The 72,089-nt window shown below is 36.2% G+C and overlaps 1 protein-coding gene across 1 annotated transcript; it reads right to left on the minus strand.

Moving 5' to 3' along the window:
- Positions 1–14,117: 14,117 nt before the first annotated feature.
- On the minus strand, positions 14,118–43,971 carry LOC149798451 (uncharacterized). Its single transcript, XM_089960607.1, has 12 exons — positions 43,887–43,971; positions 39,301–39,459; positions 37,992–38,174; positions 37,166–37,357; positions 36,257–36,478; positions 35,167–35,367; positions 32,810–32,899; positions 18,255–18,369; positions 17,715–17,794; positions 17,084–17,241; positions 16,360–16,423; positions 14,118–14,660 (listed from the first exon to the last, which is right to left on the minus strand). Exons 1-11 carry the CDS (start codon positions 43,957–43,959, stop codon positions 16,361–16,363), a joined length of 1,536 nt encoding a protein of 511 aa, XP_089816733.1. The 5' UTR covers positions 43,960–43,971; the 3' UTR covers positions 14,118–14,660; position 16,360.
- Positions 43,972–72,089: the final 28,118 nt, after the last annotated feature.

Below are 72,089 nucleotides of genomic sequence, written 5' to 3' on the forward strand. Positions count from 1 at the left end.
ATGTGTGGACAGCTGCCTCATTAAAATTAACGTGTGGTCGTTTAATTCACGTAAGTATATGAAAACGACGATTTGACATCACCAGTTTAAAACAAAACGAAAAAAAGAAAGAAACAAGAAAAAAAACCAAACAAAAACAAATCAATGTGCACAAACTTTCAGATACCGTCCTTTACACAAGTCAAGCTGGTCCTCAAAAACAATGATAATTTTTTTTGATTGATTAAAGAGTAAGCAATACAATACAGTATACATATAAGTACAAATATATTGAACATATTTTTATTGCTACGTAATTCTTTCTCGAGATAAAATACGCATCAGACAAATACTGATTCAAATAATGAAAAATATTAATCATAACGACCTTACAAAGGAAGAAGGTGACTGAATTTATTTTATGTTGTGTCTTTTACGAATGAGTTTGTTTAAAATAAGGCAATGAATATTAATTTTATAACTTTGCAGATGAACTTACAGGCTACTGCTTAATGTTTCCATGATTCAGTGACACATAGCAGCTGTAGAAGTGATCCAGTTCTTACAGGCTCATAGGAATGCATGTTTCCTTATGTAACTTGAAATTTTCTCTAAAATTGGTCATATTTACTGAGGAAATATGTAAAGAGTTTGCAAAATTTGATAACCATATACTAATTTGATAACCATATAATACCTCTTCCTTGCATAGACCGTCTTCAACTTTTGGATACATAGCTATGTGACATTTGCCTCCATAATTTTTTTCATTCACCTTATAAACATATATTCGTTACGTTTAATATATTTTGTCGCGTAAAACAGTATGAACAGTGACTGAAAATAAGTTGTCAGCTCTGTTTGTTCCTTTCCGTTTTTCAATTCGTAATGCATAAGAGATGCTTACAGCGGAGGTATATATTTCTGTATTTGAGAGTCTGTCTGTGAGAGAGAGAGAGAGAGGGAGAGAGGGAAAGAGTGAGAGAGAAGGCGGAGGAGGAGGAGGAAGGGAGGCAAAGAGAATGCTATTCCTGATACTACTGCTACTGCTATATATTTAACGTAAGTTTCCATTTAACAAGTTCTATTATATGTTAACAACTATTTGTCTACAAAACAAAGCAAGCAAAGCTGAGACAAAGGGTGTACTTGGAGGTTACTAGAAATAATCAGTCAGATAGAAACTTCGAGCTATTGACCCAACGATCTACGAATCCCGTGCGCTACCTACAAAAGTCTTTTTAAAAAGTAACAGTTATCGTAGAACGGTAAGGGAGAATGAGTGCGTTCGATGTAGCTCATTCATTCGTTGTGTTGTTCGTATCATACTGTGAATGGTCCATACCACACTTTACAGCCTTTGGGCCAGTTGATTCAAATCTTAACAACCATGGTGTTTTTCTCATTAATATAATTTTTAGATCAAGAAATTGTTTGTTAGATCTCAAATATTATAAAATGAGGTCTTTTCCTGCATATTTCGTGGAGTTCACATAACCGAAAAAGACTGTCTGACCGTTAACAATCCTTCAACATGTATCATTATACTTATATCCTTTTGGATGTAAAACATGTAGATGTAAAATTATGGGTAAACAAATTCAAATTCCATAGATTCAAAGCATCCAGGAAAGTAAAGTTTATTTATGTACCGTCTGTAATCATGTAAGTACTAGGATATCCTGCTACTCTTACAATTTCAATTGTTTCCTTACTTGTGTCACTCTTTGCAAACAAGAGCTATTTATGTAACCACTTACTGAAAACGAAGTCTCTCAGATCTCGAGAACATATTTAAACAGTACAACGATCATTCTTGTTACAGCAATTCGTAATAAAGTATGTCTTTTTAATTGTATAAATCGTGTTGCCAAAATGTGTTTCCGTAATTATTACAAATGTTTCAAACACTCTTTCGCGGAGTTTGCCTTCAGTGATATTTCAGTGATTGTAAATTTCTTTGCTACCGTCAGTTTCATATGGATATAATTAGGATTAACTGTCAGGAATTATATATATATATATATATATATATATATATATATATATATATATATATATATATATATATATATATATATATACATATATACTTATATATATATAGATATACATATATACATATATACATATATATATATATATATATATATATATATATATATATATACACACACATACATATATACACATACATATATATACATACATACCTATATATATCTATCTATCTATCTATCAATCTATCTATCTATCTATCTATCTATATATATATATATATATATATATATATATATATATATATATATATATATATATATATATATATATATATATATATATATATATATATATATATATATAAAGACATACAGATAGTTTACCCTAGGTTTACATGCAGTGAGCTCAAAATAATAATGCAAAACCAAAGTCTACTTCACCTTTAATCTTTAATTTCGTGTTAGTATAGTTTATCATTATAAAATATTTTGCTAATCAGTCTTGTAAGAGTGATGAAAGGAATATGTCTTTTACGTCACGTGTCTTGTCTCATACAAATTCTACCTTTCAATGTGCTTACCCTTGATCGTTTTACCAAGCTACGAGTTATTTTACATAGTCTATATTTATGCAATGGAAATTTGTAACGAAAAATTATCGTAAAGTTGTAATGTGTTATAGTTATATTAATATGTTTCTTATATTAATCCTTCTTAATGTCATGTATGGAGCTCGAATTAGTTGGTAGTTCTAATATTAATAGTGATTTATTCTAATGGAAATATTGATTTACCACTCCATATAATGTTATATCCATTTTTAGCGTTATCTACGTGTTTCTTGGTAGAAATGAAGACATTTTGATTCGAATCGTCTTCCAGCTCTTTCCCAGCCAACGTTGTGACTAACCCTAAATTATGATTTACTTATTTCTTTCGAAACCTGTATGGGAGAAGTAAGGTCATCATCACCGTGCAGGCGAAATATCAAACTAATAATGTAAAAAAGGAGCAGTGTAAACCTTTTCCGATGGAATCAATAACAAATGCAACGTATACTCATAAACAGTGTGTTGCCTTAAGCAGCAACTTCATGTGAAGTTTCCGTTATTTGGACGGAGAAGCACGTCATGCTGCTGGTGGAAACACTACATGTTCTCTTCCTCCTACAGTGATTTCATATAATGATGATATGGGAAAAAGTTCAGACCGAGGAAAAAAGGATCACGTTTCAATATTTATATTGGACTAAAATGATATACCATTTGTTTTATATCTCATTTATGGAATTGGTAAATACATGAGAACTAGGCGTAATTGTTCACAGTGAACTAGGCGTAATTGTTCACAGTTATTTAATATAAATATTTCTTATTTTTTGTTGTATTCCTTTAAGCATTAGTTACATTTTATGATTAGGAGGATGATCAAGATAAGACCGCCTATATCAGTTTGCTGTTAGGTTAGCTTATAATTATTTTAATGCTTCGATTGCCAATCATTCTGTTTCAAGAAATATCTCACGATAATATTCAATATCAAATCTTAATGTTTGCAAGTAAGGTTATATAACTCGTAATGCTTTTATGTTCAATCTTTAGATATAAAGTACCAGAGAGAGGAAATTCAAATGTCAGTCCCACATCTTATAATCAACTTACAGTAGCTCCTGATACACTTTCGAAAACTTATTGAGAAGGAACCGATATTTCATATAAAAAGGATGCTTCCGCTAGGATCTATGAAAAAGCTATATATTGCTCTTACCATCCATAGAATAATGATTTTTTTATTAAATTATTTTATTAATATTTATGTTATGTGTATAGCGTCAGTCAATTTGGTTTAAATAGATCAACAAGTACAATTACCCGGTATTTGATCGATGGTATTTCCCTTTGACACTTAAACTTTATAATAGGTTACTGTAGCAATTATACTACCTTCTCTTCATCGTTGTTGTTGCATATATACATATAATGCACGTGTCATCAAGTAATACATTCTTATTACATATCAAACTGTTTGTGAACATTGTGCCTGATTCCCATTGCTAAATATATTTGCTATGACGTAATCAACTGGTACATGAAACTGAGTTACAGGACAAAAACAAAATACACTTGTTACTACTGTTTTCAAAATGCATGGTCCACGTATTAGATAAAATTATTCAGCAAACTCAATTTAACTGTTATTTTACTTTATGTTTTGAAAAACTGATTCAATAGGTGACTTTCATTTAGATGATGTTTTACTGTTTTCAAAAATTTTCATTTAATGTTCTCTAATTATAGTTTCCTTTATCAAATTAGCGGCTTGCTCGAGAACTTGTTCGAATAATTACTGATATCTTTGGCTTGGCTCAGTTGTTAAACATTTTAGCAACTTTAATTGGTTTCTTTAGATTAAGAGATTAACGGGGAACTGCATTTTAATTGTATTTACCCTATAACAGCAAGAGACACTTTCGGTGGAAAAGGATCCGGAAACAAATGTGCATAACCCATTTCTTACGCATTTTATTTGTTTGTAATTGTTGGAAAAACTTGTTAATTGTATATATTTCAAATGTCTTGGCCAATTGGTAGACACTCTAGATAAACCATTTTCAAAACAAAATATTAGGCCTGCTCAAATGATTTTCTTTGACTATAAGTAACATTTTAGAACACAAGAATTCCATTTCTACCTGAGACCCGATTTATATCTGTTCATATGTGTCCTGTCTATCTATTCCAAACACTCGTGTTACATATTTAATTATGGATGGGGATAGATTATAATCAAATTATGACATTGTTTGCTGATTGGTTCGAAACGGACACTTTATACCATGATACACTCAGAAAACATTGAATTGAAACAATATTTCTTGAGTTAGATTATTTTGTTTAGACCCTCGTAGATATAGATATTAAGGTTATTTTCAATCGTAATACATCCACTCGCCATAGTCCACTTTGCATGCGTAAATCAAAGCTATATAGGTTACTGTCTTGGGTCAAAATCAAAGTTTAATCATTAAGCACGTTATGACGCCAAGCACAACCTTATTCAAAGACAAAACTGCATACTGCATCAGTGTATGCACAAAATGAGCATCACAATCAGATCCCAGAAATGCTATCAGCACACCAAACGTATAAAGACGAAAAGGAAACGTACGGTGCCATTTCACAGTAATAAATGGACGACGAAAACAACATAGCTCATAATATTCATGATGCATCCGTTTGCTCAGATCTAAGACATAACTTAGTGAGGTTTCAAAACCAAATACTATCTGGCATGTCGATTGGTTTACCGAGTATAATTTTTGAGCCATCTTAATGATTTTTCTAATTTCAGTTTTGCAGTCACCAAACATTTAAACCGCTAAATAGGTATAAAACTGCAATGCGAAACGTATATTTATGTCGACATTATAAAGATTATTTAATCTTGGGACTATTAGAGCGCAAGTCAATATGTCATGTTGAACACAAATTTGCTAAGAGAAAGTTTATGCAGCTTATACGGGGAACTACTGTCGAGTTCAAGCATTAACTACTAGTTGTTTTACATTCAAGAAAGCTTAATACGTAAGGGACACACGGTACTAATTATACGGAAGAACTGTGAACCAGTCTAGAAATGGGTGAAGAAATAATAGAGTATTTACGGGTTTGGTGGTCCATAATTGGTTAATAATGAAAATTAAAATTTTAGTAAAAATATCTTTTGAGAGCTTATCCCATATGTAATTAAAAAAATATAGACATATTTTTACTGATGCAATTTTAGCATTCTTACAGGCTTGACTCAGGAGTACTCAATAATGAAAGTAGCACCTGATTCATTTTGGGGCAGAATCAATAACATGTGTTTCATGCACATGTATGTAAACAAAATGCCGCTGCTCATATGGTGTTCTCCACACATAAGCTTGCACAAAGGTTAGATGTGCATGGTGAATTATAGGTCTCATGATCAGCACCCAGACATATTAAGTTATTGAATTTTGAATATGAAGGTGTTTCCATATGTTTACTATTGGAGTTGAATTAGTACCGTGTGTCCGAAGGCCTTGTGGATTCCTGTTTAAGAAACTAACTAGTCGGTTATAAGATGTTACTTTGCTCCATTTTGCATCAAGGTGACGATTAGGAGATGTTGTCTTTCTTTTAGGTCGGCGCGTGGGCCCAACAGCATGTACGTTCTTCTTCTACAACCTAAGATGAGTAAAACATAAAAGTAAAGGCTTACATTTATGTTTGAGCGAGTGATCACAGTATATTCGTCGCCACATGCAAGATTTAACAAAGCGTGGCTAAACCTATTATTCCCTTTGGATATTCATCACAGTTGGTAAGTTAACATTTCCATTTGAGCTTTGCATTGGATCAGGATAGCAAACACATACATTAGATTCTTTATTATTCGAGGGGAAGATAAATGATTAAATTTCATCAGTTACATGCAAATTAAAAAGTCCTTTTTTGTTTAAATTGATGAATTTTATTTCATCTTTTGAGTTTTTATTTCATTCTAAAGTTAATCACATTTCACAAACATTCTTTATTTTTGGTGATAACAGATTTCGCAATGATCAATTTATAACATTTTGAACACATCTCTGTTAGGCAGAATTCGTGAATAGCGACCCATCAACATTATATATCTTTTTCTGTACAAGCTAAAGGAAGTAATTTTCGTTCGACTTATATCCACATGCAGTTTTTGATTTTATAGGAAAATGTTAAGCCTCATATTATAGTTTTATCTCTAAGTAATGCATACATTTGTTCCCATTACAATCAGTCACAAGAGATAGAATATTTATTCAATAAAAATACCCAAGAAGAATTTTTTTTTATATACATGGGATGTGAGATCAGCATTTGTATCCTATACAAAGGGTGGCTTCAATCATATATGCATGGACTTAAACACTTCTATCTGCTGGAGGCTGACCTCCTGGCTGATATACAAAATGTCTTAATGCAGTAAAATGCCGTTAAAAAAAAAACAAACAAAACCCCCCCCCCAAAAAAAACAAACAAACAAACAAACAAAACAAACCGGCATTGTTTCTACCAAATTTTATGACACCTTTACCATTCATGACTGAACATAGAAACCTTCAATCATCAGCATATATGCAATGCATCATAAAGAATAAAGGACCTGTTGAGATAGGAGTCTGTGTTCAATGACTTTAGTCATAACGTGCACACAACTACGTGTAAAATATAACTGTACTATGGGCCAGAGAAACATTGTAAGCTATCCACACATTAATTCAACGGATATATGATAACATGGTCCAACTACTCCAGTTTTTCTCTGAAGCTGAGCACTTTGTAACCGCCCATACGAAAACGACTATCATAGTCAAAGAAACCGCGATCAACTTTATATATGCATCTCAATCAGTAGTGATTCATAATAAAGTGACACATATATTCAAACGATTGTACATGCTTATTCCTGGACGGATGTGACGTGGGAAACAAGAGTAACATATAAGTCATATCAATATTTGTGGCAGGATGTGACAATAATAACAACAGATTTGAAGAGTTGCATCATCAAACAAAAAGACTTTTTGAAGAGTCAAACGATCTTCAATTCTTCTACTGTGGTCAATTTTTCAAGATGCATAATAGTACGTCCCCAGTGCACGCAGTATAGAGGAACATTGTTATTCTTGAGGGGTACGTCTCCTGTTATGTGGATCAGTAAAGATAATACATTAAAGTCAGTTGGTCATCACAGCATTATAATTCTGTATTGATCTTAAGAAATTCAACGCTTCTTTGTACAGCATCGGACACTGGAGTAATGGGTTGAGTACATGTCATGATTAAGTGTCGTACCTTTATTTGTCTTCGCATATAAAATTATTGGTAACGAAGTCATACAGGCCATGTGATATACGTGTCTGTATGGAACCACATACATATAGATTACTTATTTCACTTTGCAACTGTAATTTTAATTGTTCATAATGTATTACGTCATTTGTAGCGTAAAGATAAAAAATTTCAATATAGTCTCTTACTTCTCCGTCTATCAGCGTTAGATATTCTTCTGTACCATTAAAATTATCTTATATTGTCAATGTTATGAGATATCATTATCACATACTCTTTTATAGATAACAAAGCGTTTGAATAAATCTATTCTTTAAATACACAGAATTAGATTTATATCAGTAACACACAAGATTCAAAACAAATGTAAAGCCTCATTACCATTTTCGTCCAAATATATGGACTTCATATAAAACTTTGATAATTTCCCACTATCAAAATACTTTCTCAAATTTCCAAGCTATTCTGCAATCGCTGACACGAGTAAGGGAGAGTATAAATTCTATGCATATATATATATATATATATATATATATATATATATATATATATATATATATATATATATATATATATAGTTACGTGTTTTGGCTCTTACAAAATGTAAACAAATAGTGAAGACAACAAACCTTCTAAAATTTAACAAATAATTTATTTCCCTAGATAAAACAATATAAAAATGATAAAAAGAACTTACGGTTCTACGAGTCAAATCCAAAAATAATCCAAGAATAATCGAAGAATTAAAAAATAGAAGTCCTAATGAAACTGAGTTTGAATCCAGATGAAATCCAGAATGAAAGGTGATGACGTATGCTGTGGTCAGATCTGTCAACAATTTTGTGTTGAATCACTGAAAATAATGTTCCAGTGTTTGAACTCTGTATAAATTTCGATAACTACCCATGTCAAAGAATTAATTAAGAGCACTGGTATTTCCATGGAAAAGATTCGCTTTTCTTAAAAATAAAATAAAATAATTACCTCCAAACCGGTCACAACTTAAAATACTTAACTTATCAAGTGTTAAGGAACTAATAACTATCATTTCTCATAACATCAATAAAAATATAGCTATAACGCAAAACAGATGCCCGGATGTGGGTCAATCCTCTGGAAAAACCAGAGTTTGTAACATTGGCTATATGGTATTTGTCACGTACTCCAAGTATCGTCTCGATTTCACTTTATGAATCTTACTCTGACAAAAAAATGACAAAATAAAAAAGTTGTTTACTACAACTCTCATTGATTTCTGAATCAAGGTCAGGAACTAGGTCAGCATTAGATACAATATCTCTATAAAGTTGTTTACGTCAACAACAAAAATCAGTCAGAACTGAACTCTATTCCAGTAAATGAAGTTACATTACAATAGCATGTAATGGAATAAAAATTTAAAACTAACAATCAAACAATTAAATTAAATCAGATATAAATTAAATTAGATACGCATAAGAAAGAAAGATTTATATAATAAAGCTGTCTTTTTTGCCACAGATTAATTTTACATGTTTAAAATAATCATAAGAAGAACGCTGATGAATTATACAAAGCATAATACAATAATACATTTCTATACACGGGAAAGTGCATCTGCTATTAAATTGTATTTTCCCTTGATGTACCTGATGTCTATATTATATTCCTGTAACAACAAACGTAACCTTAGTAGTCTTTGATTTTTATTTTTCATCTTGCAGGTGAAAGTAAGTGGGTTGTGATTACTAAACAGAATAATCGAAGAAGGAGCTGAACTAATGTAAACTTCAAGATGTTGTAATGCCAATATGAAAGCCACATATTCCTTCTCAATTGTTGAATAATTTCTTTGTTGCTCATTTAACCTCCTAGAAAAATAGCACACTGGATGATCAACACCATTTTCGTTTTTTTTAAAATCGAAACTGCTCCGACCCCAACATCAATTGTATCAACAGACAGTGTAAATGATTGGCGGAAATTTGGAGCTGTAAGAACTGGCGCTCTTTTAATTATGGCTTTTAACTTATCAAAAGCCTCCTGACATTTTTCAGTCAAATGAAACTTGTTTTGTTTTTGCACAATAAATTTGTCTGGGGTTCAGCAACTATAGACAGTTTGTAACAAAATTTCCAATAGTATCCAGCCATACCTAAAAATCGCATCAGTTGCTTTTTACTGACAATCACAGGAAATTCAGAGATAGCCTTGACCTTAGCATCCATAGGTTTAATATGTCCATTTCTCACGATATGTCCTTTAAATGTTACACAAGCACGGCAGAACTTGAAAAAATTAATTGTCAAACTTGCATCAGTGAGTCTGTCAAAGAATTTCCGAATTGTGGCTAAATGTTCTTTCCAGGTGTCGTTGTAGATGATGAAACATCAATGTAAGCATCACAATTATCCCGACCATAGGTAGTCATATTTATTAGACGTTGAACAGTACTTTGCGAACCTTTCATCCCAAACAGCACCTCTTTAAATTGATAAAGTCCATCTGGAGTCACGAATGACGAACTTTCCTTTGTTCATTCTGTCAGTGGAATTTGCCAACATTCTTTCAGAAGGTCAAATTTGGTGACATACTTGGCATTACCGATTTTTCAATGCAGTCATAGATTCTTGGTAATGGAAATGAAACTGTTTTAGTCACACTGTTCACTTTCCTATAATCAGTGCACATAGGGAAAGTTTTATCTGGATTCGGAACAAGTATACATGGTGAACTCCAGTCACTTGTACTGGGCCCTATGAAATCACTCTCCAGCAAATACTGATTTTTTTATCTCAAGTATTCTTGTTTGAGAGGGCTAATCCTGTATGGATATTGTTTCACCTGTGTGGAAATTACAATTTCACCATCACAGAAAATTTTCTTTCTTCTTGTAGGAACATCTGGAAATAAGTTCTCATATTTAAATATTAACTGTTACGTTAATTCCTTTTTTGTTGTTGCAAAAATGAACGTTGTTGGTCAAACTGATTCAAAATTTCTGAATTCCGAAGATTTGTCACTCCAAAATCAGTATATTTCGATTGTATTCTTTCTCTTAAATCTTCACTGAGTGGGACAGATACAAATAAATTAAAGGCATGTTTAACCTGGCTTTCTCTCTCAATATACTGGTACACTTTTAATTTATTTACACCCCATGAGTATTATTATTATAATTTAACTCATCAATTTTCTTGTTAACTTTGTAAGAGCCGTAATACCTAATATGAAGAAAATTTTCATGAACAAGCAAGAGAGACAGAACACTAACAGACTAAAAAGTTTTCTCCATTGCAGTCCTATCGAACAGTAATTTTACTTTTGACTTATTTTGCTGAATGACAAATTCAAACATAATTACCTGGAAAAATCCAGACATAAATGTTGATCCTTAATGAGAGTTGACAGATTTGGAAAGACCAAATATAGTAAAAAAGCTTGTTCTTGATTTAATATTTCTCAAAGGAATTGCACATGGGAAATTTGTTGTTGCACACATTATGGTCAACAAGTATTGGTTACCTGACTTAGTCTTAGGTAAGGGATGAACAAAATCTACCATAATTCTTCTAAATGGTTCGTCAAAAGGGAGGAATAGGTTCAAGATGAGCCTTAGGTACCTTCTGATTGGGTTTTCCTACAATTTGACAGGTATGACAAAGTCTGCAGTATTTACAAACATCACTTTTAATTTTGTGCCAATAAAAGTGAGCCAATATCTTGTGATAAGTCTTATTAACCCCTAAATGACCAGCCGAAGGAGTTTCATGGGCCAGACTACAAATTTCCTGTATGTACGATTTTGGAACTACAGTTTGATAGTTCACGGACCACTCATCACCAGCAGGTACCTAAGGAGGTCTCCAGATTAAGAATACTTTCATTAGAAGAAGACTGCTCAGAAAAAGGCAAAGTACCTGACAATAAAAGACACTGAGAAGCTCATGTGTCCCTTAAAAGTTTAATAGGGATGGGATTGGCTAAATCATCCAAGAGTGATATAGAACCCTTCGACATAAATGATTCACAATTCTCCATAATAAAGCCAGACTGTTGCTTATTAGACCCAACGCATGTATTGCTTACAATACATGACCGTGACCTTGACCTCTCAGAAATAAGAGCATTCGGAATAGGTCTGTCTCGATTCTGATGCTTATTTTTCAATTTGTAGCAATCAGAAATAACGTGTCCTTTATTGTTGCTATAGGTACATGAGACAAGGAGCTTTGATCAAGCCTATCAGAAGCTTGATTTCTAACAGTTGTGCCACATTGAAATGTTGAAGGGCTTGTATTATGCTTAAATACTTTTTTACCAGAAGGCTGCTGAGTTGAAGTCATATTTACAAAATAAACGTTATGAGCTAAGGAATAATCGTCAGCGGTACGATCATCATTTTCCAAGGTTTCGACCTTAAACTCATCAAGATAAATCCTAATGTCACTATGGACACAGTTCTTGAACTCTTCAAGTAATACAAGTTGGCTGAGACTTTTGTAATCTTTATTAACCTTTCTAGAAGAGCACCACCTATCAAATTATCGTCCATTTTCCCATGCAAATTTGACATGTCTGGTCAGTTGATTTACTTAATTCCTGAAACCTTGTCGAGCAGCCCTAGGGATTAACTCATAACCCTTCAAGATGTAGTCCTTAACCACATCATAGTCAGCACTCTGCTTTAGTGACAGTGAAATGTAAATATCACTAGCTTTACCAATGAGTACACATTGCGATAATAGAGACCAGTAATCTCTTGGCCACTTCAAATTTTCAGCAATTTTCTCAACATAAGGAAAATATTTGTCTACTTCTTTTTCTAGAAAAGGGAGTACTAATCTGATATTTTTGAAAACATCGAAAGTACGGGAGTGTTTTCCCTTTGCCAGCTCTAATTCTTTTAACCTAATTTGAAATTCATTTTCTGCCTTTTCTATTTGCATTTGCATTAGCCTTTCTTGTTTTCTTTCTCAAATTGCATTTGTCTTACTTCCATCTTTCTTTCATTTGTTTCTTTTCTATCTGAAACTTCCAAGTTTTTTAAACTATGCTACCATTTTCAAAATTTATAACCACTCCTGGGTAGAATTGAAAAAATTATCTAATTGTGATGATATAGTAAACAAGCTTGCTGTTTTTACTCAAGAATTATAAACTGTAAAATAATACTTGAGTTTTACCATTTTTCAAAAACTAGGGGAATTCAAATTTCAAAAACAAAGTTTCCTGAAATATTTTAGCCAAAATTCATATATCCCAAGGAAGAGCGCCCAATTTCGTTTGTTACTTGTTTAGGCTCTTACACAACGTAATAATAAAAGTGAAGACAACAAGCTTTTTAAAATTTAACAAATAAGTTTTTTTCCCTAGAAAACAAGGTAAAACTGAGATAAAAAATTCCAGTTCTACGAATCGAATGGAAAAATAATTCAAGAATAATCCTATAATTAAAACATAGAAGTCCTAGTAATAAAAAGTCCTAATGAAACTGAGTTTGAATACCGGTGAAATCCAAAATTGAAGGCGATGACGTATGGTTTAGTCAACGACGTACTGATGTGTCAACAGTTCTGTGTTGGATCACAGAAAATAATATTCCAGTGTTTGAATTCTGTGTAACTTTCGATAACTGTCCTTGTCCAAGAATTAATTAAAAGCACTGTAATTTCCAGTAAAAAGAATCACTTTTCTTTAAAATAAAATGATATAATTAGCCCAAAACTGGTCACAACATAAAATACTTTAACTTCTCAAGTGATAAGGCACTAACAACGATTATTTCTCAAAACATCAAAAATAAATGTAGCAATAACGCAAAACAGTAGCCCGAATGTGGTTCAATCCTCTGGAAAAACCAGAGTTGGTAGCAAGGGCTACATGTTATTTGTCACGTACACCAAGTATGGCATCGATTTCACCTTATTAATCTTACTCCGAGAAAGAATAAAATATTTTTTAAAAAAGGTGCTTACTATATCTCTCACTAATATATGAATCAAGATCAGGAACTAGGCCAGAATTAGATACAATGTCTCTATAAAATTGTTTACGTCAAAAAAAATAAAAATTGAGTCAGAACTGAACAACTGAACTTTATTATAAAGTTACATTACAATAGCATGTAATGGAATGAAAAAATGAAAACTAACAAACAATTAAAATAAATAAAATATAAATTAATTTGAATATGCATAACAATATATATATATATATATATATATATATATATATATATATATATATATATATATATATATGTATATATATATATATATATGTATATGTATATGTGTGTGTGTGTGTGTGTGCACGCGCGTGTGTGTTTTTGTGTTACTAATATATAGGCACGAATTCCGCTGTTAATGCTTTTTGCTCTACTCTTAAGCAAAGAAGCAGATAACTAGCCTGAAAATTCCCTACAGTCAGCAATAATTATGTATTCCTTAACTGCGTTAAATCTGGTATAATCCGAGACATGGTCTACTCTTTTCGAATAAGTAATAAGTTCCGTAAGAAAAAGAATACCGAGCGTACGAAATTAGCGAATCGCATATAAGACAATTTTGCATTGCAATAACGTTGGTGTTGTTATTGCTTCAGTGGCGGTAGTGATTCTGCATTTTTCGTTACTCGAGAGAAAAGTTTGCATACACATGCCGTGATATCAGACGTTAATGTAGATTTATTTCCACGTGTGGCTTTGTAAAGGTACGAATTAAGACCATGAAAAGACTTTTAAGTAAATCTCCTTTCTTTTCCGCTACTTTCTTCAGCCCAATTTCAAGTGAATTTCGTTGTTCATCATTGGTATTCTTAGAAATGTTTCTTCCGTGGTCATCTGCGTAAGAAAAACAAAATAATTGTAATTATTAATGCTTTTCATTCACTTCCATTCACAGTTCAACAATTTTCGTAGACTAAGTGGTTTCTATAAAACACGAATTCACATACATAAGATAACATGCTTTCTCTATACAGACAGCATGATTCTCTGTCAAATAAACGAATTTAGGGATATTGATTAAAATATCATCTTTGCAGTGGTTTGAAAATTGATACCAACGAAACAACATGGATTTAAATAGTATATAATCCATTAATATGGAAAACTAGGGAATCAGCCATATTATATGCCCAATTCTTGCCTTTGTAATATTCAGTTACCTGATAAACGGCCTTATGGGTAAAAACGATAAAATGGGATCCATATATTTTATCTAATGCAATTTATAATGTCCAAATGTCATTACAAAATTGCGCTTATCACGTGCAATGAAGGTCTGATGGCAAGGAATATTAACTATGTCAGAAAAGCACCAGGTGTCCAGAATTATTGCTGGTTACACTATATTTAATTCCTTGTTCAATTTCAAATAAACGAAACTCTAAGAAATGTTGTGCAGGTGCATAAGAGTACTTACTGCTGTTATAATGACCTAATCTTTGAAGGCCTGGTTATCATATTCCCATATTTCAGTGAGCAGGTGCATAAGAGTTCTTATTGCTTTTACAATGACCTATTCTTTCAAAGCCTGGTTATCATAAGCCCACATTTCAGACCCTATAGCACGCATATGTCAAATAGAAGTATGTTGCACTTGATTATCTCGCGCCATGCTTATTTTATAGGTATGTAAAAAATGCTTTTGATCAGTTTATTTCGAATAGGTCATAGAAAATATCAATTGGTGTATGTAAATAACCAAATGCTCCGCCTAAACAAACATACAATAATATTTTATTCTACCGTTATGTCCTATCCGTAAAAGTCTAAATTATTGTTGAAGTTTCGCTAAATCAAATATTTTTTATGACATTGTTTTCGCGATATTTACGTCATAATTGCATTTATCACTCTGCTGAAATGCGATCCAGCATTGTATGACGCAAGCCTTCTCGCATCAACTATCAACTAATACAACACAATTTACACATAAGCGTAGGATTCAGTACTATTTCAATCTTTTTTAAGTTTTATTATTAGTGTAAATATGTCTCCAACATTTACTGGATCTTGATGTGAGACAAAGGATAGTTTCTTTTCGATTGTGTATGAAAGCAAACTGATCTACCAATTATAAAATATAGTATCTGCTATCAATATTTGCTTTACTTAATATGTACATGTATGGAATGTTGATACGTCTGGAAACTTGTTTGTCATATTTCTCACCTCAAGTTTGCATATGTGACAGGGAATGAATTCAAGTTGTTTGGGGTCATATGGATAGAGCAAACACGGTACAGTGTTGTGATAATTCAGCTTCGACCTAAATATGATTAGAAATTCCAATGACAATTGCTACACTAGCATGCACTAAAACTAGAATTAACGTAATGAAAATAAATTTAAACGCCATATATTCCATCCAAACAATCACAAGAAATGCAACTCACCTTTGAGCTAGTAATTTGCAGAGCAGAAGAAGAAAGTACGTGTTATGGAATAAAATTCAAAACTTATACAAATGACTGTGAAACACACTCAGTAAGTTCAAAGCGTGTGCGCTTGGAAAAAATTCTAAATGATATCTTACCCTAGTATCTGTGCTCTATGGTAGAATACGAAGCGTCCTCTGATACCGTCCTACCTCCGAGTTTCTGGAAAATGTAACCATAAGAGCTCTTAATCGTGTATTAATATTTAAAGAAATGTTATTTGTAACTTGGCCTTAATTTCTACAACTTAACCTACGTCTGCATCTAAATTTAAGACAAGAATGCAGCGATATCACGTGGTGGTATTACATTAAAATTGTATTCAAGTTCTAAGAATCGAATTGTTCTATCTGAATTTAAAGTGTACGACCCACTAGTAAATATGGGACAAGCTCCAGTTTGATTAACGTCAGTTATAACCACTCGCAGTTTAGTTTCCTGATGTCCAGGGATGGTTAATGAATGATATCTTATGCAGAAATTAGCCATATATTTATAACAAGATACTATCCCATGGTCAGCTTTTATTCTGAAAATTCCAATGCATTTGGTCTCTGAATCTATATCCATCATAGTCAGGAAATGGAACATTTTGCATAAATAAAAGAGTTAATTGATGTTATACTATATATAATGTTTACTTCAATCTTGTTGGTTCGTGCCTAGATTATATTTAGAACAAACAACTGTCATATAATTGATATTAAATATATTTCAAAATATATATCGTTAACTCTGATGTTTAGGATAAATGGGGAGATTACCAGAAGCAAACAAAGCTCTAACAATCAAAACATGTAAATAAAACATTGCATACTGTACCTCATAATAGGTATTTAAACTGATATCAGATTCTGTATTCAAACTATTCCAGTTTGTCCTGTTCGTCGATTCGTTTATTTCTGCCCTCAATTTCTCGATGTTATAATATGTTTTTGATTTATCTAGGTTGGTCTCAATAGTGTTCTGGGCAGGTATGTCTGAAAGACATAATTTATATAATTTCGAAAAGGAGCAAAACAACTATTTTATATTATTTATAATAAAGGATATGGTTGCATTTAATGTCTGCTCATATTTCTGATCAAAATGCCTTTAAGGGCAATAAAGGAAGAAAACTCTTTCAGTTATTGACATATTATATAACGTCATTTCTTTCACTACCCCCACAAGGAATGTTAGACATTACCTACTATCGTGTATAGATCAAAATAGAAAGGTTTAACTAATGAAGGAAAATGAGCACCATATAACTATTATACAGCGATTATCGAACTGTTGTTCATTGATATCTAAAATTAAACATAGTTATACTGAGTCGTTCTTGTCACAAATTTGAAAAAGTAGATAAAAATGTACATGATCACACTGAGACAATAAATTACTATTTAAATTATAGAACAAAAACAATACAAAGATGGAATTTACTATGATATTAAAACAAGGTTACTACCTTCATTACAAGTTGCTGAATCAATGTTTTCATAATTATTTTCCAAATGGTTCGCGTTAGTCTCTTTCTTAGTTGTATTCCTTTTTCGGTAATATGAAAAATAGAGATAAATATATCTAAAGAATAGTATAATACATGCAAACATTCATCATTATTAAATGTTTAAACTCGCCCAAACTCCAGGTTCCGAGAAAAGACACAGATTCATGAAACTCAACGAAATGTTTTAAGCAATAACACTATGTTTAAAGACAGCGTGATTTACAATGGCATCTTTATAAAATATTAAATAAAATAATATGCTCTTAAATTTCATAAATTTTAGTTTCGCAATGCATACTTCTGAAAACAACTGCACTATGCTGAAAAGGATTTGAAAAAGGTACAAAATCGACATTGCAGAATTATTACATCCTTCAAAACTGATAGAGGTTTCGATTAGGTTCGTAGATTGTGTCAAAATAATTACCTACAAACTTATACTTTAAATTATACAGACATTACAAAGATTCTATATATCATAAAAGTGGCATTCCTAACCTTCTAAATTTCACCACAACAATAAGGGTCAAGATAATAATGATCACCCCAATAACAGCACCTACAGCTCCAGCAATGACACCATCATTTATAGGTTTCTCTATCCCGGATATAGCTAAAACGGAACAAAATAATTGACAAAATTAAATGGCGTTTTCGAGATGATTTGGACATTATTATGTTAGTTTTGCATGAGTACTGTGGATGGCGTAATGTACAATAAAGGGTACAAATAGATGCCTAATTTAGCACTGTTCAAGGGTGTCAGAGACGTAGCCTACTTAAAGCATTAAAGTATCATGCGTTCTGTCGTCCGTGGATTGTAGTTAGACATGGGGCAAGATGACAGTTTAAAACATCAGTATGAACGTCACGATATAGAGGATATTTCCTTGAAACGAGTGAATAGCGGGTATATTTAATTTAGGTATGAACAACTCAGCCTTTTTCGCGAATGTCAAAACTTTTCACTCGCGAGATGAAATATGTCTGTTATTCACTCGTGACAAGCAAATTATCATTTTGTTTTACGCTCAAACGTATTGGCTAGCAAAATGTATTGTATATCAGATCTAAGTGGTTGACTTCTTACTGGATCCCGCGCGATTTACCAATTATGTCCTGCTGTGTGTTGTAAATACTCGCATAGACAATATTTAAAAGTAACATCAGTTTCTTTCATAATTTAATGTTAATTATCACATTTGTTGGATATGAACTCGGGTTTTCTTAATGGGGAGCCACATATTTACCGCTCATCTAGATTAGCTTCTAAAAATAGCTTCGAATTTCACGGTTATAATTTTATACGTGTCTGTTGACGGGTATTGCGAAATTTTATGTTTATTTACTCCAGTGAAATATCAAGATTATTTCGCTCAAAAAATCCATTGATTCAGAACAGAACCTAAATAGTATGTCATTCATTTTTTATTGCAAACTTTAATTCTAACACGTTAGTGAGAAGCTTGATATCAAGAGAGTCAAGACATTTATATTTCACGATTGTGTTTTCGGCAACATTCATTTGATCAAAATAATTTAAGCTATATGTTTTCAAGCGCAGGTCTAAATAATTGTTTAAGGTTTAAGAATGGACTTTAATTAGTATGTACGTAAAAGGTACTAACACGACGATCTCTTTTCAATGTAGGTTTTAATTTCATGAAAATCAAGGAACTTGTAACAATGTAGTAAAATAATTTTTGACAAAGAACATTTTAAAGCTGTTAATAGTGTACCAGTTATTTATTTTCCATACCAAAAAACAGAATATATATATATATATATATATATATATATACACACACACACACACATATATATATATATATATATATATATATATATATATATATATATATATATATATATATATATATATATATATATATGACATGCGTGTATCGCACGATATCACCCCCAAAACATCGTCGTAAACACTACTATTCAGACATAAATGATGTGTATCATGATTGGAAGTTTCTGACTTTTGTGAATCTACAAGAACCAGTACAAAATTGTATTCTGTTTTATGACATTTAACACATAGCTTCTGTTATCAATGTTCTTTATTTCTTTATTTCCGGTTACAATACATTCACGCACTCACCCCTATCTATCTATCTATCTATCTATTTATCTATCTATCCCAGAAAGGGAAATGTAAAATATATAAATGAAATTAAACCCATCTCCTGATTGTGTTCTCTTGACTTATAGTAATCTTTAGAATACAATTTTTAAAAACCTAGGGACGCGGTATTAACAGGTGCCTTGCTAGTATTAGAGCCTTATTACTGAATTAAAATATTTTTCTCAATTTGATTAAATAAAAAGCAATCAGTCGAGTATGATCTATATTAAGAAACGTCAAAAGGGTTATTTACTTCTACAAACTTTATTTGTACGGTATACTAATTTGTACTTTCGAAACTTATTTACATCACGTACATACTATATCAAGTGATATACTGTGTCAAAAGGAGAAATCAATAGTGAATAGTTAAGAAATGCATTTATTTATAATTCTTTTTTCTTGGTGTAGCTGCCTCTGTGGATAAATATCAGTCTCTAAATTTGACACATAAGTCTATAATAAATATATTAATTTGTTCAGTTTGGTTTTGCGGGGTTTAGTATCATTTTACAGCACGTGTTAGGCAATACATGGCGGCCAGTATATCTGGTGGGTAAAGAACACGAGAAGTTCCATGGAAGTACGACCGACCATGGGAAGCTACTAACGAACTTTCACACATTGTGTCCAGCTGAGACTCGAACTCACACGAACAGAAGTATGATATGTGATATGTACATATTGGTCAGCTATCTCCTATTCTGAAACAAGTTTTAAAGGCTACAAGATTTAAATGTTATTACATTCGATATTTGTAGATATGGAAAACATTGATCTGGAATCCTACAGAAGAAATACTCAGTTAATTCAGGTTTTCAAATGATTTTACTATTCAAACTTGTTCGGAATTTAGCTCAGGAATACACATAGGCAGTGTACGGATGATAGACACTGTTGTAGAAGAATGTATAGCGAACAAACAGCATTTTATAAAACAGATAAACCATGTATAGTATTGGTTTAAGAAATATTTGGAAGTCGTATTATCCTTCTTTTTTCCACTTCAGACCATCCTTTGTAGATTTTACTAGTATAAAAATCACTATTTGGATCTTATTGTTGGCGTTGTTTGAAATCTATGCATGTTTTATTTCCAATACAAATAATGTTACTGTCCTCCACACCAGTTAAGTTTGTGCGATTAACTTCTTAATTTGCATACTGCGTACACGCTGTTATAGTACTGGAATAAAAAAATTAAAAGAGGTTGTGCATACTGATGCATGCTAGAATATCATCATAAAAGCAGGTCTCTATGATATATCCCACACGCTTCACCAGCATTGGTTCCAGCTTTAGATTTATTTCTCATGCTCTGTTCATGCTAGAATCATGAAATTAAGCTGTCGTATACGTGCATCACACCCTTACAAATAAAGAAAATCACAATGAAAAAAGTGTCAGATTTTACTGGCTTTGGTCAAAGTTTGAATTTAGATCATGGCGAAACAAATTTAAATAACCTGTATACATACTAGTATAACTATAATCATTAACTTTATGACGGAATGCATATAGACGGATGTTATATATTCATAAAAACGTAGATCACTAACTTTCACTGAGTTAGGTTAATATTTGTGTTTTACGCTTATTTTACAGCTTTATTCTTACTAGAAGCATTAAATCAGATGATTATATGCAGATGATTATATACACACTATATCCATACACTAAAGAGACCACTGTAACTTACATGTCACAGCTGTCTGCCTTAGTTCAAGTGTTTGCATTCATTTTATAATGCATTAGGCTTTTATGAGACACACAGATATTCATATATTCGGTGTCAAGACCGGAAAAATAAAGGTTCGCTGTGTTTTAGAACCTAATTTGTCGAAAGTCACGCAAACGCAAGAAAAAATATTTTCAAACCCTACTTCTATATTTTTATTAAATCCCTCTCATGTTTAGAAAATACTGCCTTGTTTTAAAATGCACGGTGGAATCCGCCACTAAAATGGTCAGTTTTGGATTAAATTCTGATACACATATCTATCTCTAAATACGGAACATGGTGTAATGCATCTTGATGAGCATCATGTAGGTCACTATAACCCATATTTCACCCTTTACGTCTATTTTCTAATTTAGGGTTCAAACTACTCATGCTGGACTCAACAAACCTGATTATGTACATCTTTAATCGTACTATCCGCGCAAATTGTGAAAAGGAGACATTATATTTCACATTTTACTGGCTTAGGTTACATTATATTTCACATTTTACTGGCTTAGGTTACATTATATTTCACATTTTGCTGCCTTAGGTTACATTATATTTCACACTTTACTGGCTTAGGTTATATTATATTTCACATTTTACTGGCTTAGGTTACATTATATTTCACATTTTACTGGCTTAGGTTATATTATATTTCACATTTTACTGGCTTAGGTTACATTATATTTCACATTTTACTGGCTTAGGTTACATTATATTTCACACTTTACTGGCTTAGGTTATATTATATTTCACATTTTACTGGCTTAGGTTACATTATATTTCACATTTTACTGGCTTAGGTTACATTATATTTCACACTTTACTGGCTTAGGTTATATTATATTTCACATTTTACTGGCTTAGGTTACATTATATTTCACATTTTACTGGCTTAGGTTACATTCTATTTCACACTTTACTGGCTTAGGTTACATATTTGCGTTTAGTTCTTATGCTATGTATATATTCCAGAGTCATGAAACTTTGTAATCGAATGCATTTTGACACGTTACTCCCACATTTCACTAGTATATTACTACGGCACATATTGTAAGTTTTGTTGAGTAAGGTCGAGCTTTGGGTTCGAGTTAGCACTTTCGTGTTAGAGTTGTCGAAATGATTAGGATGTGCAACTCTTTTAGCACTGCATCTTGCAATAATAAAGTCTATCATGATTCAATTTTAATTTGTGACTGGTGTCATTTATGGTCCATATTTACGTCATGTCCACAAAGTTTTGCCATGCTTTTTGCTTACTGTCATACTTATGATCTATGCAAATGGCGATGCGATGCGTTGAATCGCTACTACAAACTTGTTGTAAAAGGTGGCCGCTTTGACCTTTATTTCGTCTTTTGGTGACTGTCCTGAAATTGTGTGTTTGTTGTAAATTATTTGGGTGCTCTTTACGATTTAAACTCTTAAACGTACCATTAAATGCATCGCTATTACTACTACTCTCTTGCTGCTAAATGTCACTGTTACGTACATATCATGCTTTACTTACAAATATCAGGTATTTGTTTAGCTTACTTGCAAACGCCTACTAACCTACATAGAAAATCCTTGCTGACTTGTGCATTTTGAAGAAAGAATGAATGTGTTTATTCGATTCTAATCGAACCTTTAATTAAAACGTTGTACGCAATTAAGCGACTTATCTGACCATGAAAGAGAGGCCATTGAAAGTGATATTGGTTTGAAGTTAACTATGTAGGTGTGACCACATTATAACATATTAATTGATTCAGTAGTTACAATCATAATTATTTTATCAAACGTTCCCTTCGAAGCGGATACTGCGGTACGCGGGTATGGTCTAGCAGATTGTATATTGTAATAGACTGCATTTCAATGGATTTAATGTGTATTAACATGTGAACGAAGATTGGAATTAGATATGTGCATTGCATGCTTTTGTGAGGATTCATATGTAGTGGCTAATCAAGGTAATTTATTGTGCCTGAACTATATTTCTAATTCTGTCACTTCATAATCTCTGGTTTTCGTACAGTAAAATTCGGATTGAAAGTGGACAATAAGAGCAAGCAGATTTTAATGTTTGAAGCTGATTTTAAGAACATCGATTTATAATAATAATAATAATAATCGCCATTATAGCGTCTTTACTTGAACTCAAAGAAACAATGTTCATCTTATTATTTCATGACGTGTCTGTCCTGTCACATTATATATGTATGCATTTATATATGTGCTTTATCAGTTACTCGGTACATGATTAAAAGGTAAGTCACCAAAATGTGAATTTATAAAAAAGAAATTTGAAAATTTTCTTTAGTTAGAATAAGGGCAACATGTTCTTCTTACGATCACTTTAGTATGAATGTATTTTCTGCACAGTATATAATACTAACAACGACTTCTAGAAACTAATGAAGGCTTTGTACAGGTTACTTACACAATCATATATTGTCCATTGGTTGTTAGGTATATTGGTTTCTTTACTTAAGTCCGATTGTATATTACACCTAAAATCACAATAGTCTAACGATAAATGACACGATAAGTTGGTCTTCCTCCCTAGCACGTTGCATCTGTTAGCGTTTCAGCAGCTCCAACCATGTCGGATAACAAATGCCAAAAAGTACAATTCAAGTCTGTACAGAAGGATGAGTTTTCGTTAACAAAGGAATTACTTGGATATTTGGACACACTGAACAATACAGTACCAAAAACTGAATGTTGGAAATTCACAGAGGAGATAATTATATGCTGCCTCTGGGACTCTCGTAAATGAGTAACCGATCCTAAATCTTATTCTATGCATAGAAGCAATTTTGATTGATATGTATTGTCATGTATTATTCATTTATACTGTATGCTTGACTTTCGTCATGATCGCAGCTGAGGGTTATAATCGGAATTCCTTCCTCCATAACCTTTGTCCGGATTTAAGCAGTAAACAATATATTTACTAGAATTTGAGTTGAAGATATGGTGGAATTTTCTATGGGAAAGTTGGGTTTTCTAGAAAATCTATTGCGTCGTAGGTCAAGTGGGGATTTGTACATATGGGGTTGATAAACAAATTATTAATTCATGTTTTATGTCCGTCTTTGAGAATCTGTGAAGGAAATTTATCGGTGTACTCAGATATAAGTTAAGAAGATTTTTTTAAAATCTTTATTGAAATTATTAAGTGCTCATTGGCTGGATTAACACCATGTTTTAGGTTTAGATTTACTTAGATCTTTTAACGTAGCTTTCACAATTTTCCAGTCATATCGCTACGATGTCTGCAGAGTGACAGTTTTAAAGTGATGTCTAGCACTGAGGCATCATGCCGCAGACATGTAGCATGATGTTCCACTCAGTCACACTGTCCTGACACCAGGCCAACCAGTCCTAACAATAACCTCTTAATGCTGAGAGCCAAGCGAGGCAGCTGTTAGTACCATTTTTAGAAGTCTTTGGTATAACTCGGCCGGGGTTCGAACCCACGACCTCTCGCATCTGGGGCGGACGCCCTAACTACTAGCCCACCGGAGCGGTGCCCATAATTTTGGAACTTTGTGATTTCATTCATGGACATTCAAGATTATTGTTACATCAAGACAATCAAGAAAAATCGTACATCAGGACATTCAATATTATTGGTACGTTAGAATATTCAATGCTAATGGAATTCATTCGGAACATTCTGTACTTATGGACTTATGAAAGGATATCTTTGTATTTTAGGGAAATGAATTGTTTGTTGAATTTTACTTAAATTGTTGGTTTCATTTCTTTTCTGAAAAATAGTTTAAAACCATAAAATCCAAAAATGTTTATTGACAGTCGTCTCCATTTAAATACTCCACATATGTATCCACCTGTTTTGTCCTTTAATATTTGTTTAGTTAACGTATTATTTGAATGTTTATTGTTCTTCATTGTCGTTAGATTTCCATCTTAGCAATATTTCTTTGAACTATTGCTTATTTAGTTTAACCTCTGTATCAGGTAAGAACTTTCCCATTGCTGCAGCAGTCTGTATCAAGACGACGCGGTAGATACAGTACATATGTCATCCACGTATATAACCGTTGCCATGACTGCACGCATGCAAATCCGTTTTTGGTTGTGACGTCATATTCTGTATCCAGACGGTATATATACCAATTTTACAATAAAGTGAACGAATTAAAGCAAACACAGCGTTATCAGCTTTTTCGGAAACTAGGTTACTCCCCGTGAATTAGAACTCTTCTGTTCACTCAGTGCCCGACTTGACATTTCAAACTCCGGAGACTGTTGCTGCAGATACCCAAAATCTGGCACATCCTGTATATCCGGTGATAATATTGATCCGTAAGGTGTAAATAGGCATGGATGGTTTTAGATTGATTTTCTTTCATATGTTTACAAAATTAGATCGCGTAAGGAAACACATGCTCTATTGTCCGCTGAGTTTTTTTTATATCGAGCTCTCATGACATAATTATCGGCTAGCACGCTTGTTTATGATAATTATCCTTCTATCAAACAACTAAGCAATAGAAGTGGATAATTATAATATTAATATAATCGTTATTAAACTGCTGTGATACTTTGACAGTTAAATGTTCATAATCAAAACGTTGCCGAAAGGAATGAGATCAGATAAAGCACTAGAAGTTAAATTGGATTCGGTGGATTTTGCAGGCATGTTATATTTATTTAGAGCACTTGTCGCTATGCGCTAATTTGATTAAAGTATTCAAATACATTTTAAAGCTACTGAACGGAAAAGAACAGAAGAAGACCTTATTGGAAATAAACATGCATAGACCTTACATGTAAGGCATATGAATCAAGTACAATCTTAGTTCCATTTTATAACCAGCCATCATATAATAATATAAATAAAAGTGAGAGACGAGAAAACAAAATTATACAGAAAATGAGAGAGAGAGAGAGAGAGAGAGCATGGATTATTTAAATATTACAACCCCAAGGAGTATGTCAAGAAAAGTGATAAACGATTTAAATGAAAGCAGTTTTATTGTTTCGCTTATTAATTGAACGAGTCGCAAACGGTTGGAATGTGCATTCAGTCGAAGTAGCTCTGCAGTCGTCCATACAATTTCTGATTCATTCATAAATTTGCTAACACATATACTTACATTATTCACTAGTATTCGGTTCTTATTTATCATGAAATGTTGATAGTTCAAAGTATACGGTCGTATCTAACATTTCCTAATCAAATGCAGTATGTCCTCCCTGACGAAACTAACACTGAAGGAGGTAAAGGAATTCAGCAGCCAGAATATATTTTTGACATTTTATACACTTACATTCTTCATATGGAATTTTATTGCTTTGGAAAAGTTTCAACAAGTAATGTATTGTTTATCAACCTGAAATTCACGATAGGCAATTACATGTTTTTACGGAATTTGAATATTCTTCCAATTTGGATACCCGATTTATAACGGTAAAATTTTGCATTTGGACAACTGTTTGTAGACACAGATAACAAATGATGTTTGTGTTAATCACACTGCACGGTTTTAGTATATGTCATTATGGTGCTACTGTTATTATTTGTATTATTTATCCATATGTGCATGATATCATCCTACCTTTTCAAGAATTATCTTCAAGTGAGTTGTCAATTTATCCTTAAAATGTCACGCGGTTCAAACATTTCTTTATCAAAGGACGCTCTTGGTGATTACAGAGTCCCGGTGAGTGATAGTTGGCGCTGAAAATTTTCCCACTCAAGGGCGATAAATCAGTTTCAAAAAGACCTATGCAACAGTGTTAGGCATTAAAACAGAAAATGTTGATAATAATCAGTGTTTATCATAAAGAGAGTTATTTTATTAATTTTTCACAAAAATAAATACTTAAGCAGGTGTAGCCGGCATAAATTTCAAAGAAAGCACCAGACAGATTTGCATGATTGCCAGTAAAGACAATGTTTAGTTGATAGATGATGCATCCATGTCTCATATCAATCATTCTTCCTAGTTGTTTACAGAGTTTTCATAATGAACTCACGTGAATAAAGGAACTACTTTCTATTTGTAAGCAAACAATGGATGCAGACGCCAGCCCTTTTGATTTGATGTATTTGTCTGTGGATGAAGTAAACCAAATATTTAAACCATTGAAAGTAGAGATGATAAAGTTGACAATGTGCAGCGATGGCTCTCTGATAACTACTTTGTAAACAAGTCATGTACAATCATGTAGCAGGCACTTTACGTTTTGTTTGAGTAAATTTGTCCCTGAATGAAATAAAGCAGATGTTTCGTGGACTGCCACTTAGCAACTGTTTTGCCACATTCCGCGTTAACTTTTTTAATACAATGTTTCTGATTAAGGCGGGCGATAGACGCCAAATTTCAGAAATAACAAGTAAATGAGAAGGCATAAACTGTCTTCTTTAACTGGCAATACGAATGGCAAGAAATATACTTACAGTTTTACATCCTGAATTACCTCAAAATGTACTTTCTTAGTTCTGCAAATCCGAATTACATGAGCCATGTCATGGGCTATGAAGCTTGATTACACATTTCGAAATTGTTCTGTAATTTTGACTATATTCCAAGTGCAATTACATCCTCATAACTGCACTCAAAATGAAATAAACATTATATTCCATAGCGTCTTTTTGATAATTGCAATTGAAAGACCTCATATTTTCCCCACATTATGATTTCAAACATTCAACGACAGAACAGAATCACACTTACAGATGTCAACACGCTGCTTCGTCCCGGCTAAAATCCTATCTACATCATGTGGAATTGGCACAGATAAATCCAGTCCATAATCAAACAATTTCGTAGAAACGAGAACAAATACCAAAATTTATTCATTCCAGATCAAATGGAAAAGTCGTTGTAATGCGCATTCATTCACAATATGAGTCCAACTTTCAACTTTGAGTAGACCAAGACTTCATTTTCTTTCGAAAGTTATGTCTAGAGCGCGACTGAGTTCAGATTTTTCTGGGCGGAGTTATGTGCGCATTAATAATGTTGTTGTTGTGTAATGTTCAATCTGCGTTTGTGTATTTAGCTTGGAATACGGCATACATTCAGTTATTTTGTTTCTTGTAGTATAATTTTGTTTATATAATTAAGCCTTAAGTAGAATAAGAAAATAAGCTTATAACAAAACGTTTACTGCATTTGCATGGAAAAAATGAACTCGTTTTGTCGGATAGATATATTGCAATCCCAAGGTCGTGCAATATTTTCATTCAAAAAACTCGTTCATTTTTCTTCATACAAATGATGTAACTCATAGATACCAAACCCTAATATTTCACTAGTTTTGGTCGCAATATTAGGTATATCAGGTTTTGACAATCTGTTTTATTTTTGGCTGATGTTTTATAACACAGACTGTTTAGCTTTTATCAAGGAAGAACATTGTGTCATGTGGGCTACCTTTGATGATATTTAGCGTCATGTTTCGTAATTTTGTTTCACCAATTTTCATGATAATAAGCAGCGAAGGTTTGCATTGGTAAGTAATATAAACATAATAAAATTCGTCCTATAACGGTATTTTAGACTGGTCCATTGCTGATTGCGCGCATTGTAGATGACAAGTACCTCATTTCTCCTGATCGGATGTATTGCCAGGTAGTGGGGAAGGGAAAGGTTTAACATACTTTTGACTCTTCCTTAAGACGGCACTAAACAATGTCAGATCATTGGCCACGTGACGAATGTGTGATTGAGGAGAGATCCATACCTTTTTTCCATGTGTGTTTCTTCTTGTTTACACTAGTGTACAGAGTGCATAATTTCATGTTTAATGTACAGGTGAACGGGCTGTGTGCAGTAGGACATTTGTGTTAGTCTGGTTTGAGAATAGATTTTGTCCAACAATCAATCTTAGAGGCCGTTGAGATCTTTCCAGCGAGTGAATTTGACCTTGGTTCTTTTTCTCATCAATACCTTTTGATAAGTGCCATAATTGCCACTGCCTTATAAAAACAAACAATTACACTTCTTCAGTTGACTACTTTATTCTAAGTAATAAAACAGACGTCATTTATGGTCAATTACGTCCTAGATAGCTGTAGCTACTGTCGATTTGATCAGCTTATTTACAAATTGGTTACTTAGAAAATAATTGTAAGCTTTGAAAACGTCCAATTTCAATTGAAGTTTTTTTTCTTCAATAATCTGCCCGAACATTTAATTGAGCATTTATTTTAGACTTGAGTCAAATATTCAAAAAAATGAATGAATCCATAGTGTATATAGCTTGGTCAGATCTGTTCTACGAAACAAGCTTTTAGTCACCTGCGACATAGATATTTACATGCGTTCTGAATAATCAAACAAATATGACCAGTTCATTTAGTATCAGAGGATAATGTTAGTCCAAAGTTTATGACTTTTAACAGGAATTGAATACATATTATAATATATTATCAAAACAGAACTTCGGATAGGAAGAGTTGCTCTGCCTATTTGCGATTGGCAAACTATCTGTGTTAAAAGAGACAACCATGTCGATTACCCATGCATTAAGTTTTTCAAGCTCTTTGTTTATCATCCTTTGTAATGGAAAATGGTGTAGAAAAAAGTCGCAAGAGAAGTATAATCAGCAAATAACATCGAAGTCGTCTGCTATGTCACTGACATAAAATGTAATAGCAAAGTCCCTAGAACGGAACCTGGAGAATCCTCATCAGTTATTTGACATCTGTATAATACTGAAGTTTGATAGAAATCTCTCCAAGAGCGGTTCCATGTTTTCAAACTTATAAACTGACCATTTAATCCACACTCTAAAAACTATTTACTGACATCACGGAACTTTAAAAACATGAGATCATTCGAAGCAAGAGTAGACCATATTTGGTGATAAAGTTAAATTATCTGAGTTGTTGAACGGGCTGGAATAAATGCAGACTGATACTTATACACCAAATCATTTTAAATGTAAAATCAAACATAATATACATGTCTGATTATAATTCTTTCAAATATTTGCTTTCATTATGCGGGGACCATATTGGCTTCAACTGATTTATTGATTAATATTTGCAATGGCACAACTATTTCTTCTGCTATAGTTGTTGAAAAGCTTACGGCTAATGTGATTGGATCCAGCGTCATTTTGTAAAGGCCAATAATAGTTATTACATTTATGATTTTTGTTTATGTATAATGATGTCAAAACATAATATTTTATTTCTAACTTTAAAATGCGGCAAAGGTTTAGCCTTATTTATTATTTCTTTTACCACTACATTTTGAAATACTGCTTCATTTGGCGATAGCTTACAATTACAATGGACACTCATTAAAAGTTCCCACGATGTCCATCATATTCAAAATTCAGCATAAATTTAATAAAGCAATTGATTGTATAGTCAAATTGATCGAAGACATAGATCACAAGATCCTTACAGTGATAGTTGTGTTACAGCTTGAGAACTTTGACTAGAAGATGAAGATAAGGAAATAGTTTAATTATTAAGAACTTTGTCCTTTGATAGATTTCATGATCTTATGTTAGATTATGATCAGTAGAACCCCATGTTATACATAGGAAAGGAGCATTACACTCAAGCAATGTTTCGAATTAGTAGGCTAATTCCAGTTTCATAGCAAAGGATGTTTTTCCCTGTGTGATTTCGACACCTGCGATATATTACTTTCCTATCATTTCTAAGTGGAACTAATACCTGAAATAAATATGGTTTGTCATCGCTACGGACCTAGTTACATGCATTCCACTTTTAAAGAAAGCAATTTCGCTTGAAAAGTAAGAGCATTTCAAATTAAGTTTACAACTAAGAATATTGTGTTGCTGATAAGTATAAGTTTGTTGCTTCTGTATCGATAACAGTTTCTCTTTCAATATCAATATATCAAAATAGATTGCAGATCTTAGCGAAATCACATTCATAATGATGTTATCTTGTGTCATCGAGTGTATTAATGTGATATAGATGCATATCACATTGCTTTTTACCATGGACAGGCCATGTTACACAAATCTGAGAATGAAAGAAAAATAATGAACTCGAAAAATCACCCAGATCGAGTTGACTATTTTATACACTGACAACTCTAGAATAGCATTAGCTTTAATCTTTTTACAATACACATGCCTCGCTGACATTTCTCTTCTTGCCATCCACGCTGGCAGCCTCTTGGACAGTTTCCTGTTACTTTGTAACATACTTCCCCATTGAGACAGTTGCCAGACCGAGAAGAACAATTCATTCCGAAATAAAAGTCCACGCAGTCTGCAGTATATGGACTGTATGTACTATTTTTAGCTCAGTATTACGACATATTTGCTGCTGAGATTAAACAACTTTCTTATTTTGATGATCCAGTATGTGTTAGGCATATATTTGTTTGCAAATAATGTAACTATGAATAAAGTATGATTATTTTTGGTGAAAGTCAGTTTCTCATTCTACGTATTGCAAAGAAAAAGTATTACATAATATAATGATGTTATGGGACTTTCTGTCACTGTAATGTTTCTTCAAACTTACCATATGCGATGAATAAATCAGTTTGTTACGTCGGGTGTACAAGAACTATTTCATACATTTCATGTCATCATCCTTGAATTATCTGCAGACCTGCCTTAATGTTTTTCTTATATTAATAATGCTGTCAACAATTTCTAACAAAGAACGATAAATAAGCTACTGTGACTGATATAGGTGTGTGTGTGTGTGTGTGTGTGTGTGTGTGTGTGTGTGTGTGTGTGACATATCAAAGAATGTTCACTTCTGTTTCCCCACTATGCATATTATCCATTTTCTGCAATGGCTTAAAAGTAGCGTAAGGATGATTATGCCATGTCATCTGCGTGTCCATTTGCAACCTTTGCTCACGTTTTAAATATGCTATTGGTTATAATGTATACTAATATTTTAGATTGCGATGCAGAGTACAAATTGTTTATTTATCTCATATAGTTTTAGAACACAAATTGTTGTTAAACCTTTTCAATACCGCTTCACACATATTGAAAACTATGGCGATAATCGAAAGAACGAGTTACAAAGACTAAGAAAACTCGAAAGTATGGATATCAGTAGGGCGAGAGCTGCTTGCTTAGAGTCAAACCTCACAACATGGTCTTGCGTTATGTTAACGTTTCGTTAAAACCTTTCGGAAATGGAATATTTCTTCATACTTTGACTAAGAAATATGAAAAAGACCATATTTAATGTTACATATATCGATGTTTTACCTTGACAAAATCCCGTTATCTTGTCACAAGATTCACCGGGACAATAGTCACATTTTCGTGAGCAGTTTCCGTAACGTCCTTCATCACAATCTATAAGAAAACAAAGCAAACAAATACAGCAGCAACAACCAAAACCAACAAGAAAACCCCACTTAAATCAGACGATCACAGAACGTTGCTCTTTGGATTTTCGATTACAAAACTCGCACGAAAATGTCTTTTTAGGGTTGATAACACAGGTGACCTCTCTAAATAACGTCCAATTGGTATTTGGTGTCAAAAAGTGCTGTAACTCATTTCATCAAATAGCTTTTCCATTTTATTTTTATTTCATTTAAGATCAAAAACGTGGTCTAATAAAGCATAGCGTGTAAGTAGTGGAAAGCAGACGCTGAATAAAGCATAGCGTGTAAGTAGTGGAAAGCAGACGCTGAATAAAGCAAGGCTAGTAGCACAGCAAAGAACTCTACGATTACAACGATCATCACTAGGTAACTTTTACTACACTTCAGTAGCCATTGTAAACAGTATCAAAAATACAAATTATGCTGGAAAAAATCCCACTAAAGTAATCTTGAACCCTTTTCTAACTAAATTTCTTGATGCAGTCTCTTTTATTTATCTTTGAACATGTATATTTATAAAATCTAAAATTTTATCTTTTAATTGACGATATATAGCAAATATTGTGTTGATATAGTGTAAAAGTATGTACCTATCTACCTTCAGAGCTACTCACTCACCTACTTAAACCAAAAACAATGAACCAAAGTCAGTGAAATGTGAAATATGACTCACACTGACTTAATTTAAAGACGAGGTTTGGTACTTTTAAGAAGCATTGTTTCAGAAAATTTCACCACAATGTTATAAAATGGATCAAAAAGCAATGTCGTCACGAGTCAAATGAAAAATCCTAACATAGGCCAATAAAGTGTTCAAATGTAGGCCACCGTGACTTTTGTTTTGCTGTAAAGGTGTGGTACAACTAGATATGCATATAATCATGTAGTTTCATGATTCATGTACTAAGGAAGTTTGGGACTGCACACAATTCAGTGATGCATGAAATATGGGTCACATTGACACATTTTTGTGATGACGGTATAGTACTCATCGAGATGCGTCTGTATGTTTCATGACTCTTAGAATTCCGTTGTGATTACATGACGTTCAAAACTTATTTAGTTATGAGCTGATCGCAAATAAATACATGTGGGTACAAACGTGGACCGATCAGCTCAGTCCTGACTTGGTAGGTGCTATGACACCCATTCCAAACTGTTGCATGTGACCTAATAAGAATGCTGCTCATCGCAAATAAATACACGCGGGTACAAAGTTCGACCTTTCAGCTTGATCCCGTCGTGGTAGGTGCTATGACAGCAATTCCAAACTGTTGCATGTGACCTAAAAAGAATGCTTTGATTCAGTGAATATATTTACAATGTATATACTTTATCTGTGTTGACACAGGCGTCCGGGATAGAACAACACCTGATTTGTACTTTCTAGTCGTAAGCTACAATGTCTGATTTAAAATTCGCCTGGATTATGTAGATTATTTCATTCTATTTTAGCATTCACCTAACAAGCCCTAACTGCAGAACGGTCTCAGTTTAAATTTCATATGGTTGAAATTCATTTTCTCATCTTCAAAAACCAATATTAATGTTAACAAGTTAAAACAAACGAAACTTATGACAAGGCGACATCGTTATCGAATGTTTGTTTTATATAGCAGTTTCATCCTTTATGCGTGTGTGCTTGTTTGTGAGCGTCTGTATGTTAGGGGAAATCTTGACATTTTTTTATATAAATAAATGCACAATTTTGAGACGACGAGAAATGATAGAAATTTTGATTATTATCTTCTTTATGGGCACGGGAACTTGCAAAGAAAAACTCTTGATTTTTAAACTTATGATATAACCGCTCGGTTGTTGTTCAAACATTAATACAGAAATGTTTAGGATTTTAGAGAGACTGAGCCCAAAGTAAAGGAATATATTGTACTTACATGCAGAGTACAAGGCAACCTAAGGCATTCGAATGACATTTTCCGAAACCTAGACGAAATAACACCATCTAGTTCCCCAATTCTTTAGCAGATACTTGCCATACTGCCAAGAACGGAATATATTGTATGTAGTGTTTCACATGAAGATCTAGAAACTTCGTAGAGAATCAGTCAAGCCGTATGTCAACAAATGAACAATTTACAAAGAGAGAGAGAGAGAGAGAGAGAGAGAGAGAGCAGTATTCACGAAGCCAGATGTTTCAGCAAATCAAAGATTTACTTAACGTTCAAAGGTACTATTATCATAAAAAGAAAAATTACTTAGAAGTGATCTTACCTCCAAAAACTTCAACTTCGCAGAGAGCTAAGAAGCGATTGTTCCCCTGTAGGTCAATCTTAACAAAGCGTGCATTTGCTTCTGGCTTTAGAACAGAACTTATAACTAGTGGAGTGTCTTCACTTTTGTCCTGGTAGTACTCTTGAAAAGTGATATTATCTTGACTGAGTGAAATTCGGAAGTTACGTAGTCTTTTCTTCACTGCAATAATAAATTCATACAACAAAGATAAAACATAATCTGTATAAATTGTAAGAATGGTTCTCTTTAAAAGTTTGTCTTTATTAGTGATTTGAAATGTCAAAATACATTATCTCAGTAAGTGCAAAACAAGTATTGCGAAATATGTACTTTTGCACAAAATACTGCCTAATGAGTTATATATTTTTTGCGATATCATCCTTTGCAGCTGCAACTATGACAAACTCAAAAAGTTCGGTTTGTCAGAAATAGGTTCATTGATGCTGTCCATGGTTTCCAATTAGTGAAACGAGTTAAACATCTTTAAATATGCAAATAGTCATCTATGTGATAGCATATTTGAGTTATGATAACACTAATAGTCCTTTGTTTGGTATTTTACAAGGTTTTGAAATTGAAAGATCCATTTACAGTCGGACGTAATTGTTTATTTTATTGGCATCACTTCTTCTCATTATAATATGAATTGGTATTACATTTTCACCAATCTTTACTATAAACACTTGCCTAGTCCTCCTGCGTATTGTTTCGGTAATCCTTATTTGTTTTAGACATCTTATTGTCGATGTTATTCGATGTTCCTTTTTATTTAAATGGAGCAAGTTATCAGTTTAGACATAACAAACAATTATAAGAGATCCTTAATTTGAAGACGTTGGATTGTGTTTTTGCCTCAGAAGATGACAAATGAAGATTTAAAATAATATTGTCATCATTTGTCATCTTCTGAGGCAAAAACACAATCCATTGCTACACCGTGATCGTATAACCATACTGGTCATAATAAATATTCAACAGTTGTATCCTAAATGTTAGAAATGATTACACTATGCACTGCTCTATTTCAAATCCTGAAAATTGCTTTTAATGCAACTAAAATAATACCTACACAAATCATTAACAGAATCATCCTTTCTGTTGAATATACGAAACCACATTATTCTAATGGGTGCTTGTAGATCCAAGATCCACCAAGGGTCTCTTGTTTCTAGTGTATGTGCGCATGTGGTCCATGATGGCGGCGTTGATTTACCATCCACAGCCTGACTGGGATTCCATACATCAAATTGAGATGATTGATACGCGGGCTTGCCGTAAGCCATGTTCCTTCCTTTTACAGTAATAACAAAAATACATCATCATCATCATCATGAAAAATACCAATAATAATAATAATAATAATAATAATAATAATGATAAATAAATAAATAAATAAATGAATAATGTTCTGAACGTAGAATAAATATCTTGCTTTTTATATACACTAACTGAATCCGTAGAAGATCCTTACGGCATCGATTTCCGTAATAAATAGTGCTGAAACAGGATGGGACGGAGTATTAACCAGAAAACTAAGTGCACACTGTTCATCGAGGATATAAGGTCAGTGAGTCATGTCTGAAATGTGAGATTTGTTATAATCAGAAAACTACAAAAAGTTCAGTAATTTGATTTATAAAATAAACAAAACTATTATGCCAGAGTGTTTTATTTTCACGCGTTAAAACTGTAAACAATGCAGTAGAGTATATTTAGTAATAACTAAACATTTACTACATTTTATAAATAATATTTTATAAATCTGGAAGCATCAGCATGGACATAGATATTGCTACCACATGTAATATTGGATATTAGGACAGAGCATGAATATTGCTTATTGTTATAGCATACGGCCCCTTTACTACAATTCTCCTAATCAGGAGAATATATACTGTTTACTTATTGCATAAAGTAATTAAGTAACATTTGACAGTGAAGGCCTTTACGTATATTTTGAAACACAAATATTGCTTACCTGTCGGAAATTTTATTTCACAAACTTCTAATTTGGCATCTCGACCCTCCGAGGTGATGTTTACATATCGTCCGTAAAGAGGGCAGTCACACTTTATCACAAAGGTCTGTTTTCCACTGAGGTCGCTTACAGAGCTACATACACTCCTAGTGTCATTACCAACAACACTGATACGGAAAGGTCGTACAGTAGCTGAAACGGAAGACCATGTACTGACAGAAAGGGAACTTTAAGATTGACAGGCATATGAATCAAGCTTAAATTACATCTCTTGTACAATTTATGTTTAAATGTCTGGCCTATTATTATTATTATTATTATTGGATATTACCGTTACTAGAAATATTACCGGATGTAAAGTAAGAACATTGTGATACTATCCGGCTATAAGTCAGTTAGTCTGTTGCCAAATCTCATCAGTATCTGGATGGAAATTTATGAGCTTTGTAATATATTACCCTGACAGTCGTCATGCGCAAAAGGATATTTTTCTTGACTTTCTCCTTTACAGTCAGTGGCAGAGGGTTAAAGGTCATAGGTACAAATTAAAATTACAGGGACATTTTTTAAAACGTTTACTCTAGTAACGTATTTTGGTTTATGATCCCGGTTCATGGTCGACTTTGATGCATACTTAGATAAAAAACGATCTGTCATAATAAATCCAGGAAGTAATTCTAATTTATATATTTTATTGTGATGATGATTACGATGACCATCATATTTATTAACCATTGCCTCTCATCAATCATACTTACGTCATTGTTTTAAAATTGAGACTTAATACTAGTGCTAAAATGGAATCAGGCAATCAAATTTACGATACCTGAATCTGAAAAGACTACATGAACTTCTGTGATCTTTACTTCCCATCCGAAATCAATTGTCACATACGCAGAATCAATGCTTTGTTGGTTCAAAGATGGACAAGTACCTCCCATTCCATCTATAATTTTCTGTGTATTAAACAAGTGGTTACTAGAGGCTGTTGCACCATAAGCAATGTTAGCTGAAAAAAGAACATAGATTACGTGTGGATAGTAGAAGAAACGATATCTGGTCTCAATCATTTACTTTCTTAACAAAGATTTGGTATCGGCAGCCCATGTTCAGACTTAGTGAATGTAAGAAGCCAAGTGTAAATGTCTACAGTCGGATTTGCCGAGTTACCGAGTTGATCGTGAGATAAATAAGCCCATGTTCAAGTATTATTATACAGTAACCACTTTCTTTCTAAGAAGCTTGAAGACTTTATCCTGCTTAACCATTTGAGGAAGGTAGGGGTCGATACAAGGTCAATTAAGTTAGCTACGAACGTATACTTCCATTTAGTTTCGACGAATGTTTCGATAGCATGAGCGTTCTGATCTACCACCCAAACATGCGTATGCCGTTTGCTTTAAGAATTCAACTTTCTACGTTTGCACTCACCATATCTCCCCCACCCACCCTTTAGATAAAAATAAATTCTTTCTCGAGTGCATTATTTTTATTATCTTTCACGAAAGACGGGTACACTGTTCTGATATTATAACAAAACTTTACCTTGCATATGTGTGCTAAAGATAGTCACATTATGTCGGGAATACCATTTCATTTACATCGTACATGCTTTGTAAAGCATATTCCTATTATAGAGTATCATTCCTCACGAGCCCGAGAAAGACAGTCCGATATGAAAGCACTTCTGTTTTAGGAGATACAATTAGCACAAAATCCTCCGCATATACAAAACAAACAAAAAAAAAAAAAAAAAACAAACAAACAAACCGAAAAACAATCTAATAAAGTGATTATATTAACATGACTATGACTGATGTAATGTGCCCACATACATTGCAACTCAGTCCACGTTTCTGAATGCCACGGAAACTGAACAGAAAGGGCCACTGGGAAAATATAGGAGACGCGGTGGCTCAGTAGGTAATGTTCTGTACTCGTGGCAAGACTGTGCAGGTTCGAATTCTGCTCAGAACAGGCTGTAATGGGTGCGGTGATGTGAATCTGGTCGTGTTACTCTTATTGTCTCGTCGCTATATATCCTTTCATATTTTTATATGATATTGAATGCCAGTTATCAGTTAAGTGATTATGGTCTTTTTATGCATGCAAACAGCCAACATGTGTACACGTACCATATTGACAGCCCGATCCCATCCAGCCAGCATCACATTCAACGTTTTGTGGACATTCTCCCGACTCCCTGTTGCACTGGTATGCTCCGCAGTGACATACGTATTCACACAATGGTCCAAAGCGGAGTAGATCGTGCGGTCCCTTGGTACATATTTGAGCTGAATATATATATATATATATATATATATATATATATATATATATATATATATATATATATATATATATATATATATATATATATATCAAATCACGTAATTTTCAGCCCTCGATATACAGTGCTATGACAGTTTCAGACCCCCATCTATGTTAGTCTACACTTTAAGTTTTCATACCGATTAAGCAAACACACACTGATTCAAACTTTGAAGACATGTGATGACTGGGGTCGTCATGGGTTAAAACCAACATGATATACGAAATGTAGTTCCTCTCTTGTAGCGCTACACTGTGTGCAATGAAAAGATGGAGCTATAAAAGATCATACGCTTTTTAGGAGCAAAAAATGGCGAACTTCTACAATTTTAGTTTCTAAGAAGGTGAGGCCACTCTACTTGGTGAGATAGTTGATGAAATATTGTAATAATAATAATAATAATAGTAATAGTAATAACAATAATCCTCTCGGTTTAAGGGTATGTTGTGAGACTTTAGTAATTTTACCTCAGCGGTAGCATTTTACATATTCAAATCTTTAATATAAACTGCAAAACTCGATTATCGAATTCATGCTTACTCTTTATCCTTGCTACATGCACATTTTCCACGACCACTCAGATGCTGAGAGTGTGTGACAGGAGTGCGTTTCACACGAACTTCAGGGGTCCAGTATGTGCGAATACATTAGGATATTGCTCACGATTACAATAAAAGTTGATTGATAAATTAGCAGCCAATCAAGAAGATCGTAATTTTTTGTTTTATAGTGTCCTATCGAAAAAGTATTAATTCCGTCGGAGCAGTATCTTTTATTATCAAAATTACACAACCCGGATTTTATAAACGTATCTGTTTCTATTTTGTGATGACTTGATATTATTGCGATCATTTAAACATGGCCAGCATACCCGTCTAATGCAGCTTTGTAATCGTCGAATACCAATACTTTATCAACCACATTTTGTTTTATTCTTTTGGCACGTTTTGTACTTTTTTTTTATCAGCTAGTTTGAGAAAGTACATTTTACTATGCAAAGCAAGAAATTCTGCTATTGAAATAAAGATAGTTTCATCCATAAACTTACCTATCTTTTTCTAATTATCGTTGCAAGGAAATAAGCTAGTTTTACGATAATATTATTGAACAGATCCTTGTGTTTGTAGCTATCGCTGTAATTATTATCGCATTGTATACATCAACGAGTCCGTATCGGTAAACGATAAGTAGGCATCACATCATACGTTTTTGACAAAATCGTCATGAAAACAGTACCTCAACAACTTTGATAAATCAAGTACTGCAGCACCTACATAAACAGGTCTATTCAGTTTTAGGTTTGTTTTTCGTTTGTGAACAGCTACTAAATTTTCGGCAAATATTTTCACAGATGCTACAACTTTATTGCGTCGTTCAACGTTATTGATGATCTCAACATTGACACGCTTTCTGCTATGTTCCATAGTGTTTCCAAATACGCTGTTATTCATCAACTTGAAGAAGTTTTTCTCAAAATCACTTGTTGCAGCTGCTCTTCTTGCGGTATTATAATCAATTAATCAATGTTACCTTGCATCCAGACAGCTTGATGAAATTTTAAGATGCGATGTACCTTTCGTAATATCAAACTCTGATCAATCACCTGTATGAGATTTTTATAATGTATTACGTATCTCTGTTTGTCAAGTAAATTTGGGACAAGCTTATTAACAACAGATTTACCTTGCGTATTATTTTGCTCTTCTGATAACAAACTACAATCTATCAGCATTAATTCTGGACAGAACGGAGAGTCGTTGTGTAGATCGTGTAACAGGGTTTTTGGCCCAAAAACCGCCTTTACTATTACTGCTGGATTCAGTGTACATATTTGACATGTTTATTTTCATTACATGATTTTGTTTTATTGATTTAAAATGGCGGTTGGTGTTTCTTTGATGAGAAAGAATAACTAGTTTTAATAAAATCCACTTGTGCCCCTTTCACAGAGGGATCATGATTATTTTACACAGGATAAAATGGAAATCAAGTCCTTAAAGTATGAAGAATGGTTATAGATAGGCATTCTACGTTTTGGTTGCAAGAGAAATCATTTTGAAAAATACGTTGAGATTATGTCCAAACTGAAATTATTGGGAAAATATTCTTAAAACTTGAAAGTTGAAAAAGCTACGTTAGGGATACTACTGATCCTTATATGAAAGCATACTAAAACAACATGTGTACAATATAAGCTAAGAACATATCACAGGACGATAATGATGATGATGAGATTAACGATAATGTCATAACTGTACCAATCTCATTCTCCTCCTCCTCCTCCTCCTCCTAATAATAATAATAATAATAATGATAATTCTTATTATTATTATTATTATTATTATTATTAAGTAATTCATGTGATTTTCCAACAGATGGTATTCAAAATCTTGATTGATAAATACTACGTCTGAAAGAGGCCATTATACAAGTGACCATTGTGACATTGCTTGTACTTAAAACAATCCTCTGCTCCCACACATCGATGTCATCGACCTCGGGCATTTGACTCGAGATCTCTAGGCGATCGAATAATTATTATACATTTCAAATTTAAAATATTTATTATAAAGACATAAATTTATGAACGCGTGTCCAGGGTCCTAACAATATTACCCGCAGTAATTTTTTAACGTCGTGGCGTCACATGACCCGGCGCCTCATTACTATTCGGACGAGTCCAGTGATCGCATTAATAACGCCATATGCACGATTTACGGTGGATTCCTGTGCAAGTAGACATGGGCGGCGTTTTAAAAACATATTTAGGTTATATATGAATAACTTGTAATAAAACATACAGAGAAATAGTTTAAAATGACTGTCTTCATAAATGCAGCCACAATACGCACATTGTTTCCGCCTATTCTTTGTCGATTACTGAATCAAACTGCGTTTACTTTCTTAAGTCAGGGTAAATAAAGAAATTTACGAAAAAATAAACAGCGAAATTATAAGTAAAATATCGTTGTAGATTTTCCTAAAACTGCTTATATTAAACTCTCATCTTGCGCTAGTGCGTGATTACAAAAGATAGGCAAACAGATGAAAGTGTGTGTGTGTGTGTGTGTCTGTGTTTGTGTGTGTGTGTTATATGGATTTGTAAAGTAGCTTTAACAATATTTTAGTCATATAGCTCAATGTGGCAGTTTTTGGCAGTTTATTGTGATGTCTAGCACTAGGACACGCAGCATACATGCCCCATCCAATAACATTATCCTGAACCAGGCCGACCAGTCCTAACACTAACCTCTTAATACTGAGCACCAAGCGAGGCAGCTTCTGGTACCATTTTTATAAGTCTTTAGTATGACTCGGCCCGGCTTCGAACCCGCAACCTCTCGCATCCGTGACTGACGCTCTTACCACTGAAGCCACAGGAGCGGTTACAGATGAATGAAAGAGAATATTAAATCCTTTGCTTAGTTGTTAATGTGCGAAGCTAATTGGATGACATGTTTGGAGTACTTCGCCTCCAATAGCTGCCTGTATAACCTGTGGAGTGTTGTTTACCATCACTCATGGTTAGGTCGACATGCAGTAGAGCTATCACTAATAAGTGTCGAGAAAATTACTTTAAAGAAAATGGGATGACGTGTACATGCATTTCAGTAAAGGTGATATCATATACATGGAAAAATAAATGTTTGATTACAAACAATAGTAATTTGTGTATTTAGTCTGTGGCAAATGAGAAAATGTATAGTGTCAACATTATGTTACCAAACTCTTATCAACACACATTGTAATCTTGACATTTGAATAGTTGTGCCTTTTTGTTGAATGTATTTGTTTTGGTCTAGTCCAGTAACCAATTAATTTGCATAGTATTTTGAATTACTTCACAATGCAAACGACTTATCCCAAAGTTGCTCTATCTACAACTGGACAACCGCTCTTGTGTGGATTATTTCGTAACAGCAGAGAGTCTGAATGCTATGACTATAGTAGCTTTCATTCAACTGTCGCGTAAGATGCATTTAAAGTCAAGTATTTACCTTAAGTGAAGTGTTTAAATCTTTGTTGGAAAAATCTTGATTTAATAGAAAATAATATGGTCATTAATAAGAAGGCGTGGTAAGATCTCATTTGCGGATTTGTCAGTTGATTGTGAGAATAATCCTACTTTGGCGAGTGGATAAGAAAAAAAAATATGTATGTGTTATTAAACAGATGAAAATCAGTTATATGATTAAATTATATAATACGAGGACAAACAATTTTAGCCGCATGCTCTCATAAATGGGGTAAATAAAGTATATATGTTTATGGTTGATAATTTCAAAAAGTTTAGTTTGATAGGAGAAAGGAACAGACGTTCACGACTTAGAGTAATTTAAAAGAAGGTTAATTCAGGTGTGACATATTATATTTAAAGTATATACTTACCTTGCAAGAGATACACAGAGAAATTAGAAGCAACCGTGAGAAATAATCGTATACGCATCGTTCCGTCACTCATGCGATATACATCTATCCGTCATAAGTGATTAAGTAGTTTGTTTCCTAAACTATAACATGTTACAACAGACCAACATTAATATCCTGGTTCACCGGATCTCTCCGGATCTCATATCTAACACGACTAGGAGGAGCTAGTATGATGACCGTAATGTGTTGTGACTAAAGATCTAATCGTAGAACAAATTCTTATTAAATGTTTCTGCCTTGCTGATTTATTATATGCATGCTCTTAGCCCTAGGAAGTGTATGCACTGATAGTTTTCTACTGTCAATGATTTCTTTTTTTTTGGTTGAATGCCTCAAACCTTTTTCTATTCTTTTCCCTAGCCACATACATATATCGATATAAATAAGTATGTATACTACCTAAACTTCAATGCATATTTGATATAATACGACTTCGCACACACACACACACACACACACACACACACACACACGCATACACACACAGATATATATATATATATATATATATATATATATATATATATATATATATATATATATATATATATATATATATATATTGATTTGGGATAGTCACATATCATGTATAGCACGGATTAAGTGAAAAGTTATAAATTATTAATTTAAACAACTGTCATTTAAGTTTTCAGGAATAATCTGTTTTGAGGACAGCGTATTTATATGAGATAAAAAAGGCAATTTGATATTGCATTTTGCGCAGAATAGATCACGGCATTGACATAGTATTGAGCTATTGCATTATAATTATCTTGATGGGTGAAGACTAAGCAAGATGCAAGGTGCGTTACATTGTTCATATGGATTGGGCCGTTCGTACAATGCGTGTAGCAAACATCTCGATGCATTTGAGAGAGAGAGAGAGAGAGAGAGAGAGAGAGAGAGAGAGAGATAACTATTGAAGTTGAAAGATAGTATGCAATATTTGATTTTTTCAAAAAGTACGTTAAGGCCTTCAGCTAGTGCGTGAGAACGCATTTCCCGTAAAGCAAGAATGCGATTCAAATTACGAACAAATTTAAGTTCCTCATGATAGAGATGTGGGCAGTTCAATTGTTTAGAAGAAGGTATTTCGTTCAATTTTGTTGGATGTAATGGTTGCAGCTATTTGTAAATGTTAAATGAAGTATAGCCTATCATGCTTAGTTGCGATGAATATGTCATGTATACATGTATATACATCGATATGTTTTTCTACATTGAATCCTACGGTGTGAATAGGCTAAGTATAGGTAAAGAGTTTACATTTATGTGTACAATTAGTTTCATACAAATTTTGCTGTATTTGTGAAAAATAGTTATGTATGTTGTCTTGTGCATGACATTTTAACAGTAAATTAGTTTGTATCCGTGTACAGTATAACCATTTACAAAAAATGGGTTGCCTTAGAAAGCAGAATAGAAATTAAGCAGCTTAAATTGACTTGTGGTCTACATAAAGGGGAAATATTAGACCAAATTCTTAGATTTTGTACATTATGCATTGAACCTATTACAAATATACCAAGAAAGTGGTTCGGTTTTTAAACTCCAAATTCATCATTTAATAAAGTATAGAAAACTAAATTACCAGTTGTATGTGTGTGTGTGATTTGGATTTTTAACATAGCTTCAGTACTTTTTCAGTCATATCGCTATGATGTCTGCAGTGTAGAAGTTTATAGTGATGTCCAGCATGGGGGCATCATGCTACAGACATGTAGTATTATGTCCCACCCAGTCACATTATCCTGAAACCAGGCCGACCAGTCCTAGCACTAACCTCTTGATGCTGAGCGCCAAGCGAGGCAGCTGCTAGTACCATTTTTATATGTCTTTGGTATGGATCGGTCGGGCCATGAACCCGCGACCTTCCGCGTCCGAGGCGGGCGCTCTAACCACTAGGTCATTAGAATTGTTAGATAGATAGATAGATAGATAGATAGATAGATAGATAGACACGTGAGAACAGAATATGAAAATATTCCCCACTGTTCATTTTGGGAATCATCATAATGTTTGGGACCAAAATTGTGTCATTAATATACTACACCCATATTACATAAAGAATTGTGCTGTTGCCTTCATCATAAAATGCTGCTCGTGGCGAATACAGAGCTCCGTAGCCTTTCTTCAGGATCAAACTGTCAAAATTGTTCAGGACTGATTAGAATCCATTTTATTTTCAGACAGTATGTGCAGAAAAGCAGCTCGTTTTCAGTTGCTACACGTTGTTGGAACTAATAGATTCTTTATAAGTGTCATAGACATTTTATTGTCACTGCATACAGTTTCAGTCTTGCTGTGCATTGCATCAAAGTATGTGGCCAAAAAGGTATAGAATGCATTTATTTTAAGAAATTCACTGACACTCTCATTGCTTAATGTTTCAGGATACTTAATTGAAATCAACTGGAAATCACTTTCACCATACATTTTAGCTATTTCTTCACAAATAGCGTATCATCCCCCACCCACCAGTACTGACTTGTACATTACCGATAGCATTAACTTAGATAAATTAGATTCTAATGTAAGACTTCTAATTAAAATGTAAGTGAAGTTTACAGAAATTCAGATAATATATACTATAATATATAGTTGGTACGAAATCAGCCTAAATTGATCTCTGCGTGCTTACGTGATAAAATTTCTATGCAATGTAAAAACCGCACTAAAATTAACACACATTCTGCGTAACAATCTACTTTAGAATTAAGTAGTAGTTATTCAAATGATCATTGACAAGTTTTGTAAAATTACCCACTTCAGACAGTTTTTGTAAACCTGTACTATAGAAATTAGTTTTGTGTAGTGGCTAGCCGATGTTTGTATCAGGATGAAGACGACGTCAAGTTAATTCATCAATACGGCGTAGTAATGACGTTAATACTCTACAGTACTTACCTTGCCCAAAATACGTTGAAAAGTTACTGACAACAGCGAAAAATAAAAGTTTCTTCATCACTTATTGACATGGTATACTTATTTTTGAGCTGACATTGAAATATATCCGACTTTACCTAACACTTGACATTTCACACAACATATAACTATATCACTGTTTGCCTGATCCTAACCATTTAACGAGGGAATACGTCATGTAGCTATCTCTATGAAGTGTCCTCAGTGGTTAACTTGAAGTTAAATTGGAATCTCTCCGCTTGATCGATTTCAGATTTTTCCCATGAAGCAATCAATTTTAATTTCACCACTGTTATCTGGTTGAACCTCTCTCTCTCTCTCTCTCTCTCTCTCTCTCTCTCTGTACATACATATGACTTAAGGACATGCATTCATGCATACGTACATACATACATACATACATACATACACACGGCTCGTGGTGTTATCGGTACACCGGTTTACAGCAGTATTTGTTTCTTGTGGTATGAACCACGGTATTTTCTGACAGTACAGGTACTTCGGTAGTTCCGTCAGCAAGGAAAGTATGGAAATTCTCGAGTCGTTTGTTACGAATTTAATGCTATTAACAGCACATTTTTGTTTTACATGAGACAATGATTCCAAACTTTCTTTAATTACAAAGCAGTTGTATTGTTCACAAATTAATTTTAAATAGTACATATATAATTTATTCACGATTGTCTAAGCACTTGTTTGACACTTGCCATTTATGCCAACGTGTTGTTCAAATGGGATGTAAAATTCTTTTAGTTCAAATACATTTTAAAAAATCGGATTAAAATTAAATTATAGTATGTCATTTGCTAGTTATTTTCTAGCGTATGGTAATGTGTCAAAAACATTAATTTCTTTTGTAAGACTGCAAATCAGGCTAAGATTTCTGTTTGAATTTTACCTAATTTCTGAAGCCCGTTAAATATTTTCTCATTTGTTTAGTCAGCTTATTTTATGATTACTGGTCCACATACATACACATGTCATCACAGGCATAACTGCACAAAACTCAAGTTGTTGTTGTTTTGGGTTCAACACCATTTCTTAGCGCGAGATAAGCTATACATGGCGGCCAGTATAACTGGTGGAGGAAGAACCCAGGAAAGCCCGGTAAAAGCAACCGACCCACGGGAAGGTATTGGCAAGTTTTCTCACATACCACATTACCCGTACCCGAGACTCGAACCAGGCCGACAGATGTGTGATGGCATTGATCAGTAAAGGCAAGCACTTTAGACAACTCCCTTACTTGGAGTCCATAAAGCTCAAGTACTTGTGCGAGTCCACATTGTGAACCCATATTGTTGACAAACTTCACATCTGAAGAAAGTCATGTGTTTCCTTCGCATAACTTTTATAGGCTCTGCGTTACATTTGCCAGTACCCAAGCCACGCCACTGATCATCAATTACTGTTCTAATTTTGACAACTCAATTATACGTGCATATTTATACTCACCACTCAATTATGTGGTTGTTCATGTTTACGCGGACAATTCAACTATACGGATGTTTTACACTGGCAGCTCAACTCTGTGGATGTACATTTTTATACAGACAACTCAGCTATATAGATGTACATGTCTGTATTGACAATTACATGGATATACATGTCTATATTGACAACTATATGGATGTCCATGTTTATACTGACAACACAACTATATGGCTGTACATGTCTGTATTGACAACTCAGCTGTATGGATGTACATGTTTATACTGACAACACAAATAAATGGCTGTACATTTCTGTATTGACAACTCAACTGTATGGATGCACATGTTTATATTGACAACACAGCTAAATAGTTGTACATGTCTGTATTGACAAATGTATGGATGTCCACCTTTATACTAACAAATCATCTATATGGATGTACATGCCGATCTTAACGACTCCATTGTATGAATGTACATGTTTATACTGACAACTCATATGGATGTACATGTTTATATTGACAACGTAACTCTATGGATATTCATGTTTATACTGACAACTCATATATATATATATATATATATATATATATATATATATATATATATATATATATATTCTGACAAGGCAACAATATGGATGTACATGTCTGTATTCACAACTCAACTGTATGATGTACATGTTTATAATGACAACTCAACTAAAGGGATGTACAATGGTTCTACTGACAACTCAGCCATATGGATCTACATGTTAATATTGAAAACTCATCAGTATGGAAGTCCATGTTTATGCTAACAACTCAACTATATAAATGTACAAGTTTATTCTGACAACTAACAACCCAATAATATGTATGTGTATGTTTATACTGACAACTCATCTATACGGATTGAAATATTTATACTGACAACTCATCTATACGGTTTGAAATATTGATACTGACACAAATCTATATGAATGATGTTTTTTGCTCACATATCTATATGATGATGTTTATACTGACACCCATCTATATGAATGATGTTTATACTGACACCCATCTACATGAATGATATTTATACTGACACCCATCTATATGATGATGTTTATACTGACACCCATCTATATGAATGATGTTTTTAGCTAACATATCTATATTATGATGTTTATACTGACACCCATCTATATGAATGATGTTTATACTGACACCCATCTATATGATGATGTTTATACTGACACCCATCTATATGATGATGTTTATACTGACACCCATCTATATGAATGATGTTTATACTGACACCCATCTATATGAATGATGTTTATACTGACACCCATCTATATGAATGATGTTTTTAGCTAACATATCTATATGATGATGTTTATACTGACACCCATCTATATAATGATGTTTATACTGACACCCATCTATATGAATGATGTTTATACTGACACCCATCTATATGATGATGTTTATACTGACACCCATCTATATTATGATGTTTATACTGACACCCATCTATATGAATGATGTTTATACTGACACCCATCTATATGAATGATGTATTTAGTTAACATATCTATATGATGATGTTTATACTGACACCCATCTATATGAATGATGTTTACATTGACAATTAACTATAGGGATGGATATGCTTGCACTGAAATCTCAACTATATAGAGGTATACTGGCATACAACTATATGGATGTTGATGTTTTATACTGGCATCAAACTATATGGATGTGGATGTTTTATACTGTATATGTTTAAAACTGGCGTCAAACTATATAGAGGTAGATGTTTATACTTTCATCCAATGTTTAGGATGTAGATGTTTTATACTGCTATCCAACTATATGGATATGTATGTTTTATACTGGTATCCAACTATATGGATGTAGATGTTTTTTGGCATCCAAATATATGGATGTAGATGTTTTTGCATCCAACTATATGGAGTCAATGAATACTTATTTATAAGGCATACTCTAAACCCTCATGTCTCCACGTATCCAATTTACCTTACATTAATTTATTCACTCACCAACATTCTTTACCTGAAAAATTACCTATCTATCTATCTATCTATCTGTACGTCTGTCTGTATGTTTATTATACAACTGTTGGTGACTCAGTTTTCTATTCTTTATTTATTAATGAATCTTGAGTTTAAATGCATAACCACTTTCTTGGTATACTTTTAATAGGTTCTAGGCATAATGCACAAAATCTAAGAATTGGTCTAATACTTCCCCTTTATGTAGACCACCAGCCACACTAAGCTGCCTCCTTGCATTCTACCTTTCTTCGATTCGAGGGCGCAGCGTACCTGGCAATTTCTAATCCAGGTCAGTTAAATACTTATAAAGGTATCAGACGAATAATTATTTGACACTCAGAAAACCATCCTGCTGGTGGGGAAATGAAGTACTAAACATTTTCACATATGCCCATTGGCTACAAAATTGATTTATTTTTCTTCCTTTATACATTTTGAAAACTTCTTACTGTAGAAAATATATGTACTTTTATTTTGATACATTTACATCCGATACATTTCTCTAGTATGCGACCGCAAAGGCCAAGGACATTCCAATTGGGGCTACACACATAATATTGAGTGATGTATCTGAAATATGGCGCATATGACACATGCATGGTCTTCGCTTGTGCAAGACAGTGCTTAAGCGTTGCACTGAATATTGGTTTCTTTAATTACTATTGCAAATATGTTTTAGGTCATGAAAATGTAGTAGAAAATAAATAAATAAAACAAATAAATAAAAATCGTTTTTAATATCTGCCTTGATTATATCTTTCTTCAATGACATTCCCAGCTGAAATGCTCACGTGGAGTAGTTAATGGAAAACCTCAAATAGAAAGCCGGAAAAGATTTGTGTTAAGTAGGACTATGTGCAGCAAATATGCATTAATATAAGAGCTCGATAATATGAGGAAGGCAAAGTAGCTCGTGCGGCTGCCTTACGTCTTAATGCCACACCTTGTATTATGGCGACACATTATGAAGAAACGTGATGAGCCACAATGCGCCACGTACGAGATTTTGGCCTGTGTAAAAGAAACCATACGTTGCTGCGCGGAATATCGGAATTTTCGTGCATACAAACAATAATATTTTATTTTGAATCGTTTCACTAGTTTGTAAATCAATATTCAGTAATCCTTTCATGAAAAGAAAGCTCGGGGTCGACTTTTTTCACCGGTGGTCTTCGGCTTTTTTCCAAAGCCATGTTGGTCCCATTTCACGACAAACGTCTATATACTTATAAGCGAACATAAGAGAACGCTAGAGAGCAAGTTTCGTTTGCTATTAGAGTGGTTATGTCTCCTAAATGAAGAGCTGACTAATGAAATAGTTTGCTACATTCATGTTTGTTTGCTTATTTTCTACTGACAATAAAAACAGCTAAGGCGAGACAGGGTGCATCTAGATGAAAACTGCTTGAAATTTGCAGTTATATTTCCATAAGTGAGACCTAATCATATTGCAGCATATACCACATGTGTCTGTCAGTCTGTCTCTCGATGACATGTGATTAAACACTGCATCATCACAGGAATATTTTAAATATTGACCAGCTTAGTGCTCTGATTCACCTGAGGAAGTTCAAGTAAGGCGTTGAAATGAAAGACGGTCAGTAGGAATGTTACATAGATATATTTATCAAAACAGTTAAAAAAAGAAAGTGTAAGACTAGGCGTTGGGTCAAAACTTAGAGGAATACAGTACCTTGATGTTATTTGCAGACTGACTTTTGAGTGTTGCATAGAGTGAAAAATCAAAATGTAGGAACCGTATTTCAATAAAATTTACTTGATTCAGGAAGGTTTAATAATTAAAATAAACCGTTGGATAAATTTATAAATATTTCTAATTTTATGTTCCATTTTTTCTCAGTTGGAGTTGCATATATAGAGTGTTTGTTATGTATGCTTTCGGAAAACAAAACAATGACTTCTTTCCTCGCAGATAATTTTTGAATGAGCTTATGATGCTCTTTAATCGCTCTGCGAATGTTGTGAGGGACATATCTATCTTTATTAGCCTAGGTAAGGACTGAAACTAATTTTGTCTTCACATAATTGTCCTTTAGCAGGTCTGTTTATGTAAATCATCAACGCAACCAGGTTGTTGTCTTTGATTTCAGTCAGCTTAATTTCTCCTAGTTTCTTCACCATGCGAAAGTAGTATAGTGGGTTAGATTAGCCTCAATGGGAATTAGCATTACAGACCCACCTGGGCCTGTTTAGCCTCAATGGAAATTTAACATTAACCACCCTGGGCCTGTTTAGCCTCAATGGAAATTTAACATGGGCAAAAAACCCTGGGCCTGTTTAGCCTCAAGGGAATTTAACATTGGATAAAAAGACGTTTGGGCCTGTTGAGCCTCAAGGGAAAATGGAATAGGGTTGGGACCCTATTTTTTTAAAGAAAAAAAGGGTAGGCAATGGAAAGTCATTCTCTTTTCGAGACCTATGAGTGGCCCTGAAAAGGGCCTTTGGGTTTCTTCTTCTTCTTCTTCTTCTTCTTCTTCTTCTTCTTCTTTTATTTCCTCCACTTCTTCATCCATCCCCTTATCTTTTCTAATAATCCTTTCTTCTTCTTCTTTATATCTGACTCCGGTAACCAGTCAGGATGGCCCAACTCTCTAAACTTCGTCTGTATCTTCATCCAATTGTTGTTAAGCCTCTCAAACTCTTCCTTTTTCTTTTTGTTTTCCACATCTTTTCTTTCTTCCCTCCATCTCTCTTTAATCTTCTCTACTTCTTCCTCCATTACTTTTCTCATCAGATCTTCCCTTTCTTCACCTTGTCCAACCCCCATTTTACATTCCTCCACTCTGTCCATTACAATATCCTTTCTAGGAAGCACCGGACTTGGATGACATGATCCAGTGCTTCCTTCAAACTTCCCACTCTGAAGTAAGGTGGGTTAATGAAGCCTCTTGACTTATTGACTTCTTCTTCTATCATCCCTGCTATGATATCTCTTGCTGTCTTTAGGCCTTGAACTTGACTGGTTACCAAGTCTTTCATATCTCCATGCCTCCATTCCTCTTCTATTCTTCCTACAACATATTCTACATCCATTATCCAAAAATAGATGTCTCTCAATAGATTAAATAAAACTGATACTTGAGTCATTTTGTCTCAGTTATTCCTTAGAATGGTTCCAACATCAAATTTTGTGGGTTCTTATAGTGAAAGCGCGGACGTGATGGAAAACATCGCCCTAAAACAAAAATTGATCTTACCTAGATCATGACCAAACAACGCGCGGACGTGAAGGAAAACATCCCTACTTTTCTCATTTCATATGATCTACTATCCACATACGTGAACCAGCAATCAACAAACCCCAAATCTACTATTTACACACGCAAATCATTAAAACTAAATCCATAATCTACTATCCTCACAATCGTACGTGAGCGGTTACAAAACCCAAACTATACTCTCCACATACGCTAAGAAACAATAAACAAACCCATAATCTACTATTCACACAAACGTACGTGAGCACTTACAAACACAAACACACAAACACAAACACAAACACATACCCTCACACTAGGAAAAAAAAAAGAGTCAGTGTTTATATTTACACTACTCTACATACACACATTGGCAAATGGATTGTTATTTCTTTTCTAAAGGTTTGGGTAGCCCTGAAAAGGGCTGTTTGTTTTTGAACTCCAGTGACATCTGGTTAATGATGGCACCTTCCAGGCCTGGCACCACACACACATCTTCTTCCCAAGTCTCCTTTTACCTTTTTTCTTGGGAGTGCAGAGGCGGGATAAGTGGCTTCAGCACCCCAATCCTCTGTCTCTGGTATCTTGTAAGCCATCCTCTCTCCTATTTTCTTTTCCTCCTCTTCCCTCTGTCTTCTCTCCTCCTCTTTCTTCTTTATTCTTTCCTCCTCTACTATGGCCAGTTCATTTAACAGGCGCCTGACATATTCCAGATGTATCTGGAGTTCAAGAAGTTTGCTTATTCTGGTATTCATTGTCTTGTTAACAAATGAACAGGGTAGCTAGACTGCCGAACGAGTTTCAATTTATACTAAGAGCGCGGACGTGATGGAAAACATCCCCCTAAAACAAAATTGATCTTACCTAGATCATAACCTAACAAATGCGCGGACCTAAAAGAAACACTCACTCACTTTTTTATACTGCCCATCACTATTCTAAAAAAATTATTAAACGAATAATATACTATTCACATACGCAAAGCATTCCAATCAAACCGCAAATCTATTCTCCCCACACCTCAAACAGCAAATAGCATGATCTTAATCTACAATCCACACAAACATACGTGAGCACTTACAAACACACACACCATCAAATACACAAACATATACCCTCACACCATAAAAAAAGAGTCAGTGTTTATATTCACACTACTCTACCTAAACACATTGGCAAATCGATTGTTATTTCTTTTCTAGAGTATTGGGTAGCCCTGAAAAGGGCTGTTTTTTTGTTTGCTATGGCAATCTTTTAGTTTCTAAGAATGCGACGTCCTCTGAGGATAGACTTTCTGACGATAGGTCTGCTTCTTCGGAAAGAGAAAAAGAACTCTTTGGTGTCGATACGACAATCGACAAAGCCTCTGTCAGGTTCAGGTTCCTGCTGCTGCTGCTGCTGTTGCTGCTGCTGTCTCTGAAGTCTGTACTTCTCTGTCCATTCTTCTTTCTCCCTGTTCACTTCTTCTCTGAAGAGCTCTTCTATCAGGTCTTCAGTGACTTTTAGCATTCTCACATTCTCTGTCTCTTCTGGCTTCGGTATCAGACTGTGTCTGACCCTATGCAAATTCACGTAGGCTTCGTTTAGCTTAGCTAGTTTGGAGCACATCTTCGTAGGAGGATGAGTCGACAATGGATGGTTAGACTGAAGGCTACCCCGGCTTTAAAGTCAAAGCGCGGACGTGAAGGAAAACATCCCTCCACGGTTTTCGAGCCGGAACGTTCAATGAGTGTCATGAGAGGGATAGTAAGAAGTCAAAGAGCATGAATCAATATTCTTATAGCCAAACAAAAGACAAAGGCATTTTTTTCAAAACACAACATTTTTTATTCAAAATCACTTAACACTAACAAAGGACTCTAACATTTTTTAACAAGAATCCAACAATATAACATCAAACATTTTTTCAAATGACAAACATTTTTTTCCAGTTAACACTCTACTTTAAACAGGGCTGACAACGTTGTGAATGAAATTGTGATTTCCACTGTTGGAAATCATTAGGCCATTGATGGACACTACGCTTCCTAGCTTGAGACAAAAGATAAGCATAATGGTCACAAAACCATCGATCTACTTTCACATCGTTTCTATAAGAAGAACGAGGATCAAAATGAGTCACTAAATGTTCTAAGGAATAGCCCAGGCTGCGATGATGCAGAAAATACACACAGTACTGTCCACACACCAAGGAATCTGTGCCTTGTAATTTCACATTATTGAATCGGGTAGTCTGAGCATTTCTTCTCATAAAGTCAATGATATCGTCTTCCAAAGGGGGCAATCCGTACGAATCGAAATATTCCACACATCCTTCTTGAGGAAAGTAAACGGCTACCCAGTGGGTTCCTGGGAGATGACTGTCGTCCGTGTTGATCAAATAAGCTAGATGGTCTTGAGGTTTGCGATGAGGGAGTTCATCTTTAGCACAGACGACATGATTCCAAGAAGCCGTATACGAACTGTGGTTCAAAAGGTAATAAAGTTCCCAGGTATCCATGTTTTTTTTTTTTTTCTTCTTCACAGGTAATGATAAGTCATCAATTCGATCCTGACCTTTTGCTTGAAAATGTCTGACAAGTAAAAGGCGTTTGGCTCCGACTTCTTATTCTGGTCAAAGAGAGATTCGATGCGACGGCGCTCCAGAGACGTTAATGGAGGAGAAGAATGTTTATCCAAGCCTTTATACACTCGTTCAACACGAATTCTATCTCGATGACACCCCAAGCTTTGTCCAGATATTCGTCCAATTTTTCTTCTTGGCTCAACATCAGACATTTGTCGTGTTGAATTTGACGGGGATGATAGTTGTGACATCCATAGCACTCTTCCTTGATCAATTCTTTCATTACATCTGTCAGGAATGTAGCAAAACAGGAAACTAAATGGGCTTCTTCTTCTGGCCATCTTGACTTCATCATGATCACTTCTTCGTCTTGGGATTCTTCTTCTTCTTCTTTCACAGTCTCCTCACATTCCATGTCTAAAGTTTCTCCATTAGGTAAAGAGGGATAACAGTCTTCTATAGCTTCTAATAATCTAGAATGACTTCTCTCAAGCTGTTGATTTCTATCGTATTATCGAATTCTGCATACAGGAGGACGTTCACTGTGTTCCCTGCATCCAGTGGACTCGCAAACTGAATTTCCACACGAATTTGACCGGATTTTATAGGGTGGAAATGTCCCTCGTCGCTGCCTTGGTCTGGAGTGAAATCGAAAGCCCACAAAGCATAGCCTCCTGCATAATCCTCGTACGTAATACCGTGACTGGTGTTGGTTCCTAACTGTCCGGTGGCTTCGTGCAGCGACAAGTACGATCTCAAATAATTCCTGTCACCAAAGTTAGGCTCAAAGGGTCGGGTACACAAGGTCTTTCCATCGCGACTGACTTCAATCTTGGACACATAATGATGAAAGTTGAAAGGATTTTCATGGTAGGCTCCGTTGAAGGCTGAATTCTTGACGATACCAACAATCAAACGCTTGGGTAACTGTCCTTGGAACAGATGATCTTCGATCATGGATCACTGTCCAGCAGGAATGGTGAAGGTTTTCACTTCCACGCGACGTATCGGATACTTGGCGGTCGTTCTGCTCAACGTCTGACTGACGACGTTTCCCACTTTAGGTAACACTTCCACACGACGCACGTAGAGTCTGGCTTCTTGGATGATGGTTTTGTAAGTGGAACCATCAGCAGCCATCAAATGGAAAGCGGCACTGCTGCGATTCAGTCTCAAGCGGACATCCACTCCGTTCAGCAAATACTTTTCTTGTAACCAGATGTCTAGATGCAAGCGATCCATCAGTTCTAAACTACGACTTAGATGAATTTTCGTTCGTCGTTCTACAAATCCCGTTGGATTTTGAGCATCCCCGGCAAGTGTAAGGCTGTTGAACTTAGTCACTTTGTCAGGTTTCCATACCATGCAAGCATCCAGATGAGTATTCTTGGCTTCTTTTCCGTACGTCAAGAGATTTTCCAGGTACGCTCTGTAAGGGTAAGTATCCATGCTGCTGCTGACCAGTTTGTTATTCAAGTACAAGTCCACTTCGCTAAACAAGGAATGCATGAAATTGTTGACGGGAGCTACTGCATCATCATTGTTTAGGTTAGCGTTGGGTGGTTCGATCACTTTCACTTTCAAGTATAGGTAACTGCTATTCAGATCGATGTAATCTTCGGGCTGTCCTTTGATTTCAAACTCGATGGGAGCGGAATCGGTCAATGAGGAGACGGGATGAAATTCCACCCACTGGGATTCTTGCATCGTCATCATGGTGGGGGGCATGACAAACAGATCCAGGTCCGACTTGGAACAAGCGCAAGATTCTCGGTGCATCATTTTGTTCTGTGTCTCAATAATCGAAAACGTCTAAGTCTCGAGCGGTTCTTCTATTCTTTACCTTTCTCGCTCTAGAAGTGTGAAGTCTGGTGAAAGGGTGTTTTCTTCGTCGTCTGTTTCTGCCTTGTCCTTGCTGAATGCCTGACTCGGTAGCGTGCAGGGCATTTATAGGTGTTTCTCGGCGGCCCAAAAGGTCTTTGCCCGTTTGCAGCAAGACATTTTTGCCTGCCCTCATGAAGGCTTCTTTAGGGTTTTGTTTGTCCGTGATGACATTTTGGAGAAATTCTTTGCCTTGCGTCAGTGCCGCATCTTTCAAGGCGTGCAATCCGCGTGTTACCATCGGTTTCAACACCGGGGCCACCGAACGAAAGGCCGATTTTAACATATCTCCTAAACCGTGTCCTCGCTGTCGAGCAACCCCTCGGTACACTGGATACATGACTTACGAGTCGTGAGAGAACCGTTTTCGAAAATGGAGTTTCACCATGACTTTTCCTTTGGTGAATGAAATATTTTGTCCCAGATCTCCTTTTATAGCAATGTTGACCGTGTCCAAATACGACTTGCTGACAGGCAAATAGTGAAGATGTGCAAATTCGCGGAGGACGTGATAAGTGTTTCCACCTTCCTCGTCAGCGTTCGTGGCAGAATCCACTTTGAAAGGAATGACACGCAGTAACGGTACTGAGGTGTGTCCCACCACGTTGTACTCCACCACATCGGAATACACGAACATCAAATTCAGTCCTTGGTTCAGTTCTACCGGGGCACGAAATAACTTGCTAAAAGACTCGTTGTCGTAAATAATTGGTAATTCGTTTTTCTTGATCATGGCCATTCTCATGTCCATGTCTCCGCCCAACATGTCAAACAATTCAGGACAAAATAAAATGGACACGATTTTACTCCCGTCAAATTTCATCAAGAAGCGACGAGCTGCTTTGTGGTATTCCATGGTGACACTTTTTTTTGGCACTTTCCAAAGTTTTAAGAAACACGACATTAAACCTGGAGGCTATGGTGCTGACCAAATGTTGACCACTAAAATAATAGCCTGGAGGAATGAACAAGTGATAATTGGTGTACTTTTGATTTTTTGTGCTAGGGGTTTTCTTGTCATATTTGCCATAGGTATCCAAGTACTGTAGTAATAATTCGTCATGAACTTCCACATCAAAAACATTTTGATTGGGAAGGACATTGAGGACTTGGGTCGGGTGAATGATTTCTACTAAAGCCACTTCACAATGGGCTTCGTGATCTAATGGGATGGCCTGACTTAATTTGGCCGTGTAACAGCACAAAGTGTTGTTGGGAAACACCTCCATGGAACTGTCACTGGGTAAGGTTAAGTAAAATTGGTTTTGGTGACTCATAATTCCAGAGTTCTGTGGCTGTCCGAGGGGTTACTGGATGTCAGAGGCGTGTCTCCGCTTAAAATTGGGTCGTTGTTGTTATTGGACTGGTGACTGGCACTGGCACTGGACACAAGGTTCCCGTGGTTCCCGTTCGAAGAGAATTTCAGGGAGGGATTGGGAAGCAGGTAACCGATGCAACTGCTCAATAAAATGGTCCACAATTGTTTGTCTCCTTGTTGCAAACTCAAATTGGCAATGGCTGCCCCGATGACACAATACACCACGAAGATTTGGCAGAAAAAGACGATTTGCGTTTTAGGCACACGTTCTCCGCACCACACCCGCAAGGGTTGTTTTTGCAAATCTTGTAGAGAAGAACTGGGTGAAGGATTGGTAGCCGTAGAGGCTGCGTCTGTGTGAAAGGGCATGATGGTCACTTCTTTTTATAGTCGATGACTTGCGAAGCGTCGAACCAAGAATCAAAACTGGGTGGATATCCTTTCCAACGTACTTTGACTTCTTTGACACGTCGTTTGCCTACTTTACGGGTTCTGCGTTCGAGAATGCTTTCGATGCCGTACACGTCGTCTTCTTTTTTGGTGACACGTTGTAACTCGGGCAAATAAAACGTTCCTTTGAGCACTTCTCCGTTCATGTCTTCCAATTTATAGACGGCAGGATGACGGCCATGCAATCGTCCAGTGACACGAAACAATTCGGTAGTCCAGTTAGGTAAGTAACCTTTGTCGAAAGTGCGTTTGGTTTTGCCAATGCGCATCCAATCTCCTACGGCCAACATTCCACTTTTCTTGGGGACAGCCCTCGTCGGGACGTACCAAACAGGCGCTCAAACACCCGCACTTCGTTCTCGGGAGTCACTTCTTGCGGGGCACGTCCGATGCTTCGATGGTAAGATTGGTTGTACGCTTGCACCAGGTGCGGTAAGATGTCGATGTACTTCAGAGTGTGGTGATGCGTAAAATATTTCCACATGCGTTCTTTCAAAGTGAGTTGAAAACGTTCCACGATGCTGGCTTTGGTTTCGGGATTCTCGGTGGTAAAAAAATGAATGTCACGTTTCTTTAATTCTTTTTGGAAAGCTTGGTTCAGAAATTCGGTACCTTTGTCCGTTTGCCATCGAAGAGGATGACGACCACTTTGTTTCAACACCCGTTGCAGGGCTCGCACTAACTCGCTGCTCGATTTGGAAGTCAAGGGCACGACCCAGGGAAATTTGGAAAAGACGTCGATGACACAAAACAAATATTTGTAGCCACGATTGTAGCTGGCCAAATGAGAGACATCGGCTAAGTCGGCTTGCCATTGATGATCGATGCCTTCCACTCGGGTGCGACTTCTGGCAAACTTGCGTCGAATGGGTTTGTGTAAAGTGTAGATAGCTTGTTCTTGTAACCATCGTTGCACTTGAGGTAAACGGAGACTTTTCAGTTGAGTTTTGGCAGCACGATACAATTTTTGAACTCCTGCGTAACCTGCAGGATGAGAGGGATCGTAGTAAATGCTGGCTAAGACTTTTTCCATTTGTTGGTTTGTGTGTTAATAAGGCACCTACTCTTGGAGGATGCTACTCTTTTTCGCTTGGGGTACTTTCTTGGATTGCAAGGCTTTGCGTGTGCAACCGGCAATAGGTGTTGAAAAGGAGGATGTCTGAGCGGGGGATATCGGTTCTTGTTTCACTTCTGTCTTCACTTCTGTCTTCACTTTCTTTTTCTCTTGTGAGGAAGAAGGGGTGGTCATCATCTTTTTAATCCATCCAGTTCTGGAGGTAGGTGGTGTTGTTAACTTGCGTACTTTTTCTGGTGCAGTTTCAAACAATTCTTCTTCTTCTCCTTTTTCTGTCTTGGTCACTGGTAGTGGTGGGACTGGTACTGGTGATGGTGTTGGACTTTTCATCAAGGTCTTAAAATCTTTCAGAGTGGGTAGAGCTTTTTCGTCTAAAGCTTTCTGGTGAAAGAGTTGCAGTCGTTGCAAGAGTTGACCGTACTTTTGCGATTTTTCTGTTTCGGACAAATCTTGGCGATCCATCAAGGACTGCAATTCGTGTTGTAACTGGGATATCTCGCTCAAATGGGGATTGGGAGGTAAATGCGGGGTGCGTTTTTCTTGCTAACGATGGTATTCCATCCATCGTTTGTAAGGCACTAAAGCTAGTTTTCGTCCTTCCATGGGGTTGTCAGGGGTCGATTCTGAGATCTTGGGACTTCCGAGGGCCTTTTTATCTTGCTCCCACCAGTCCTCCCAACATGGTTCCCAAGACTTCTTTCAGTAAGGGGCCTAACAAGAGGGCTAAAATGCCTCCACGTTGGACCAACATCTTCTTCTTTTGACGAATGGGAATTTTCTTTTGAACCATTTGGCGAAGAACGTGACGATGTTTGCCTAACCATTGTTTCTGGTGTTTGGACAAAGGGATCGTGCCTTTCAAGACGTTCAAACAACATTCGCACACGGTATCGATGACCTCTTTGGAGGCTGATTGAATGAGTTTTTTTCGTGGAGGTGGAGAAGCTTTGGACAGGACAGTTAACATGTCCCCATGTTTGACTAAACGAGGAGGCAGTCCTTTTCTTTTCTTTCCTTGGGGTTGTTTAGAAGAGGGATGTTTTCTGGAGGGTGACATCTTTGAGTCTTCAGGAGCACCAAAAACACTGATACCCCGACTTGGTCACAGGGATTTTTTATACTGGAACGCGTCGCCACTGATTGTCTTTACTTCGTGTCAGTTTGAGGACAGGCATGACACGTCGTGCAGGGGTACGCAACGGACTAAATCGAGCCAGTTCTTGCTTGGACAAATCCAGTAAACTTTGTAACATGCCCGATCTTTCTTGGACTTTGATTTTGGGAGAAGGTACTTTGTGAGCAGCAGCCACTGCCACTAAAATGGAGGGTCCTGCCACTGGGGAAGTTCTTCTTGGGGTCATCAACGGAGAAGTTCTTGGTGTGATCAACGTCTCCAAGTACTCTTCAGTTCTTGGTGTCATCAACGGAGAAGTGGATGAACGTGAGGCTGCCTGAGACGCAGTCACCGCCGTGGCAGGTCGTGGTTTGCGAGTGTAAGGTTGCGTCCTGGCCGAAGAAGAAGTGCCTCTCTTGCGACTAGTTTTCTTCTGTGGACTTTTCTTTTTCTGGGGACTTTTTCTCTGTTTCTTTTTCTGAGGGCTTCTTTTCTTTTTCCGGGGTGGTGTCTGGTAAGAGGAGAAGTTCTCCTTGGGGACCTGGTCTTTTTCTTCTTCTTCTTGGAGCTTCGTTTGACTTTTTTTTGGGGGAGAAGTTTGGGGGCATTAGGATCCCATCTTAAGAGAGAGCGAATGATGACCCCTCCTAGAGTACCGCTCCCTCCAGGTTTCAAAATGATTTGTTCTCTGGTTTGAGTTTCGATGCGGGGATCGGCCAGTTGGGTCAAAGCGACTTTGTTTCGATCAAAAAAGCGTTTGGTTTGATGAGGAATCTGAATGATCCCTTGGAGTAATTGACGTGCCGTCACCGTGAACCATCGTAAGACTTCTTTGAGACTAGCTTCTAAGACACGAGCTCGTGTTTGTGGATTTTTTTCTCGACTGATGCCATACAAGGCACGAATCATTTTGACGGGAAGATGCGACTGAAGGGACGTCATGTTGACGTTGTGTGAGACAGACGAAAAGGGTCTGAGGTTTTTATAGATTTTTTTTTTGTGGAGGGAAACGAAGTCGAGGACGGAGACGTGTACAGGACAGGCCCTCCGTCTTGGCACCAGTGGTGAAACAAGTGGGTACGAAATCGCAAATCCTCGGGTTTCGTAGGTTTGAAATCGACGAGTAAATAGGCGTGTGGAGTTTGAGTGGCATCGTCGTACGCCTGAGTCAGCCAAGGCGTTCCTAACTGTTTGGCTAAGACTTGCACTTGCGATTTATCTCGAGGACTTTTAAACAAGACCACGTAATGCGCATTGAGACTGATGGTGCGATGGGCTTTACTTTGTTGAAACAAATTTTGGGTGATGTAAACGACACTGGCATTACGGTGATGCCCTTTGCACGTGAACCACAGTTTAATTTCTTCTTCGTCTTCTCCTAACATGTCGTCGAAAATGACCAAATGGGTTTGACGGGAGTCAGAGACGATGCCGTCGTCTTCTTTAGGAATGCCTTCCACAAACACGATGGAATCGCCTTGACTTTCTCGCAAGAGGCTGTACGCCGATTGCCACTCTTTGTAACACCACACGATCCGTTGAGGTGGCCGATCGATCAAATGATGTTTATGTTCAATCAAACGTTTGACGAATTCGGTTTTGCCTGAACCGCTAGGTCCAGCAATGAGCATGTTAAAGGGATGGCGAAGATACAAAGCCTCCCAACTGGCAAGATCTAAGTGTTCGTCGATGACTTTGACAGTAGAGGAAGAGGGAGCAGAGACAGCAGAGGTAGCCATAGTGTTAGGAATGTCACTTGTGACACGAAAACAAACAAGACGAGAGTTTATATACTTTTTTAGAACACGTTTATTGAATGTTTTAAACATGAATACGAAAGACAAAAATACATAAAAGTCAAAGGCTTAAGTACAACGATAAAAGGCACATGAAAATCATTAACGTGGAATAAACACAAGTGTCTGTACAACATGTTTTGGGCAAAGTTCTGACCAGTTCTATTGGGGGTAAGGTCACACAAGTGTCCTCCCGAAAGGGTCTTTCAGGCCTGTCCACGACAGTCCTGTCCTGGGTGACGGGTTCTTCTGGCACCGTCACTAACACAGGTTGAAAAGTAATTTTTTCCTTTGGACGTTGAAAGGAAGGATCACAACTCTCGAGCATACTGGGCCACTTCTTGGGTCCAAGCCTCAAAATCCCATTTTTTCCAGGCACGGACATCTGTCCAATGGGGGTGTAAGACACAAGCTACACACACATCGTCATACACGTCTTGGGTAGCTAAAAGTTGGCGAATCTTTTTTTCCCGTAGAGGTCGAGAAGTATCCAAATGAAAACGTGAGGCTTTGAGCAAATGGAGTCTCTCGTGAACATTTAAAGGCACCACTTTCATGTTGAATGGGGTGGTAAATACTGTTCGTAAAGAGTCCACAAGGAATCGGCTGGTAAACGAAATCCCAGAAAACAAGTCACTAAGACACACACCACTTGTCGACCCAAATTGAATGGATACAGTTCTTGTAAGAATTGATGGTAATGATCCACGGTTTGAATATGGTCATTGAGTTCCTTCCACGGAATCAGTTGGATTACATGTGATAAAAACCTCGACATGACAACCTGTTTTTATATTCTCTTTTTTTCGGATGCAATACGCGTACTTTCTAGCCAGACATCTTCGTGCTCCAGTAGGAAATTTAAATGCTCCAAACTGTAACCTAAACTTCAAACTTCGTTTAGGAGTTTCCTCTTCCTCTAAGTAGATTCCACGTAAAATATGTTTGTAATCCTTTAACTTGTCTTCCTCAATGCGTTGCACTAGGTGAATCTCGAAGTAAACAAAATTATGAACATGTCGATCATTGGCGACCTCAATATTTTGAACAATGTCTGACCACTGAAACAATTTCTGACGAATCAGTTCTTTTATACCATTCAGGTACCAGTGGTTAAAGATCTGGTGACGTAACGGATGCAATTGTTCTTTACGTTTGACTTGTATTTTGACCAGCTCTCGGTAAATGCGTTCTCTCAACTCCTTAGGCAAGCCCAAAATGTTCTCTTGTAAAGTATCCATAAGTATATACGCTGTTTTTGGAATCACTGGGTGGTGACCAATAGCCTCGTTTACCTATGTGACTGCTGTAATATCCACTCATAATCAGTCTTCTTATACTTTGGAACAGAGCATAATTTAAAAACGGATGAATAACTTTGCGTTTGCGTTTCACTTGTGTTTTGATCAGTTCTCGGTAAATGCGTTCTCTCACCTCCACAGGCAAAGCACGAATGTTCTCTTGTAAAGTATCCATGAATAGGTCAGTCCGTACAATTCACAATCTTCTCCTAGAGCAAAAGTAATCCACATGGTGAGTAATTTCTGACCACTGCCATTCAGGGTAACGTCCGAGAATGTCACTGAACTCTTTTGATGTAAACGGTCAAGAGTAATACAGTAGGACGAATGCACACTTGATCCAAAGAAATCCAACACACTGGTTGACTTTTTTCACTTTCCTCTTGTGAATTTCTCGGCACAAAAATTCTACAGTCACCCATTGAGATTTCACTCTGGCAAGTCCCTACCAAACTTCCTTGTAAATCTTCTCTTGCAGTTCTTTAGGTAATGATTCAATATCGTTTTTAAAATGGAGTTTAAATACTGGTCTCGTTGATGTCCAACATTTGACTCCTAGCCAAACTGGTTTCTTCTTCGTCAACGACATGGTAAGTTCCTTTAATGTCTCGGTCCCACTAACGGTAAGTAATGACAATTCGGTGACCATCGAGCATGTTCTACGTAGGCCGAATCTTGCGGTTCCCAGTGGTGAAGTGACACACCGCAACTGAAGCACTTGACTTTATCTCCTTCGCCCAAGTAGAAAAATCCGGCTCTGGCTAATTCTTCGGGGGTCGGGCCTCCCAGATACTTAGGCCATTTTCCTTTGAACGATTGAAGACGATTTTCAAAGTCGCAGTATTCCGACAAACGCACAGGAAACGAATATTCGTCTTTCACAGGTTCGTTTCGATGAGGGTTGGGTGACATGGACAGGAGTTTGCTCAGAGCTGGATGACATCCGTAGGGGGGTAGACGTAAAACGAAATCCAGTAAAATGTCCAAGAGGACGAGCGGCATCCCTCAGGTTTGACACGCACAGCATCACTTTCCATGATAGGGGTAGTGAGAACAAAGTTCCCATGATGCTTTACGGCATCGCTAAGGTCACAACGTACAGCATCGTACCCATCGCAAGGCTCACAATCGCATTCCACTTCAGAAGCCCCACACTTGAATTGGACCTTTCTGAACTTGTTTTGTGTTTCTCTGAAAGTATTCATCTTGTTCGCTTGGTCTTGGTAGTCACAATGAACTATCGATCTTGCCTAGGGTTCCTTTTTATATACAGACCAATACCAACGTGTCCATACGGTAAGGTGAAATGATTGGGAAGTCGCACTCGCTTCTGGTACACAATTTGATAGACTTTTTCCAAGGGTCGACTGACGATGTGGTGAGTGGGTAAACGTACAATCTTGTTCGGTTGATAGGTGGTCACTTTAAAGTTTCCATCCTCTCCGGATTGCAAGGCTTCTTTCAGTACCCCAAAGTTGACCACTCGACTGGTACGATAATTCAGAGTCAATCCTTTCACTTTGCACGTCGTGTGCACTTCTCCTTGTTTGTCCCGGTATTCGTAACCGTATTTCTTAGGACCACCACTGGCGAAACTTAGAATCTTGTCGTCGGGATGCTCGTCTGTCCAGGCTCCTAAACGGTCTCCTTCGATGTCAGGGTGCTGTTGACTCGGGTGATGGGTGTAAATGCAACTGTCCGTGTCAAAGTACAGGACGCGTTCCCCTAACAGTTCTAAAGCTTCGTACAATTTTAAGCGAGCATGAGCTGTCACGTAAGCCGCACTGATGACATTTCAAAAAGGGTCGTCTTGTACAAAGTCCAGATCTTCTTCGTAATTGACCATGTATTTGGTTTTGTCGTGAATCATCTGGAAGTAGCGGGAAGGTTCGGTCAAATACTCCGTCTTGGGTAAACATGGTCGTTGTGCCATTTTACCCCACAAGCAATTTAACATCACTTTGGCAAACGATCGCCTGCCTTCGTTTTTCTCGATGTGGTCTAAAGAGATGCCATCTTGTTCATAGTATTTCTCTTTGAATTTTATTTGGTCTTCGGGAGTGTTACACCAGGAAGGATAGCCGCTGGCTTCTTGCTTCAGTTTCAAAAAGGCATCCACGTAGTCAGCGAAAATGCCTTTCTGCGTGGGGTCACCCTTGTGGTATTGTTGTGTCTTGGGAAAGTGACAAATTTCGTACACTTCTAACAGTTGGTATCCCATGTCCAGAGCTTTGAACAATTCTACGCTGACCCACGTCCCCGTCAAGGCCCGTTCTTCCTGGGTGTGCTGATAATTCTGATCTTGGTTGCACGTTTCGGCACAAGTACGACACAAAGGAAACGTCAGTTTGCCTTGGCAATGGTGAGGTAACACAGGATGGTACAAGTCCGTGGGAGGCAAAACCTTACACTTGATCAGACCTTCGTATTGTCGAATGTTTTTCAGGTCGATGTGTTCCGTCAACAATTGTGGGTTGCCTACAGGAAAGCGACAATATTTGCACACGTAGGGATACAGCGAACAGACGTCCAAGTATTTCATTTCTTCTCCTTTCTCTTCGTCGGCTTGGTACAGAAAACAGGTGGCATTGGTTCTTCCTCCGTACAAACTATCCCTCAGGTTCAGCGGGTCCATGAACTGGTAACTTTCCACGAGGCGTTTAAACTCGGGATCGGTTTTCAAACGGTGATCGTACTCGTGTTCCCACATTTCCACCACTTGGTATCTTTCGTGTTCTAACTTTAGGCGTCGCTGACAAGTGGCCTGGTACAAGTCTTCCATGGTCCGTGTCACGATCAGTGTAACAGAAGGGACATCCGTGAAATAAGCAACCGTTAAACTCGTACACGATCTTGGGGTTTTCTAAGTTCCAACCATCGACCGAATGCTTTCCGATGGTCTTTTCACCTCCTCCTTACGGGCATGCTGAATCCATTTGTCTTCCTTGTCGCACAAGTAATGTAACCAGCGTAGGGCTTTGACCGAGTATTGACGTTTGACATAGTGGGTCGTTTGAGGACTGATGACAGCCACGGTCTTTTGAGGCATGAATCGTTGCCGGTACACTAAGGAACTCGCATTGGCAATGGTGCAAGCTTCTTTCGAAGGATCGACCCCTCCGTGTTCCATGAACAGTTCTCGAAATTTTCCACAGCATCGCCGTAAAATGTCCACGTCGGAACGACAATACTTTAGCATTTCTTCCTGAAAGTCGAAAGGGTCCGAGGCGTGAGCCTGGTACCAAGCGTAGAAAGCTTCTCGTTGTTCGGTACGCATGTTGTCGGGGTCGTAATAATGAGCCTCAGTAAATGAGGTAGAACGGCGTGTTGATTGGCTTCCGTATTGAAAAAGTGTGGAAAGTACCCTTTAGCCATTTCTGTCATTCCAAACGTTTTAGGCATTCGACTCAAAGGCATGGCCAAGTAACTCATCGAATCTTTAAACTGTACTTGTCCCACTTGCATGAAAATGATTTTGGCTCCGTTCAAAGTGACTTTAGGACGTTCGGTGCCTTGTTCCGTATAGTATCTCAAAAGAAACTGTCCATCGTATCCGGAGAAATTGTGAGCCATCACTGTGGCATGACGATGACAATCTCCGTAACGTTCGATGTCCTCTTTGCTCCACGTCTTGTCGATGGGGTCTAAGACCCATTGGGCAAAATCGGCTAGCGTGTTCGGTCCTCGAAAGATTTTTTCACGTCCTCCAGGAATCTTGCTGCAGTGAGGGCAATGACTGAAGATAGGTTCTTGAATGCACTTCTCGCACGCTCGATGAGCCACGCAGAAATTAGGAATGTGAATACCGGTCTCTTGCATGCATTCGAAATCGAAAAAGATGAAATTGCCTTTCTTCTTGTGACCGTCCTCTTTCTCTGGTGGGGGTTGGTATTTTTGCACGTAGCATTCGTGTTCCAAGTCCAAGATGTGGTGACAAATGTGACATTTTTTCTTTCCTGAACATACGTGTGCCTTGGCATTATTGGTACGTAGGCCTTGTCCACACGTAGGACACAATCAAAGGAGTTGACAAGCACATTTCTGCTGTGAACCTTGCGTCTTCAGATGTTGTTGGTAACAGGCAGGGCTGACAAACGTACGCAGACAAGCAGGACAATGTATTCTTTCTTGTCCTTCGCTCAGACAGGGTGGAGAGGCCAAACATCCTGAGCATTTCAATCCGCAATGTTTGTGTTGCTCTCGATTGTTATAGCCATAGTCGCATTTCTCACAGTAATAACTGTATCCCAGGAATCCGGTGATGGCGGTAATGGTATCAAAATGGTCATCGTGATAATAGACATGAATGTATTTTCCATCCTTAAAGTCTTTCCCTCGAAACAACAGAGGTCCGCGCACTTCTTGAGGGTGCACTTTCAAGGTGTAGAGTGGAGCTAGGGCATCTTGCAATTTTTGCATCTCAGGAATGCCACAGGGTGTGTCTTTGGACAGTCCGGCTTGTTGTAACAGGAGTTCTGCTTCATTTCGTTGTTTGGCTCGGTCCGATTGTCGAATAGTTTTCCAGGCTCTTTTCCATTCTACCGTGTCGTTCTTGTTGGCATAGGTTCGTCCCACCACGATGGCTCGGGCTAAACACATCTGGTCTTGAGAATTGTGAATTTGGACGAGACTCTTTTTGGTGCTGCGAAGGTCGTTCACCAGTAACACCTTATTGCGTTGTCCGGTCCCTTGAGGAGGAGAGACGTGGGTCATGTCCAGTGTGGCTTTTCCATCGGTGATGTCAAACTGGTCATTAGATTGTTGCACGTGTTGAATCTTGTCCATGACTTTGGAAGCAGTTAGTTCTGCGGGTCTGCTAAACTCGATCCAAACAAGGGATTTCAAACCGTCGTGTTGTATGGAAAGTTTCAAGCGATCGTCTTCTTTGGGTTGACATTGTCGCTTGAGTGCGGTGAGCAAAGAATCCCACACCCCAGTGATGAACCCTTCTGCTTTCTCTAACGGTACTTCAGCCTTGAAATCTTTAAACTTCACTGAGTATTTTTAAGCCGTGGTTCTAAATTTTCTAGAGGAGCGCTTTTCCGTCTCTCGAATGGAATAGTACTTTTCAGGGTTGACTAAGGGTGGTGAACTTTGTTTAGAGGGTTCGAATTCTGGTTCACTCATGTCCTATTCAAAATCACTGGCATGAATTTGTGCCAAGACTTCAGCCCTGGTACGAGGCGATAGATCACGTTTCTGCCTCTTACTTTCTTCTTCTTTCTTCTCGAATGAATAGGATAGTTTCATCTTGAGTGCAAAACGTCAAATGACTCAAGTTCAAACACCATAGACTAATTTATAGTCATGGCAGACCAGCGTATATAAAAGGGTGTGTGTCTTTTCCTTTCACTATTCGTTTCACTCTCAAACCGAGCACAACGATGGAAGAGACTAGCCAAATCGAACGTTTCATCAGAGCTTTGCGAGGGGTCATTAGAAAATTCTCTTCAGACCAGCCGACGGACTACTCTCCTTCCTTTCAAGATAAAAGTCAAGATACTTGCTATATCTGTCGAAAGAAAGGGCATTGGTCTTCAGAGTGTCCAGACCGTCAAAAAAAAAAAAGGGGCTAGAAAAGACAAAAGTCAAGATACCTGTTATTGTTGTCAAGAAAAAGGACATTGGTCTCCAGATTGCCCAAAAAAGAAACAAGAGGAGTCAGAAGAAAAGAGGGATTCTTCAGAAGAGAGGGATTCTTCAGAGGAAGAAAGCAGCCAGGTGAAGAAAAAGAAAGAGGAGAAGAAAAGAAGGGAAGAAAGTGAGGAGGAAGAGGAGGAAAAGACTGTGACGGTGAAGAAATTGAAAAAACAGAGAGAGTAAACAATGAGATAGAAGAAGTCTATGAACTTTTTAAAGTGTTCTGTTGTGAATTGTGAATTGTATTGTAACTACTGAGAAAAGAATAAATTAATTATATAAGGTAAGTGTCTTTAAGTTTTGATTTTAAAATAAGAAGCTACACTCACGCACTCATATACACGTACTATAGGGGTAAAATGTTTTTTTTTTTGAGTTATTGGCAATTGAAAGTGTATCTCTTTTCGAGAGACGTGGGTGGCCCTGAAAAGGGCCTTTTTTGGTGAAGGGGTGAGTTTAAGCAATCAACTTTAACTGCCTTAAGCCTTTGCCACGGTCAAGGCCTACTTCTGGACTGCGTAATGTTGATGATGATGATGATTGGGTTGAAATCACTAAGGGTGGTACGACAGGCTTAGTCACAGGGTTGACGTGTTTAGCTCGGGAAGGTCGTATTCTCTTCGGTCGTAATAAAGAAGTCTGATACATTTGTTTCAGACTTCTTAACTCCGCTAAAATGTCTAACAGTACCGTGACCGTTTGATTTTCACCCTCTTGTTTCTTTGCTACTACTTCTTCTTATTCTTGTTTTTTTCTTACCTCTTCTTCTTGCTGCTGTTGCTGTAGGAGAAAAGCTTGTTCCGCTTCCTTTTGTCGTTGTATAAATTTCTCCAATTCTTCTTTCTGTCTCTGTCTAAAATTCTCCACTTGCGGTAATGAAGAAGGCGACGAAGGTTCCGGAACAAATTCTTGCGAGGTAAGAAAATCCACAAAATCCCAATTTACCTCTTCTGAAAGTAAGTCCGGGTTCCCTTGGGCGGTCTCCACTGCTGGTGCACCCCAATGGATCGTTTTCTGAGTTTCCGTCAGTTTGAATCACTGTCGCATAGATTGACTGCACACATGCGCTAGAGAATCTATATAGACCACGTGACGTCACAGACTGCTCTCTTCGGATTGGATGCGAGCTGACTGAATTTTGTAACGCGTGTTTGGATTGGTGAATGAACTCAGTCCGTTTCAATCCTTCCTCTACCTATAAATAAGCGCAGTTCACTGCATTGATTCACCTGTTCTCGTCGCCTGAAGATGTGGACCACAGTCGAATCATCCACCCTTGTGTCTTCAATGATGTTTAGGACGGACATGCTAATGTATGTCCGATCCAAGTGGACCGTTGTCCACAGGACAGACACCAGTCTGTGGATACGTAGGATCTACGTAGAAAGACAAGGATGCCT

The sequence above is a fragment of the Sinohyriopsis cumingii genome, chromosome 6 (assembly GCF_028554795.1).
Source record: "Sinohyriopsis cumingii isolate HCF-2022 chromosome 6, ASM2855479v2, whole genome shotgun sequence".
In the NCBI taxonomy this organism is placed as follows: domain Eukaryota; kingdom Metazoa; phylum Mollusca; class Bivalvia; order Unionida; family Unionidae; genus Sinohyriopsis; species Sinohyriopsis cumingii.

Excerpts from the sequence above, each read along its gene's own strand:
- LOC149798451 (XM_089960607.1), bottom strand. The coding sequence starts at position 43,959 with ATGAGTGACGGAACGATGCGTATACGATTATTTCTCACGGTTGCTTCT. Across the intron at positions 35,368-36,256 it reads TGATTCTGTTAATGATTTGT|TGAAGAAAAGACTACGTAAC; the intron begins GTAGGTATTATT and ends TTATTATTGCAG. Across the intron at positions 32,900-35,166 it reads CGAAGTTGAAGTTTTTGGAG|ATTGTGATGAAGGACGTTAC; the intron begins GTAAGATCACTT and ends GTTTTCTTATAG.